This window comes from Lissotriton helveticus, chromosome 1_1, assembly GCF_964261635.1.
Source record: "Lissotriton helveticus chromosome 1_1, aLisHel1.1, whole genome shotgun sequence".
In the NCBI taxonomy this organism is placed as follows: Eukaryota; Metazoa; Chordata; class Amphibia; order Caudata; family Salamandridae; genus Lissotriton; species Lissotriton helveticus.
Window position 1 is genome coordinate 947,465,281 of NC_136057.1, and position 72,089 is coordinate 947,537,369.

Below are 72,089 nucleotides of genomic sequence, written 5' to 3' on the forward strand. Positions count from 1 at the left end.
CCCCACTGGGTCGACCCATATGAGACGGGGAAGCCTTGAGATTATAACAGCAGAAACCCTCAATTGTTGGTGACGTTGTACTCCACGTTTCTTGTAGCAACAATATATCACAGTTATTATCGACCCAATTGAGCCACTCTATGATTTTCAGTTTAGATTTTAAGCCTGCTATATTCCAGCTAACAAGAGATAGTTCTGAATCCAAAGGCAAATGAGTAAGGGTCTGGGGAGGTTTTCTCAGGGTACATTGAGACAGGGATTCTGAAACAAGCAGGGGATCGGATATCGGAGTCAAAGATAATTCGACAAAAGTGGTCGAAGGTGGTCAATCTTGCATATGCAGATCCGAAAGAGGTGCAAATCTATTATACGTTTGGAATGGGAAATAAGGTTGTTGAAATTGCATAGGTGGTGGCCGAAAATGCATAGGTGGTGGTTGGGGATGCATAGATGGTGGTTGGAAATGCATTAATGACGATGGAAATTGCATAAAAGGTGGGCGAGGTTGTGTGGCCATTTGTCTATAAAAGTAACTCAAGGGTAACATGATTGCAACAGTAGGAATGGTTGAATAGTTGCTATTTCTGTTAAGGAGGCTTCTTACGGTCCCAGGATTTTTAAAATTAAGAACTATACAGTCACCTTCCTTATCCTTGAGTAAAGGACCGACCCACGATACCCTGCGGGCAGATATGATCTCTCTTGAGATGTCAAATCCAACGCCTTTGTGCTTGGTCAGCCAGTCTATGCTCTTATTTCGCAATTGCACCCATGATTCCCCCTGGTCCTCCCTCAGTGGCGGAACACCCGCTAGAACCAAAACAAAAGGACAAGCATCCGGTGGCAAATGTAGGGCTGGTCCTTGATGTTTAAAAGGTTTAATGGACCCTTGAGAGCCAGTACCCACGTTGTTATTGGCAGCAGTCGGTCTTGGAGCTGCAGTTTGTTTAGTTGGGCCATTATTGCTGTTTGGAACGGGAATGTTAGAAGTAGATGGAATAGCAACTTTTCTGGGAGCAGGTATGGGGATTGGTTTTGTGGATGAGTTAGCTGTATTCATAGTTGGCCCTCTTTTAGTAGGTGTGGGTTTAGTTATTAATGGCGCAGTAGATTGAGATAAAGATGCAGAATTGCTCAATACCCCACCCAAAGTGCTGGTGATATCCTGTTCCTTTGATGACAGTATATTGTTTACAGTTTCCAATTCCTTCAAGAGGCGATCTGCTCTAACTTGGTCCAGGATGATTGACCCCTTCCTTTTTATTTCTCCAGCCTTGACCAGGTTATCTAATCTATCCAGTCTTTTAAAAACGTTATTAAATTGACTGATCATTTGCTTTTCAATCCGGTTAAAAATAGTATCGACTATGGTTTCTATTATGTTCCCATTCTGTCTAGATAGATTGTAATTATCACCCATTAATGCTGTTTGGGTCCATATGGTTTTAGAATTCCCGCAAGGATGAGTGGTAGTTGCATCGGAAATACTGTCCGTATCAGCGGAGTCTTTATCCTCTATGAGGACAATTTGTGCCCCCGGAGATTTATTTTTATTCCATAGACTTTGTGGTGTAGGCTGGTTTTTGTGGAATAAAGGCTGTTTCCTTTTATTAGCACGTTGCTTAGTTATGCCTCTTTTACGTTTTTCCCTTCCCGGTTTGTTACTGGTGGGATCAGTGATATCCAGAGTAATAACATCATCCTGCGAAGCAGTTGTAATTGTAGAGACGCTCTCTGTCTGGAGAGATACTGGGGATGTCGCTGTCAGTATTGGCTTAGGCATTACTGCTGCTGGTGTTGTAGAGGCGGAATCTTGTGCTATGTAGGTGACAGTATTTTCATCATCCAGAATAGTGGGCACGTCGACATAAAGATGTGACGGTTTTACCACAATTATTTCCGGGTTTATGTGTACATCTCCATTGGCACAGCTTGTACTACTTGAAAAAGTCATTTTATTGTTAATGGAAAGGGAACCCATCGAAAACCTTCTCTCAGTCTCCACTATTTCATTAAAAGCAGAGTCTATCATTGACTCAAAGGAAGTGATGAGGGAGACAGAAGTGGCAACACCCTTGTTTTCAACATCAATGTTATTACTATCGGCCATTTTTTAATCCAAGGTAGGTGCTCACCTTTTAACACAGATGTTAGAGGGGTGACCCGCCCGTCCACTGCAGTCCACTGACGGCCACAGACGGCCCGCCCTTTGCCCGGGCTTCGCCCCGGGCGCTCCCCACGCGCGACTCGCGGGGCGAGAGGCGTTGCACTCTTTTTACGCGCCTCCGGGCGCTCTGCTGTCGTCACGGCCGCCGGGGCACCTGGGAATTGTGGTTCCCTGCCCGCTCGGCGCCGTCGATCAAGGTGTTGCTGTTCGTTGCGCCGTTTCCCTCACGGCGGTGCTGAGGCACAGTTGTAATGGCCCCAAAGAGGTAAATTCGGAAAGCCGTTTCCCTCACGGCACTGCTGTCTAGCTCAGGAAGCTCCCAGTGCACGCTCGGCGCTGCACTCTTTTTACGCGCCTCCGGGCGCTCTGCTGTCGTCACGGCCGCCGGGGCACCTGGGAATTGTGGTTCCCTGCCCGCTCGGCGCCGTCGATCAAGGTGTTGCTGTTCGTTGCGCCGTTTCCCTCACGGCGGTGCTGAGGCACAGTTCTAATGGCCCCAAAGAGGTAAATTCGGAAAGCCGTTTCCCTCACGGCACTGCTGTCTAGCTTGGGTTTGTTCTTCTTTGTGGGTGCTGCATCGAATAGCAGAAAGATCAGACGATTGACTCGTGTTGTGGAAGCTGTCACCAATCAGACAGCAATGGCACTTGGGAACATTACAGAAGAACTGCAAATTGCCAGAATTGTAGCACTCCAAAATAGGATGGTTCTTTAACGTGATTTTGGCTGATCGAGGTGGTGCATGGCGCATCATCGGTAGCAGTTGCTGCGTTTTTATACCTGACCACTCACCTTCAGTTTATGATGCAATCTCTAAGCTACATAAGATTGCTACAGACATTCACCCAGAAACTGCTACATGGACATTTTCAAACTGGATATGGACACTCTTTGTTACTTGGGGCTGGAAACTACTGACTATTCTATGTAGACTACTGGTGATACTATTTACATGTTGTACTTGTACACAATGTGGCCCTATGATTTGCTCCATGTGCATCACTGCTTGTACACCTGCCAAAAGAAATATTACAAAAGAACAACAAATGCTAAATTGTGAGAATACTGAGATGATGAATATCAATGTACAGGATGCAGATTTAGATTACCCTAGATAGACGAATGTCTTCAGCAAATGCTGAAAGGGTAATCTGTTGTAATTTAGCAATGATTAGGTTAAGCATTAGTAGAAGACATCTTGTATTTAGAGACTATCTTGTCCGTTTACGGACTCCATTTTGTATTTCTCTCAGCCATTTTGTTTGCCATGTGCTCTCCATGTGCTCTGCCCTACCTTCTGTCAACTGCTCTTGAAATCTGCCTAGAGACAAGATATATTTAGTCTCCTCTATTTTGCACATGCTCAGTTGAGCATACAGCTGTCTCCAACTTGTAAACTGTCAAGATGTGTACACTGGAATTAGCTAACTGTCAACCCCTCCCACTTGTTGCTAGCACACTCTCTGTATGACCTTATATGAATTTGAAACCAGCATTCTATACCTTGTACCACCTTCATTTGAGCCCCTGTGTATAAAAGGACCAAGCTCCTTCCAGTCAGTGTGCTACCTCATACTCTACCGAAGGGTGTTGTGTGAATGTAGTTCCACCTCATGAGGTTTAATAAACTCTATTTTTTCTATTCCAGTTTCTGTGCCAACTTCTTGCTATTGGTCTAAGGACTCTGTGTAGAGAAGGGTGAATCCCTTGCACTGGTAGGCATGGCTGAGGCTTGCCACCACAATAGTTCCCATCTAGCTGGAAACTTAAGAGATGATAACTGTCTGGGTGGACTGGCAGCAGGCGGAACGCTGAATCAATGTCTGTTTTGGCCAAAAGCGCCCCCTATCCTGCCTGCTTGATCAGTTTTACTGCATCACCCAGGGAGGCATAAGTTACTGAGCAGCTGTCCTGCTCGGGAAACAACCTTTACATCACGGACATTGTACCGTAATACATTCACAACATGGTCTTTACAATGACCACGTTGTTACAATGTAACTTGTGTTGTAATGGCACGTGATGTAATGACTTGCGTAGTAAAGAGTCATATTCGTACTGCTCCAACCAATCGTTGATAGCATCCCCATGTGGGTGTGATAGGTGGTGTATGAGCTGAAATTTACCTGGTTCCTTCTTAGGCACCACTCCCAATGGTGAAACCATATAGTTAGGTATGGGAGGCAGGAAAAAGGTCCCACTACCCTCCCTAGCTGAACCTCCTTGTGCACTTTCTGCCTAGTGGCCTCAGGGTTCTCCTGTATTGACTTAAGGGTGCGGCTGAGTCGTAGTTCAACTGGACCCTTATAGGGGATGGGAAAACCGACTCTGAATGAATCCGCTAACTGTTTCCTATCTGTTGCCATAGGGTTGTTGCTTAGCAATGTAATCAGTGCTTTTGTGTTTACGGGAGTGGGCAGTGTTCCTCGCCAGCATGACTCCTCTTCACCCCGTGGCGATGCTACACCATCATTACTGGTTTTTTGTGTTGCCTTTATCTCTGCTATTACTAACCCTGGGCAGTGAACTACGCTCCGTTCGTAGAGTTTGCGAAGTTTCAGCAACTTCGCGCTTCGCGTAGATCGCAAAGTTGTCGAATACTTCGCAAGCTACAGCGTAGCGTAGTTGTTTTTCTTCCTCGCGCGCTCAATATGCATTCTCGCATGTGCGGTAATGACTTGCCGTGATTCTGCATTCGCGGACTTGATTTTCTCTCCCGGTCGCATGCGCCACGAGGTTTGGAATCTGGCTGCACAATCCAGCGAGACTGTGTGAACGCGAACAGGTCATTCGGAAGCGTGAACACGTCATTCGGACGCGCTATCTTCCTTTCAGCGCAGTGTTGGTAAGATCGCGTTCCTGAACACGCAGCACGATAAAACTTCTAGAAAATTATCATTTTGCTAAAAAAACAAACTCAGATTGTGATTTGGCTGTAGTCTTTTGTGCAAGGATTCCTCTTTTTTTCTACTCTTTTTTTCAAGAGGAAGGAAGTGCCCCTGAGTCTCCAACTTCCTGTTCCTGTCCAGCAGGCTCCTCCCAGTGCTTTGTCCATGTGCTGTTCATTTTCACTTGGATTTGGAGCTGGAAGGATCACTTTTTGTGTAGTCTGCTGCATCATATCATTGGATTGGATTTATTGAGGACTTTTGGATTTGAAATTGTATTTTACAAGTAAATTGGAGAATTGGTGTACATGTTTGTTTGATTGGGTTTTTTTTATCTGCAGTTTTTTGGGCTTTTCATCCTTTAAAAAAATATTGTTGTGGAAGGCTTGTACTTTCATGAGGGGCCCAGTAGTATTTCTTTGAAATTCCAGCCAGTAGGCCCAGAGATACCCATGGGTCCAACCATGTTTCTGTGGTGTCTGTTGAATTTCAAGTTTTTAAACATCATGGATGGCATTGGATTGAATTGCAAACTGTGTTTTTTGGAGTGGAATGTCAGTTTTTGGGTGTGTGTTAATTAAATAGGGGCTTTTCAGCCAATAGGTAACCCTTGGAGTTCATATACTTAGTGTAGGCCTACTTGAGTTCATTGCATGTACTTTCTATGGGTGGCGTGGCCATGTGGTGGTGGCCATTTTGTGGGACCAGCCACTGTGCTTTTGCCATAGGCCTCGAAGCTTGTGGCCTATTCTGCAAGTAGGCCCAGAGATACTCATCATCAGTCATCATGGGTGCATGAAAGTTAAACAACTATTTTTGTGTTGTCTGTTGAATTTGAACATCATGTATGGCATGGATGGCTTTGGATTGATTTGCAAAATGTGTTTTTTGGGGTGGAATCTCAGTTTTTGGATGTGTGTTAAATAAATAGGGCTTTTCTGCCAGTAGGTAACCCTAGGAGCCGAGCTCGCGTACTTTTGGTAACTTTGCACAGCGCGACGACGCGAACGTACAGTTTTTGTCTTCTTCGCGTGTTCAATCTGCGTGTTCGCGCATAGGACAATGACTTTTTTGTACAGTTTGCGATGCCGAACACACCGAATTTGCAATCTGGCAAGCAATATGTCTCGAGCTTCATAAAACCTTCTAAAAAATGATGATTTTGTTCATTTTGCTAAAAAAACTCCTCCTGTTGTCATTTGGTTGTAGTTTTTGGAGCATGGAGTCTTTTTTCTGTTTTCAATTTTTTTTTAAGAGAGGAAGGAAGTTCCCCAGAGACTCCAACTTCCTGTTCCTGTCCTTTGTATGTACTTACTTGTTTTGGGTGGGCTTACCATGTGGGTGACGGCCATTTTGTGAAGCCAAGCATTGTGCTTTTGCCATAGGCCTGTATTGTATTCCTTCTCTTTCTTTTCATGTTGTTGTGGGTAGCCAGGCCATGTGGAGGTGGCCATTCTGTGGGACCTTCCACTGTGCTTTTGCCATAGGCCTCCAAACTTGTAGCTTATTCTGCCAGTAGGCCCAGACTCATCGGGGTTCTTGATGTATCTGTTTCTATGTTGTTTGTTGAAGTTAAACATCATTTAGGGCATGGATGGCATTGGATTGAATTCTAAAATGTGGTTTTTGGGGTGTAGTTAACTTTTTGGGTGTGTGTTAATAAATGCCTTTGTTGCATGTGTATGTGTTGTGGTTGTGTACCTTTCCAACCTTTTTAGCCATGCATGTTTTCTTTTTTGCATTAAAGCTGTGATGTGAAACAGGCATCCTCCTTTGTCTGGCCATATAGGGATATAGGCCTGCTTGAGTTCATTGTTTTCCGGGCCTTACCCTTGTGCCTGTGGTGATGAGTGACCATATGGCTGGGGTCCATTTTGTGGTGGTAGTAGTAATGTGCTGTTTTGTTTTTGCCACATAGGCCTGTGTGTCTTTCCATTGTTCCTCTTGCCTTACTGCTTCCATCCCCTTTGCCAGCTGCAGGTCCCTGATGCTGCATCCATCCCACATGATGCACAGATTAAGGACAAACAGGTTCCACTTCCACTACATTTGTATTACAGAGTGTACACTAGCAGTAATTAAAATATTTAAAATTAAAGCACAACAAATTCCACGTTTGACTGATGTTCTTTTGCCTTCTTTGCTTGTAGGTGCACAAAAGACTGAGGAGGAGGTGTCTGTCATCACCGCCCGTTGTACTGCCGGACAGATGTCCTGCTGTTGAATGTGACGTGTGGTGTGACCTGACCACCCATCTCTGTAACTTGTGCAACTGAGTGCTGCTGACATCTGAAGAAGATGGGCCCAAAGAAAGCAGGTACCCGGTCCTCCAAGACCAATAAAGATGCTGAGAAGAAGAAGGAAGAACAGAAGACGGAAGTGACACTTAAGTCTGGTGTTGCCCCAAAACCTTTTTTGGGAATCCAAAAAGTATGCCTGCAGCAGCGGTGTCCGTGGGGCAAGCTGGGGGTAGCACCTCCACATCAGTGGGCCCAACCCACCAACCCAGGCCCATGCAGATGTGTGTGGAAGAGGTTGCCAACCTAATAGTGGAAAGCAGTGATGCTGAGCCTGACCTAAACTTATCGCTATCTCAAAGTAGTACACAATCAACTCATAAGGTAACACAGCAGATAAGTGGTAAACAACAACAACCGCACCCACCGCCAGCAATAGTAGTTGTTGTTCCTCACAAAGTAGGGGCAGTTCAGGAAATTGAGCCTCATGCAGAGGAAGAAGAAGAGGAAGCCACTCATTCAGGAGATCCTTTTTAAAAAAAAATCTTTATTTGGTCAGCCAGATCGTATGCTCATTACAAAGTACATAAAAAATTGTAAATATTACAAGCTGTACAAGCATAAACATAATATATCCATCCGTTATTTTTCTCTTCCCCCCCCCCCACCCTCCCTCTTCCCAGAACCATAGGAGACCGCACTTTGGATTAGATTACAACAAAGAAAACAGCGACTTAAATTCCTGAAAGTAAATAAATGATTGAAGCTAGTATTGCTGGGAAGAATGCCATTACACCACAATACACTTTTATGCATTTGTTTCTTGTAGCAGCTACCTGAGATTATCTGTTTTATCCCATAGATCCATTAAATCTGGAATATTTCAAACATATATGGCCGCTCTCCCCAACTGAAGATTAAAACATAGGTTCATTAATCCAAGTGCTAATTGGAGACCAAATATTGCCCCCTTTTTTCTTAGCTGTTAGGCCTCTGCGTTTATATATCTATTTCTCCCAGCGAAACGTAGCTAACAGCTTTCCCAACCAACAGTGCACTGAGGGAGGTTCATTATCTAGCCAGATCATCGCAATGGAGAGCCTAAACACAGCCATCATAATAAAAAGCAAGGTCTTCTTGGGCGCTGTCAGAGCCTGATTGCTTACCCCCAATAAAATGACTTGTGGTGACAGCACTATATCACAATCCAAAATCTGTTTGACATAATAACCCATTTTTCCAATCAGTTCAATTAAGCGGGGCATGTAGCAAACATGTGAACACTGTCAGATCTCCACAACGAGAACAATAAATACCTGTAGAGCCTCCCCACTTAAAAATCGGAGCCGGAGTAATATATAAGTTTAGCCACATCTTAAAACATTGAACCTGAATGTTAGCGGAGATGGCTGCTGTTGAGCTTAGCAGCAAGGAGTCCTCACAAACCCCTGGATCCGCTTGGACATTGTCCTGCCATCGGTCCATATGTTTAGCGAGGTCATCCTCCATTGTATCACTAAGCAGTGTGTAAAACTTAGAGATTGATACCCCGTGGGTCCCCAAAGCCGCCTCCATAAGGGGGATTTTGTGGCCCTGAATCCTCTTTTTAGAAAGAAAATCCCTGACTTGTAAGAATTTGATTTGAAGAAGTGGTTGTTTCCCACCCCAAATTTGTCTTTAATTGAGTCAAACGTCAATATTGTGTTATCCCTTGTTAGATCCCCAATATATCTGATCCCTTTCTCCCTCCAAAGTTCCATATAGCCATCGTTGAAGATTTCTGGTAGGAGTAGATTATTTTGCATAGGCGTATACCTATGGATCCTATTCAACTTAAGTTTTTTCCTGATAGAAGTCCACATTTTGAAAGCACCCAATAAGACCTTGAACGTTACTCTTTTAAAGTAGGCAAAGGCAATATGCCACATCAAGCACCGATGTGCCTCGTCCCCAAGCAGTATCCTATAAATGGAGGGGTAAGATCCGTCCACGGCATCTGGAAGTCCTTTCCCCAACAGATCAGTCATCTGTTGAAGATTTGCAGCCCAGTAAAAGATCTGGATATCTGGGACGTACCACCCACCCCGGACCTTAGGAAGGGTCATGTACTTCAGAGCTCTCCGCGGGTGCTTCCCTGCCCATACAAATTTAGAAATAGCTTGGTTAAAGGCAGAGAACTAAGTTGTATTAACTTCCAGTGGGATGGATCTAAAAAAGTATAAACATTCTGGGCAAGAAGAACATCTTAATAACATTGCACCTTCCCAACAGTGTCCAGTGTAAGCTATTCATTTCATTTCATTTCATGAAGCTTTATTCCGTACATTTACAAAATGACCATAAAGGCACATATAACATACATATTTAGGCAGCAAAAATACAGAGATTATCAGTAGTGCACAAAGTTAAAACATCATACTTTTCCTGGTATAAATTGGTTTATAAAAAAAGGTAGCAGTAAAAAAACAAATGTCTGGGTTTTGCATATTCATTGCTTCTTCTACAGTACACATACCATTTTTTATAAACACGGGCTTTAGATAGGCAATTCGAAAATTCATGTAGAGATTACAGATGAGAGGAAAGTGCAATGTGCTTTGTTTAGATTGACCATCACACGGGCAAGGGCGAACCGGGTGCTTTTTAGGATGTGGGAAAGCCACCAGGTGATGTACCAGCCCGAGCCTAAGCCTAGTAAGAACAAATCTGTGGGATGGTCTGGTCACCTGGCTCAAATATAACTGGAAACCTTCACAACCTAAATATCTATTGTAAAACTTACAGGTAGATAATTGACCACTAATGTTCATCCGCGTCTTTGCTCTGTATGACATAAATTTTTTCTTCATCTCAATTTTGGGAATATCTACAGCAGCACAAGGGTCAACCAAAATATTTATGTCGTAGATATCCTGAAAGCTATATACAATATATTTTAACCAGGGAATCCTAAGATAATTATGCAAATCTAGGCAATCATTAATTACAAGCCTATTAAAAGCTGTCTCCTCCTTTTGCCAGATTGATCCCCAAATCATTAGGGGCCTAAGAGATATCAGATCTGACAGATGATCAATCCCAACTTCTCTGTGGGTTAGATCAGTTGGGGCTGTGGTTGGGAGGCAGAGTGTTTGTTTTAGTAAAGTGTTTTCCTCAGTTTGTAAACGGCCATCGGAATGATATCCCCACACCCCAGGACCATATAGGGTGATAAATACACATCTGGACTGATAGATCTTCAGCATGTCCCTGATGCGTCTATCGCCTATTTTTACAGCAAATCTGAATACCCCATGGGCACTTTTGGCCATCTTCGCATGAACATTTTTGATTTCATGCGACCATGTTCTATCTCTGGCAAAGGTGATACCTAGATAACAAAATGTATCCACTTGTTGCACTCTCTCTTTATCTATAAAAAAGGCATGAGACTTATTACGGCTTACCCCACGGATCTTTGTATGTGTTTTATTCTTATTGATCTGTAGTTTCCTGTCCTTTATAAAAACAGTAAACCAGTCCTTCAAATGCTGGAGGCCAATAGGGGTCCTAGACAATAACACCGCATCATCCGCGTAAAGCAGTACTGGTACGTCTATACCCTTTTACCTGTGGGGAATCTGCACATACTGTTTTTAAGACTGCATCCACCTCATTAATAAAAAGAGTAAAAAGCAGAGGGGCGAGGACGCAGCCTTGTCTAATGCCACATCTAACATTACATTTGGGGGTACACACCCCTCTCACCCCAAAAGAAGATTATTCCTTCTGGGGCTCCAAGCTCTAACAGCGTTATCCATAGGGTGGAATGATCCACCAGATCAAAAGCGCTACTTAAATCTGCAAAGCAGAGATAAAGAGAGACCTTTTTGGCCTGGGTATATTTCCCAATTAACAAGTATAAGTTTATACACTGGTCAAGTGTTCCACGCCCTTTCCTAAAGCCATACTGAGTACTGGCTAAGAACCCACTGGCCTCCGCCCATTCTTCAAGCCTAGCCAACAGTATCCTACTCATGATTTTAACGGAGTCTAGTAGGGAGATAGAGCGGTAGTTTTTAGCATCCGACCTATCCCCTTCTTGTATATCGGGATGATAATAGATTCCCGCCATGTGGGAGGTATACCATTGCACACAGCCGCATTAAAGACAATAGTTAGTAGGGGGCCCCATAACAGTGGAACAGCTTTATAAACATCTATGGTGATGCCATCTGGCCCCTGCGCCTTTCCCCCTTTACTAGCTTTGATACCTTGTTCTACCTCTGCTAAGGTAAAGTTTAGAGGTACAATGGGCCAGGATCCATTGCTAGCACCATAGGGGCAGTTAGCCTTAAATATAACAGAAAAATGGGTTACCCATGCCTCACTACTGACGTGGGACATAAGCTCAGGGATCGAGTCATCTTTTAAGAAAGGGGAATTAACTGTTACCCAAAACAGGCGACAATTAGAAGTCTCTGCCGCCTGTGCTAGATTATCCCAGGCCTCTTGTTGCAGCTCTCGTTTCCTTCGCTTAAGGGCTAATTTGTCATCAATTCTCAGCTGAATTACTAACTTTTGGTCCCTAGGTCTGTTCGTCAGTGCCTGCTTTAGTTGTGAAAGCAATAAGGTGCAGGCATGATCAAACCATCCCTTATTATGGGTGGTTTTTCCTTTGCCAAACCTAGTAAAAGTGGTATCTATAAATTTGCTATTTCTTTTAAAATTCCCTAAAATAGATTCTGAGCCATCATCAATGTTCAGGATGTCATTAATTTCCCCAGCACAACCTGTCACAATAATATTTATCACTGCCTCAGATTTTTCCCCATTCCATCTCAATCTAGTCCCATTGGGTCTGTGCGGTTCAATATTCTCCACAATTCTAGTAGTGGAGACATGCATGTGTTCCCAAATAACAGTTGTTAGAATAATACAATTGTGGACACTTAATGCGGTCCATTGGAACCTGGGGGCTAAACAAAAAGGTATAATATTAGATAATACCACGACATGATCTATAGTGGAGTTTGTATTCCTACCAGTATAGGTGGGGGTCATTTTACCTCGTTCATCTTTTGCATAAGTTCCAAGTCATGGTCCGCCATGATTTTATTTAGTGACTCCCCATAAATGCTATGAGGGAAATGCAGGTCATCATCTCCTTTGTTACTTTGCACCCCACATACCCTAGAGGTAGACATAGGACAAGTAGAAATATTAAAATCACCCACCCAAATAAAATCAAAAGTTACACTTTCCTCTGCAATCAACTTCTCAATGGCGGTCTCTAGGTCCTTAACGACTCTATGCCGCGTGTTGTCGATATGTTGTTATAGTAATTAAATAAAAGAACGTCATGAGCATGTTTCATGTGCAGCCAAGGAATCTGGGAATGTGCCCCGACTTTCAAATGTCTTTCCACTTTTAGAGATAAATTAAGGGAGACCAGAGTCAAAAGGCCCCCCTTTGCTCTTCCAGACAACGAGCCCTGTGCTTCTAAATTATAGGAGGCAAAGCCATAATAACTGACTAGTTCCGTACACCAGGTTTCTTGGAAACAGAGGATATCGTAAGATCTAATAAAATCCATCCATCCCAAAGTCCCCCCTTTCAAAGCCAACCCTGCTAAGTTCCAACTGACAATGGATATCCCTTTGTTCTAACAGATAATGTCCTGCTCTTGGGAAGAATTTCCAACCGGGGCAGCCCCCTCCCTTGGCATAATTAAACCATCTACCCCTACATCTGAAGCATAACTTGGGTTATCCTCTGGCATAGTTCCCTGGTCAACTAGAATTCCCCCCGCAGTCTCATCAGGTCTGGGTAATACCGCCCCTTCAGATACAGGGCGGCCCAGATCCTGTTGTAAGCTATTCATTCTATTGAAGTCAGATTTGGTCTTGAGTAGCAGGGGCTCCAAGTTACATTGCACTATATCATCCACATTAGCAGAAATTTCCACCCCTAGATATCTAGCCGTCCCTGTAACCCTACGATCGACCAGGTCTGCCCCAGAGTTTTTGACGATCATTGTTTTTCCCCTATTCAGAAAATAACCTGAGACTTCGCCAAATCTTTTGGCCTCTTTTTCCACTTCCCTTACTGTATCCGCGGGATTAGTAGTTGTTATGGCAAGGTCATCTGCGTATGCTAAAATCTTTGACTCCCCCCCCCCCCCAGATCTTGAATTGCCAGGATGTTATTATTCCCCACAATTATCATAATAAAAGGGTCTATATATAATGCAAATAGTAGTGGAGAGCAAGGACACCCTTGCCGAGACCTGCGTGTTAATTTTAATTAAATCCGACGCAGCGCCCATCACGGTGATCCTAGCCTCAGGGTTTTGATACATGCAGCCTATTGCATTAATGCCGTTTCTGCCTAGTCCCTGCCTTTCCATAGTATCCCAGAGAAAGGGCCAGGAGACCCTATCAAAGGCCTTCTCTGCGTCAAGAAAAATGGCTGCCAAAGGGTCTCCTGACACCCTTGCAAGGTCAAACAGCGTGATTATTCTTCTAATGTGATCTGTAGTGCCTCTGCCTGGTACAAATCCGTGCTGGAACAGAGAGAATAGCTTTCCTATGACTAATGACAGCCTGTTTGGCAGAATTTTTGAATATATCTTTAAATCGCTATTCAGGAGGGATTATTGGCCGGTTAGATCCCAGTTCAGCGGTAGGCTTGCCTTTTTTGGGGAATACGATGATGTTAGCCCCTTTCCAAGTATCTGGAGTAGCCTGGTCCTGTTGTGCCCTTTGGAAAAATTCCAACATCAAGCCCTTGATCTGTTTTTTACATTTTTTATAAAATCCCCTGGAAATAAGTCTGGGCCTGGGACGTTGACTGAGGGGGACATATCTATGACTATTGATAGTTCTTCCCAGGTAATCGGCTCATCTAGTCTCTCTCTTTCTTCAGCTGAGAGCTGGTCCAAGGCCACCCCCGATAAGTAGTCCTGAATTTCCCGGGTCCCACCCTGAGTGTCTTCGGTATACAGATTTTGGTATAATTTCTGAAAAGCTGTAATAATAGCTATTGTCTCAGTCACCAGACCCACCCCGGATCCCTGATTTCTCTTATTCTGGCGTGAACTGTTTTTTTCCTGGTGCGTGTTGCTAATAGATGGCCTATTCTCTCACTGCTCTCATAAGCCCGGGTTTTCCACGCCATATATTTACCAGCTGCCTTTTTAGCTGAAATTTGTATGATTGCGGATCTTGGAATGGTACATTTTGGTTGAGTTGCCTCTGAATCTGTACCAACAGAAAGTACCTCTATCAGTTGAGCCTACGCAGCACCTAGATCCTCATATAATGTTTGCAGCAGACTTTTCTCTTCTCTCTGTGTCTCCCACCCAAACCTGTTTGATTCTCCTCTTGCCCCTGCTTTCAGTGTATCCCAGACATTACTTAGGTTGGTGCTTCCCAAGTTATCTTCAATGAACCTGAGGATCTACTCGCCAATCTGCCGGATGTATTCTGTATCGCTTAAAAAAGCCCTATTAAAGGACCACCGAGCCTGCCTGAGAGGGAGCTGAATATCTAGTTCAATCACCAAAGGATTGTGATATGACATAACCTTTGGGAATAAATCAATAGTACTTTTTGAGGCTAGCTCCTGTGAAACTAGAAAATAGTCCAGCCTAGCGTGTACCTTGTGAGGAGCGGAGAAATATGTGTATCCTAGTTCAACCCCCTGTTCAAGGCCCATACATCCTCTAGCCCGTGCAATGCCTGCAATTGAGACGGCGATTTAAACAGTTTGGGCTTCCTTCCCTGATAGGTGGTTTTCCTAGTGGCAACTTGGCTATTCACATTAATATTTAGATCTCCACAAAAATTAGAGGTAAGGTACAGCCTACTAATTCAGTTCTGAGCCAGTCAATCAAAGCTGGGTCATCCAGCACCGACCCATATACTGAGCAGAGGGTAAACATTTTATTTTCTATACACCCTTGTACAATCACCCACCTGCCCAAGCTATCAGCCATGCATCGAGGGAAACTGAGAAAGCTACCCGTCCCATTCCGAGCCAAAATAGCCACCCCCGTTGTACGAGTTTCTTGTGTTGTGTTGGCTACAGTATGATACCCGGACAGCTCCAGAAGCCTCTTCCTGCTTCCCTCAATATGAGTTTCCTGGAGGCATAAAACATCAGCTCTTACAAATTGCACATCAACACTAACCCGCCCCCTCTTTTGGGGATCATTTAAGCCACAAATGTTAACCGAGGCGCTTCTAATTTTCTCCATTACAAAATAATGATAAGGTCAAAAGCAAGCCACCCAGCCAAAAGTGAAGTTGTGCAATCCCATAAACCAAGAGCATACTGCTGCTCCCATGGTCCCGGACCCCAACCCTTCTCCCAGGCCGATCCCTCCCCCTCCCTTCAAAATGGCAAAATAGGTCCAAGGACCCTTGTGATGCCTCCTGCATGTGGTTACGCCCCTAGCTGGTCCCGACCACGGCCCCACTACAAAACCCAAAAGAAAGAGGATAAAAAATATATATATATAACAAAAGACCATCAAAAAGTGCCGCTGCCTATCTCCAGCTCAGCCCTCATTTCCGGACATCTCTATTCGTGAGCTCGTTCAAGTACTCCTGGGCTTGGATTTCTGAAGTGAAAACTCTGGTTGTGCCTTTAAAAATCACTTTCAGCAAGAAAACCTCGCATCCCTGTTGCTGGAAGGGAGAGATAAGTGAGATGAGTCTCCAACTCCTCTCTACTGTGGAATGACAAAAGTCAGGGCGCACGAAGAAGGAAAGTCCTGCAGCAGATCTTCTTGCATCTGGCCTGGCTTTCTCAAAGATAGCTTGGCGTAAGTGAAAGTTGCCGAAGAAAATTAAGATGGCTCTAGGTTTTTCTTCCTGGTCTGGTCTTTTCTTGAGCATTAAGGGGAATCTATGCGCCCTTTGTACCTCTGCATCCCAGTCCCAGTCAGCCAACTCCCGGAAGGCCTCTCGAAAGAGCTTCAATGCGAAGCCACGGATGTCGTCGCCTTCCTCTTTCTCCGCAATTCCTAAAAGCCGAAGGTTGTTTCGTCGTTGTCTATTTTCAAAATCCTCCAGTTTCCAGAGGTCATTCTACTTTCATTAGAAGTGGACTGTTTGTCAGAGTTCTCCACACTTGCTTCCAGGTGTACTATGCGCTCCTCCAGTGCAGTGGTCCGATCATTAATCTCCGAGCAGGCTTTATTGACTTTCTTGACTGCGCCCTGAAGTTTCCTGGTTGCCACATGGGCCCTCTTATGCTCCTGTCGGGCTTCCGACTGTATTTGTTTTTAAAGTAGCATAGATCAGTTCCATAGACGGTTGGCCCCCTTGAGCCCCTGTGGCACTGTCAGCCCCATTCGTGTTACCCTGCCCAGGTATGGATTCTGTCTCTTGAGCCCTTTCTAAATGTGAGGCAGAATAATCCCATTTCAGCTGGCTTGACTGGCTACAATCAGAAGTGAAACCTTGATCTTTTCCCAGGTCTCTCAGGCCTTTCTTTTTGCAGCGGAAGGGTATGTGCCTCTGCGTGTCGGGCTTCAGAACAGGGCTTCCGCTGTCTGTTGAGAGCCCATCGGGGCTGTTTTTCCAGCTGTCCTGTGAGATATCGGAGTCATCAGTCATTGAGTAAAAGTTATCCCCCTCTGGGTTCCCTGCGCCAGTTCCTTCAGCTTGCTCCTGAGAGGGCATGCCAGATGGTGCTTTTACCAGGGTATGAGGTGACCTGTTGCCATCGACCCGTGGATTCCCCGAGGTTGCCCCCCGTCCTCCACGGGAGGTTCCTCGTGCATTGTATTTTTGACCCACTGTTTGTATTAGGGGGAGTGCTAGTAAAGATATTAGCCAGTTCAGTAGCAAGGCCGTTAATTTAGTCAGCCCTTGACCCAGCGCTATCTGGCTTCACAGAGCTGTTCAAACCGCTGTTTTGCGCCCCCTTATCCTCATTTATCTTTTTCTTTCCAATGTCCTTAATGTTTTTAGCGTTTAAATTGGCAGCGCTTTTACCTTTGCTCAGGGACAGTCTTGAATCCACCTGTGCTGAGATATTGTTGCCTCCTTTGCCGCCAAACATCACCGGTACAGTTGGAGCCTTGCCACGAACTCCCTTCTCAGCCTTCTGCTCACTGGCTCCACTCGGCGCTGCTCTTCCTCCCTGTCCGCCTTCTCTGCACATACCAGATTGCCGATCATCAGTGCTGAATTCCAGGGATTGTTTTTCTCCAGTGCGGCGAGTCACGGATGCTGGCTTGGTTCCTCCGGTCCCATCTGTGTCTTTCACCGTCTTCCCCTTTGGAGGCATTCTTTCAGAGATACACGTTATCTCGAAGGATCTTGCTGAGACTGCTGATTCCGAAGCGATGTACCGCCGAGCTCCCAGCCTCTCCATGCATCTGTCTGTGACTGCTGATGCTCTCCACTCTCTCAGCCCTCGAGTTGCTTGGGTCAGCGCTGCAGGCGAAAATCGCATCCGCATCTGTTTTGAACGATGAACCTCCCGCCAGGTAAGTGACGTTATAGGGTTTCTGGAATATCATTTTTTCCCATTCCAGGACTGTTTAGGCGGTCGTCTTTAGGCAGTTAGCTTTTTCATCTTATGGCCATAATCGGGGAGCAGCTACCCGCAAGAATCACGCAGCCGCGATCTTGCCCATTCAGGAGATCCATTGTCTCCCAAATCCCCAGCAAGGAAAAGGAGGGTTAGTCCATTGAGTCCTTCGCCAAGCATCCCTTCTGATGATCTACATCTCACTTGGGAGCCACAACAATCTGAGCATTAGAGGGAGACACATCCCAAGACCAGGCTAGGGAAAAGGAAGGTTCCAGAAAGCCGTAGACTTATGGAGGACGATGTAGAACAGCAGGATAATGATAATGATGATGAAGATCCAGTTATCAGGAAGATCACTCTCGGCCCCGAGGACATGGAAACCAACATCATTAACCTATCCAGAATGGCAGTGAGTGCGACTAGGGATGTAGCATACATACCTCCAACACAGGCAACACCAACACGACCTCCAGCTTCCATATTTACATTATCAAAGGGCATGCAGAGTCCAATATCCCGCACAAGCACCACCTCAGCAGGAGTAGGTAGTGGTACTGCACAGCCACAGAGTCAAATTCAACCCACACCCTCCAGCTTATACAGCATTGGAAGTGGCACCTCTAGCAGGAGACAAAAGTTAAGCTCTCTAGTGTGGGACTTCTTTACGGTTAGTCTACAGGAGGAGAACAGTGCTATATGCTCAATTTGTCATACCTCTGTTAGTCGTCGTAAGCTTAGTACAAACTATGGTACCGAAGGCCAAAATTACCCATCTGAAAAAACACCACGCATACACCTGGAAAGACCACCTTTGTTACATAAAACTGGAACCATTGCTGTTGGTGGGGATAAAGGAGTAGAAGGTCCGCTCACGGTGGAACAGGAAGAAGAAGAAGAGGGATACATTCTCTCTGGTAGTGGTACACAAAGTAGCCCTGTCCCCAGCACTGCAGTGGTACCGCCCACATCCTCAGCATCAGCAACATCTCAGTGGCACATGAGTAAGAGTCAGCCCGAGACACCAAGGAGTACTGCGATGCAAAAAAGTGCTGCATCGAGCCGAACAGAAAGGAATATCACTCAGCGTACCATTCTTAGCATGTTTACTAGACAGGAGGGACAGTACGAACACAACCACCCAATAGCACATTTGTATAATGCAAAAATGTTAGCGCTGGACCTACTCCCTTTTTCTTTCGTTGAAGGGGTGGATTTTCTGGAATTTGTGACAACTGTGTGCCCAGAATGGAAGGTTCCCACCCACTACTATTTCGCCAGAGTTGCTGTTCCAGCACTACATCACGGCGTGCTGGATTGCTTGGAAAAGCCTTAATACAGAGTGCTGTTCAGAGTATTCACCTGACAACAGACATGTGAACCAGTTACCAATTCACTGATTACATGTGCATCACTGCACACTGGATCACTTTTTTGGGTGTTGGAGAAAAGATATCTGCAGGTGTTGACACTGCTGAGATTTTTCATGACACTCGCAAACATGCAACTGTAGCCATGGATGAGTTTAACAGCAAGGTCTTTGAGTGGCTGCGACCAAGAGGGCTTAACATTGGTTTTGTTGCCACGGACAATGGCAGTAATGTAGTTAAGGCCATGAAAGATGGTGGCTATTTCAGGGTCCCGTGTTTGGCACACTGCATTAACATTGCTGTTCAAAACTTCCTGAAAAATGAAAGCAAAGTCAGCAACTTATTGGCCACCTGCAGAAGAATATGCACACATTTCAACCATTCTTTTAAAGCCCGGAAGCAGCTGAGGGTCATTTAACGTGAGCATAAAATGCCAGTCAAAGCATTCATCCAGGAGGTGCCAACATGTCGGAACTCAACTTATGCTATGGGTATAGGGTCGTGCACCGCTGTTGATCCTGTGTATGTTTGCTTTCTTTCGTGCCTCCAGGGCTCACCCCCCGTCTGGAGCGATAAGTCTATGAACCCAACTAGGTATCACTGCTACTTGTGGAACTCAACTTATTGCATGCTTGATCATCTGTTTGAGCAGTATATACCACTTAATGCTTATGTCATGACAAGAAGATTAGGGGATCCTACTGTGAAAGCCATGACCGTTGAGATGGGGCAATGGGACCTCGTTAAATGCCTGACAGAGTTGCTACTTCCTTTTGAGGTCTTCACCCATGCAGTCAGCAGGGAGGAATGTACTATGGGCCAAGCTATCCCATTGTTGTACATGCTAGAGCAATAGATGAAGGAGGTGTCTGAAACATACAAAGGTGTGGAAGACAAAGTAGACGCATGCTATTTGGCGAACGCCTTAGCCGTTCGCTTATCTGAAAATACAAGGATTCAAAATAAGATTGTGTTACATCAACATTACATTACTGCCACAATTTTGAATCCACGGTACAAATTATTTCTGAACAGTAATGCAGTAATTCTTTTTTCAGAAGTGGATGTTGCCAAGTACAAAACTTTAAAAGCTGAGGAAGCCACTGATTTAGAAAATGAACAGCTCTCAATTAGAGGCCTGCCAGTGCCACCCCAGGACAGGGCAAGTACTGCAGGGCATCCAGAGTCAAGTTCTACTTTAGAGCATGATAGCAGTGCATTTGCTTCCCAGCAGTCACCAACACTACCAATAATAACATCAACAACAGCACCAACAAGATCAGATTCATCAGACACAGCAAACCAAATGATAACTGATTGGTTTCTACGGAAAGGGATCGGAAAGTCCGTTGCTGATGAAAAGTTAAAAGAGGCCAAACAAATCGGAGCACCCCTGAACATTGAGCGGATAGTCCAGGTCTATCTGGATGACACAACAGAGGCCTTCATGGAGAAAAGCCCATTGGTGTATTGGTAAGGTAAAAGAAGCCAATGGCCAGTGCTCAGCAGGCTGGCGATAAAGTATCTAGCTTGCCCTGTCGCAAGTGTCTCTTCTGAGCATGTTTTCAGTGCTGCTGGTGCCATTGTAACTGTGAAAAGGACCAGTCTCTCGCCCAAAAGAGTGGAGAGGTTAACCATGATCAAAATGAATCAGCACTTCATACCACCGGACTACAAAATACGTGAATCACAGCAGGAAGAGGAGAGCGACTCCGAAGACATAAGTAGTGGGTTACATGACGTACTTCTGTCCGAACTACCAAGGTTTGAGGAAGAGCTCCTCTTCCCTGACAACTAGGCTTTCAAATTGTTACTTTCTTCCTTCCTTTATTTGTGTGTGTGTGTATATATGCCTTTCTGGTTCAAATCAAACCACAGCAAATCCATCGCCACTGTCTCCTATTTTTTTGTGCCTATTGAAGTTGCACGTCTGTGCATTTAACTGTCCACTCCACTCCTCAGAGTCCTGCTCCATCTTCCTGACTCGCCCTAAATACATTTCCATCAAGCCAGACATTGGATGGAGATGGAGAATAGCACAATATTGTAGCCTCTAACAGTCCCTCCATAACAGGTTAAACGTACGTGACTATAGCCATCTTCTGTTTTGTTTCCAGGCCAAAACTCTTAAGTCACTGTCTTAAGGCTGCCGCCTCTGTCCGCAGGCACCCACAATTCTTCACTGTCAGAACTTGAGCAGAAATCCAAAAGTGAAGTAAACTCGTCATCAATTTCAGAAGGCTCGGCATCTCTGATCTGACAGCCAAATAGAAGAGCAAGACAGCTATATGATTAATGAATGATGCCATGCATTGCATTCGATGTAGTTAATATACAAAGTAAAAGTGACTCAAGTGACAATCAGTGTTTCCTTGTTGTTTAATTACCACATTGTAGTCCTACTACTGCAGGTGCAGTCTGGACTTACTTAATTCGGAGTCACTCACTACAGACTGAGTTGGTGTTGGACAACATGTACACGTACCACACCATGATGATGACCATACTATATTTGCACGCAGTCAGTCAGTTGGATCTGAGATGATTGATGGAATAACTGCATTTCATGAACTGGCATAAAAGGTAAACACAACAATTCAACAAGAACCACAGCAGACCTAGGCTACATGTCCGTGCAGGGGTGGAGTCAAATAGTGGTATATTGATGACTGGCAGTGGCGCTTTGATTTAGTCACTTGATTTGGAAAATGCTAGGTTGCTGTATATGCCTTTTGTCTGGCTCTATCAAAATTTAAGGTAAATGGCGTTTGGGTCACAGCCCGGTGCCGTGGGCCTGTTCTTCTGTGCTGGATCCTGTCCTGTTGTTCTTGTAGATTAATGCTGTGTAAATAGTACTAGAGTCACAGTCTGAAGGTGTTCTCGATCAAGAGTCTTGTCTTCTTGCACTACACCATAATTGACGTTTTTTTAACGCATTTATGTTTCAATATCCCTATTGTTTTTCCATCTACTTGGAGCAACAACTCACACTTACCTTACCAATTGGCATCAGCCAGCCAGTGGCACCCAAGAATGATGTGCAGAGTCACTGTAAATGGAAGGGAGGACCAAGATGAATGACGAGATACAACTCCACAATTGGACCTGAATAATACAGTAACTTTAGTATCATTCATATTTTAAATAATTTGATTCCTTTTTTCTTATCAATCATTTTACGACTGTGTGTTGTTGTATTGTTGTTTGTTTGCTAATTGATCCATACAACTATTTTGTTATTTTCTTTGCTAGCTTTCAGCCCGGTACAGCAGGTAATTAGGGTTTCTCTGAGGGCATACAGGCAAGGCAAATTTCATATGATACTACTTCCCTGTACTGTCTAATTGTGTAGTAGTAGTTAAGTACTACTCATTAACCATCAAGTTATCTTCACCATGCATGCATTACCTTTTTCTCCCTTTATAGATTTATTGGATAGTGGATCGAGGTCGTCTTCAAAGATTGTTTTGCTTTTGTTGTCTCTATGTGTACTGTTTTTCTTTGTCACACCTTTCCCCAAGCCCCCTTCCCATCCATTCATCAAGCCCTAACCCTCTTCCCCCGGGCTGTGTGATTTTATATTGAGGTGTGATGTGACTACATTAAATGTACACCAACAATTGATCACACACTTGCTGGGGCAGATGTGATGAAAGCAACACTAATTCAATGTCAAGGCAGGGCGAGGATCTTCTTCTGCTTGCCCACCCATGCTCAGTCTATGTACAAGCCAGTTTATTTTCCAAAGGGACCCACCTTATACATCATAATTAATTGCTGGCATTGATTGGATTCACAGCAGTAAAGTTTACGAATTACGATTGTGTTAAGTCACTCCTTCGACACAACTACTGTTTAACTTCTTAACTTCTTGTACTGGGCTGTCCCCACCACCAATATGTTTTCTTTTACTTTAGCAGTTGCAATATTGTTTGTTTGGCAGTCTTCTTCTGTACTGTACTTTTCTATTACTCCCACAGTCTCTCTCAGGCAAGTGACTGTCTCTTTTTTTCTGTTTGCAAATGCTAGTGCCAGTGTCTACTACTACCACGACAACAATGGCATCTTCTCCATTCTCTTGGGAAACCATGCAGCTATTGCTGTGCCGAACTTAATCCTCATCAATCAAAGGTAATATAAGTTTGCTGGGAGGTATAATGGACTAGGAAGAGCGACTGACAGTACGAGTAGGACAAATATAACTCAGTGAGGGGTACCGCATCTATCTGTTTGCATGTTACAAAATTGGAAGATTGTTTAAATCTAACACTGGCTGCTGCCCTGCATCAGCAAGGAAACCGTGTGACATACATACATTCGTGAAACAGAAACCCCCCCACAAAACATTAACATCGTATGTGTACAAATAACATTTATTTCCCTAACAAAAATAAACTATCCCACACCTCATCCACCCCTCTCCCTAACCCCAACCAGACTCCTAAACATAAATTACATTCTGGCCGGTTCTCGTTTCTAAGACAAACCGATCGTTCTCATAATGGATTTCGTGTTATTCTAATTTTCTTACGCGGTCGTCCTTTTGTACATTAGCTTTTTTCTTATGGACTGTTTGCTGATTGGGCATGTCACGATTTACTCTCCAAGTGTGAGAGGTAAACGCTCTAGTCTTTTTTCTCTATACACGTCAGTCACTCCGCACACGGTACTTAAGCACTCCCTACTTCCGGTCACGTGTCCTACACTTGGAACACGACAACCCGGGAGCTTACGAAATTGACGTTCCACTATTCCAAACTAAGTAAGTACTTTAGACTCTGGGCCTGCCAGCCGTAGGTATTGTTATGCCATCCATTTAATGGCGTGTTTGTCTGTGACTAACGCCGGGGTCTTTTTTCCACAGAATTTCGGAACCACCTGGGGCGTACCTGCTCCAGTGGAGCTTTTAGCTGATCTTCTCCCGGGATATAAGCTCAATTTGCACACGACCAGAGGTAATTCTAGCACATTGAACAAACCTGGGCTTGTATCCATTGCACGGGAACGTGGCAGAGTATTGTCTTTTTCTAGTGTGATGTTCTGGATTTACAAAGCGATACAAAAGGGGATGATGGACGGAGCGTTTGAGCAAATCAAACACTCACCCCCAGTCAACTGATCTGGGTTTAATCCATCACCATTCTTTAGCCCACTCAGCCACCCCATTTCAGACATGGCTATATGCAAATCAGTCTGACCCTGTGCCTTATGGGAACAGTCCAGCCCGAACTGCCAAGCCATGTCTTTCATGGACCGGAAACAAGCATCCTGGGACCGGTTTCGGATTCATAATCCTCATCAGCCAGGCTATCTTGAATCCAGTGGCCAAGTGAGCAAGGGACTCACGTCTGAGCATACCCTGCCACACTTAGGGCGAACAAAGCGATACAAAAGGGGATGATGGACGGAGCGTTTGAGCAAATCAAACACTCACCCCCAGTCAACTGATCTGGGTTTAATCCATCACCATTCTTTAGCCCACTCAGCCACCCCATTTCAGACATGGCTATATGCAAATCAGTCTGACCCTGTGCCTTATGGGAACAGTCCAGCCCGAACTGCCAAGCCATGTCTTCCATGGACCGGAAACAAGCATCCTGGGACCGGTTTCGGATTCATAATCCTCATCAGCCAGGCTATCTTGAATCCAGTGGCCAAGTGAGCAAGGGACTCACGTCTGAGCATACCCTGCCACACTTAGGGCGAACAAAGCGATACAAAAGGGGATGATGGACGGAGCGTTTGAGCAAATCAAACACTCACCCCCAGTCAATTGATCTGGGTTTAATCCATAACCATTCTTTAGCCCACTCAGCCACCCCATTTCAGACATGGCTATATGCAAATCAGTCTGACCCTGTGCCTTATGGGAACAGTCCAGCCCGAACTGCCAAGCCATGTCTTCCATGGACCAGAAACAAGCATCCTGGGACCGGTTTCGGATTCATAATCCTCATCAGCCAGGCTATCTTGAATCCAGTTGCCAAGTGAGCAAGGGACTCACGTCTGAGCATACCCTGCCACACCTAGGGCGAACAAAGCGATACAAAAGGGGATGATGGACGGAGCGTTTGAGCAAATCAAACACTCACCCCCAGTCAACTGATCTGGGTTTAATCCATCACCATTCTTTAGCCCACTCAGCCACCCCATTTCAGACATGGCTATATGCAAATCAGTCTGACCCTGTGCCTTATGGGAACAGTCCAGCCCGAACTGCCAAGCCATGTCTTCCATGGACCGGAAACAAGCATCCTGGGACCGGTTTCGGATTCATAATCCTCATCAGCCAGGCTATCTTGAATCCAGTGGCCTAGTGAGCAAGGGACTCACGTCTGAGCATACCCTGCCACACTTAGGGCGAACAAAGCGATACAAAAGGGGATGATGGACGGAGCGTTTGAGCAAATCAAACACTCACCCCCAGTCAACTGATCTGGGTTTAATCCATCACCATTCTTTAGCCCACTCAGCCACCCCATTTCAGACATGGCTATATGCAAATCAGTCTGACCCTGTGCCTTATGGGAACAGTCCAGCCCGAACTGCCAAGCCATGTCTTCCATGGACCGGAAACAAGCATCCTGGGACCGGTTTCGGATTCATAATCCTCATCAGCCAGGCTATCTTGAATCCAGTGGCCAAGTGAGCAAGGGACTCACGTCTGAGCATACCCTGCCACACTTAGGGCGAACAAAGCGATACAAAAGGGGATGATGGACGGAGCGTTTGAGCAAATCAAACACTCACCCCCAGTCAACTGTTCTGGGTTTAATCCATCACCATTCTTTAGCCCACTCAGCCACCCCATTTCAGACATGGCTATATGCAAATCAGTCTGACCCTGTGCCTTATGGGAACAGTCCAGCCCGAACTGCCAAGCCATGTCTTCCATGGACCGGAAACAAGCATCCTGGGACCGGTTTCGGATTCATAATCCTCATCAGCCAGGCTATCTTGAATCCAGTGGCCAAGTGAGCAAGGGACTCACGTCTGAGCATACCCTGCCACACTTAGGGCGAACAAAGCGATACAAAAGGGTATGATGGACGGAGCGTTTGAGCAAATCAAACACTCACCCCCAGTCAACTGATCAGGGTTTAATCCATCACCATTCTTTAGCCCACTCAGCCACCCCATTTCAGACATGGCTATATGCAAATCAGTCTGACCCTGTGCCTTATGGGAACAGTCCAGCCCGAACTGCCAAGTCATGTCTTCCATGGACCGGAAACAAGCATCCTGGGACCGGTTTCGGATTCATAATCCTCATCAGCCAGGCTATCTTGAATCCAGTGGCCAAGTGAGCAAGGGACTCACGTCTGAGCATACCCTGCCACACTTAGGGCGAAAAAAGCGATACAAAAGGGGATGATGGACGGAGCGTTTGAGCAAATCAAACACTCACCCCCAGTCAACTGATCTGGGTTTAATCCATCACCATTCTTTAGCCCACTCAGCCACCCCATTTCAGACATGGCTATATGCAAATCAGTCTGACCCTGTGCCTTATGGGAACAGTCCAGCCCGAACTGCCAAGCCATGTCTTCCATGGACCGGAAACAAGCATCCTGGGACCGGTTTCGGATTCATAATCCTCATCAGCCAGGCTATCTTGAATCCAGTGGCCAAGTGAGCAAGGGACTCACGTCTGAGTATACCCTGCCACACTTAGGGCGAACAAAGCGATACAAAAGGAGATGATGGACGGAGCGTTTGAGCAAATCAAACACTCACCCCCAGTCAACTGATCTGGGTTTAATCCATCACCATTCTTTAGCCCACTCAGCCACCCCATTTCAGACATGGCTATATGCAAATCAGTCTGACCCTGTGCCTTATGGGAACAGTCCAGCCCGAACTGCCAAGCCATGTCTTCCATGGACCGGAAACAAGCATCCTGGGACAGGTTTCGGATTCATAATCCTCATCAGCCAGGCTATCTTGAATCCAGTGGCCAAGTGGGCAAGGGACTCACGTCTGAGCATACCCTGCCACACTTAGGGCGAACAAAGTGATACAAAAGGGGATGATGGACGGAGCGTTTGAGCAAATCAAACACTCACCCCCAGTCAACTGATCTGGGTTTAATCCATCACCATTCTTTAGCCCACTCAGCCACCCCATTTCAGACATGGCTATATGCAAATCAGTCAGACCCTGTGCCTTATGGGAACAGTCCAGCCCGAACTGCCAAGCCATGTCTTCCATGGACCGTAAACAAGCATCCTGGGACCGGTTTCGGATTCATAATCCTCATCAGCCAGGCTATCTTGAATCCAGTGGCCAAGTGAGCAAGGGACTCACGTCTGAGCATACCCTGCCACACTTAGGGCGAACAAAGCGATACAAAAGGGGATGATGGACGGAGCGTTTTAGCAAATCAAACACTCACCCCCAGTCAACTGATCTGGGTTTAATCCATCACCATTCTTTAGCCCACTCAGCCACCCCATTTCAGACATGGCTATATGCAAATCAGTCTGACCCTGTGCCTTATGGGAACAGTCCAGCCCGAACTGCCAAGCCATGTCTTCCATGGACCGGAAACAAGCATCCTGAGACCGGTTTCGGATTCATAATCCTCATCAGCCAGGCTATCTTGAATCCAGTGGCCAAGTGAGCAAGGGACTCACGTCTGAGCATACCCTGCCACACTTAGGGCGAACAAAGCGATACAAAAGGGGATGATGGACGGAGCGTTTGAGCAAATCAAACTAACACTCACCCCCAGTCAACTGATCTGGGTTTAATCCATCACCATTCTTTAGCCCACTCAGCCACCCCATTTCAGACATGGCTATATGCAAATCAGTCTGACCCTGTGCCTTATGGGAACAGTCCAGCCCGAACTGCCAAGCCATGTCTTCCATGGACCGGAGACAAGCATCCTGGGACCGGTTTCGGATTCATAATCCTCATCAGCCAGGCTATCTTGAATCCAGTGGCCAAGTGAGCAAGGGACTCACGTCTGAGCATACCCTGCCACACTTAGGGCGAACAAAGGGATACAAAAGGGGATGATGGACGGAGCGTTTGAGCAAATCAAACACTCACCCCCAGTCAACTGATCTGGGTTTAATCCATCACCATTCTTTAGCCCACTCAGCCACCCCATTTCAGACATGGCTATATGCAAATCAGTCTGACCCTTTGCCGTATGGGAACAGTCCAGCCCGAACTGCCAAGCCATGTCTTCCATGGACCGGAAACAAGCATCCTGGGACCGGTTTCGGATTCATAATCCTCATCAGCCAGGCTATCTTGAATCCAGTGGCCAAGTGAGCAAGGGACTCACGTCTGAGCATACCCTGCCACACTTAGGGCGAACAAAGCGATACAAAAGGGGATGATGGACGGAGCGTTTGAGCAAATCAAACACTCACCCCCAGTCAACTGATCTGGGTTTAATCCATCACCATTCTTTAGCCCACTCAGCCACCCCATTTCAGACATGGCTATATGCAAATCAGTCAGACCCTGTGCCTTATGGGAACAGTCCAGCCCGAACTGCCAAGCCATGTCTTCCATGGACCGGAAACAAGCATCCTGGGACCGGTTTCGGATTCATAATCCTCATCAGCCAGGCTATCTTGAATCCAGTGGCCAAGTGAGCAAGGGACTCACGTCTGAGCATACCCTGCCACACTTAGGGCGAACAAAGCGATACAAAAGGGGATGATGGACGGAGCGTTTGAGCAAATCAAACACTCACCCCCAGTCAACTGATCTGGGTTTAATCCATCACCATTCTTTAGCCCACTCAGCCACCCCATTTCAGACATGGCTATATGCAAATCAGTCTGACCCTGTGCCTTATGAGAACAGTCCAGCCCGAACTGCCAAGCCATGTCTTCCATGGACCGGAAACAAGCATCCTGGGACCAGTTTCGGATTCATAATCCTCATCAGCCAGGCTATCTTGAATCCAGTGGCCAAGTGAGCAAGGGACTCACGTCTGAGCATACCCTGCCACACTTAGGGCGAACAAAGCGATACAAAAGGGGATGAAGGACGGAGCGTTTGAGCAAATCAAACACTCACCCCCAGTCAACTGATCTGGGTTTAATCCATCACCATTCTTTAGCCCACTCAGCCACCCCATTTCAGACATGGCTATATGCAAATCAGTCTGACCCTGTGCCTTATGGGAACAGTCCAGCCCGAACTGCCAAGCCATGTCTTCCATGGACCGGAAACAAGCATCCTGGGACCGATTTCGGATTCATAATCCTCATCAGCCAGGCTATCTTGAATCCAGTGGCCAAGTGAGCAAGGGACTCACGTCTGAGCATACCCTGCCACACTTAGGGCGAACAAAGCGATACAAAAGGGGATGATGGACGGAGCGTTTGAGCAAATCAAACACTCACCCCCAGTCAATTGATCTGGGTTTAATCCATAACCATTCTTTAGCCCACTCAGCCACCCCATTTCAGACATGGCTATATGCAAATCAGTCTGACCCTGTGCCTTATGGGAACAGTCCAGCCCGAACTGCCAAGCCATGTCTTCCATGGACCGGAAACAAGCATCCTGGGACCGGTTTCGGATTCATAATCCTCATCAGCCAGGCTATCTTGAATCCAGTTGCCAAGTGAGCAAGGGACTCACGTCTGAGCATACCCTGCCACACCTAGGGCGAACAAAGCGATACAAAAGGGGATGATGGACGGAGCGTTTGAGCAAATCAAACACTCACCCCCAGTCAACTGATCTGGGTTTAATCCATCACCATTCTTTAGCCCACTCAGCCACCCCATTTCAGACATGGCTATATGCAAATCAGTCTGACCCTGTGCCTTATGGGAACAGTCCAGCCCGAACTGCCAAGCCATGTCTTCCATGGACCGGAAACAAGCATCCTGGGACCGGTTTCGGATTCATAATCCTCATCAGCCAGGCTATCTTGAATCCAGTGGCCTAGTGAGCAAGGGACTCACGTCTGAGCATACCCTGCCACACTTAGGGCGAACAAAGCGATACAAAAGGGGATGATGGACGGAGCGTTTGAGCAAATCAAACACTCACCCCCAGTCAACTGATCTGGGTTTAATCCATCACCATTCTTTAGCCCACTCAGCCACCCCATTTCAGACATGGCTATATGCAAATCAGTCTGACCCTGTGCCTTATGGGAACAGTCCAGCCCGAACTGCCAAGCCATGTCTTCCATGGACCGGAAACAAGCATCCTGGGACCGGTTTCGGATTCATAATCCTCATCAGCCAGGCTATCTTGAATCCAGTGGCCAAGTGAGCAAGGGACTCACGTCTGAGCATACCCTGCCACACTTAGGGCGAACAAAGCGATACAAAAGGGGATGATGGACGGAGCGTTTGAGCAAATCAAACACTCACCCCCAGTCAACTGTTCTGGGTTTAATCCATCACCATTCTTTAGCCCACTCAGCCACCCCATTTCAGACATGGCTATATGCAAATCAGTCTGACCCTGTGCCTTATGGGAACAGTCCAGCCCGAACTGCCAAGCCATGTCTTCCATGGACCGGAAACAAGCATCCTGGGACCGGTTTCGGATTCATAATCCTCATCAGCCAGGCTATCTTGAATCCAGTGGCCAAGTGAGCAAGGGACTCACGTCTGAGCATACCCTGCCACACTTAGGGCGAACAAAGCGATACAAAAGGGTATGATGGACGGAGCGTTTGAGCAAATCAAACACTCACCCCCAGTCAACTGATCAGGGTTTAATCCATCACCATTCTTTAGCCCACTCAGCCACCCCATTTCAGACATGGCTATATGCAAATCAGTCTGACCCTGTGCCTTATGGGAACAGTCCAGCCCGAACTGCCAAGTCATGTCTTCCATGGACCGGAAACAAGCATCCTGGGACCGGTTTCGGATTCATAATCCTCATCAGCCAGGCTATCTTGAATCCAGTGGCCAAGTGAGCAAGGGACTCACGTCTGAGCATACCCTGCCACACTTAGGGCGAAAAAAGCGATACAAAAGGGGATGATGGACGGAGCGTTTGAGCAAATCAAACACTCACCCCCAGTCAACTGATCTGGGTTTAATCCATCACCATTCTTTAGCCCACTCAGCCACCCCATTTCAGACATGGCTATATGCAAATCAGTCTGACCCTGTGCCTTATGGGAACAGTCCAGCCCGAACTGCCAAGCCATGTCTTCCATGGACCGGAAACAAGCATCCTGGGACCGGTTTCGGATTCATAATCCTCATCAGCCAGGCTATCTTGAATCCAGTGGCCAAGTGAGCAAGGGACTCACGTCTGAGTATACCCTGCCACACTTAGGGCGAACAAAGCGATACAAAAGGAGATGATGGACGGAGCGTTTGAGCAAATCAAACACTCACCCCCAGTCAACTGATCTGGGTTTAATCCATCACCATTCTTTAGCCCACTCAGCCACCCCATTTCAGACATGGCTATATGCAAATCAGTCTGACCCTGTGCCTTATGGGAACAGTCCAGCCCGAACTGCCAAGCCATGTCTTCCATGGACCGGAAACAAGCATCCTGGGACCGGTTTCGGATTCATAATCCTCATCAGCCAGGCTATCTTGAATCCAGTGGCCAAGTGGGCAAGGGACTCACGTCTGAGCATACCCTGCCACACTTAGGGCGAACAAAGTGATACAAAAGGGGATGATGGACGGAGCGTTTGAGCAAATCAAACACTCACCCCCAGTCAACTGATCTGGGTTTAATCCATCACCATTCTTTAGCCCACTCAGCCACCCCATTTCAGACATGGCTATATGCAAATCAGTCAGACCCTGTGCCTTATGGGAACAGTCCAGCCCGAACTGCCAAGCCATGTCTTCCATGGACCGTAAACAAGCATCCTGGGACCGGTTTCGGATTCATAATCCTCATCAGCCAGGCTATCTTGAATCCAGTGGCCAAGTGAGCAAGGGACTCACGTCTGAGCATACCCTGCCACACTTAGGGCGAACAAAGCGATACAAAAGGGGATGATGGACGGAGCGTTTTAGCAAATCAAACACTCACCCCCAGTCAACTGATCTGGGTTTAATCCATCACCATTCTTTAGCCCACTCAGCCACCCCATTTCAGACATGGCTATATGCAAATCAGTCTGACCCTGTGCCTTATGGGAACAGTCCAGCCCGAACTGCCAAGCCATGTCTTCCATGGACCGGAAACAAGCATCCTGAGACCGGTTTCGGATTCATAATCCTCATCAGCCAGGCTATCTTGAATCCAGTGGCCAAGTGAGCAAGGGACTCACGTCTGAGCATACCCTGCCACACTTAGGGCGAACAAAGCGATACAAAAGGGGATGATGGACGGAGCGTTTGAGCAAATCAAACTAACACTCACCCCCAGTCAACTGATCTGGGTTTAATCCATCACCATTCTTTAGCCCACTCAGCCACCCCATTTCAGACATGGCTATATGCAAATCAGTCTGACCCTTTGCCGTATGGGAACAGTCCAGCCCGAACTGCCAAGCCATGTCTTCCATGGACCGGAAACAAGCATCCTTGGACCGGTTTCGGATTCATAATCCTCATCAGCCAGGCTATCTTGAATCCAGTGGCCAAGTGAGCAAGGGACTCACGTCTGAGCATACCCTGCCACACTTAGGGCGAACAAAGCGATACAAAAGGGGATGATGGACGGAGCGTTTGAGCAAATCAAACACTCACCCCCAGTCAACTGATCTGGGTTTAATCCATCACCATTCTTTAGCCCACTCAGCCACCCCATTTCAGACATGGCTATATGCAAATCAGTCAGACCCTGTGCCTTATGGGAACAGTCCAGCCCGAACTGCCAAGCCATGTCTTCCATGGACCGGAAACAAGCATCCTGGGACCGGTTTCGGATTCATAATCCTCATCAGCCAGGCTATCTTGAATCCAGTGGCCAAGTGAGCAAGGGACTCACGTCTGAGCATACCCTGCCACACTTAGGGCGAACAAAGCGATACAAAAGGGGATGATGGACGGAGCGTTTGAGCAAATCAAACACTCACCCCCAGTCAACTGATCTGGGTTTAATCCATCACCATTCTTTAGCCCACTCAGCCACCCCATTTCAGACATGGCTATATGCAAATCAGTCTGACCCTGTGCCTTATGGGAACAGTCCAGCCCGAACTGCCAAGCCATGTCTTCCATGGACCGGAAACAAGCATCCTGGGACCGATTTCGGATTCATAATCCTCATCAGCCAGGCTATCTTGAATCCAGTGGCCAAGTGAGCAAGGGACTCACGTCTGAGCATACCCTGCCACACTTAGGGCGAACAAAGCGATACAAAAGGGGATGATGGACGGAGCGTTTGAGCAAATCAAACACTCACCCCCAGTCAATTGATCTGGGTTTAATCCATAACCATTCTTTAGCCCACTCAGCCACCCCATTTCAGACATGGCTATATGCAAATCAGTCTGACCCTGTGCCTTATGGGAACAGTCCAGCCCGAACTGCCAAGCCATGTCTTCCATGGACCGGAAACAAGCATCCTGGGACCGGTTTCGGATTCATAATCCTCATCAGCCAGGCTATCTTGAATCCAGTTGCCAAGTGAGCAAGGGACTCACGTCTGAGCATACCCTGCCACACCTAGGGCGAACAAAGCGATACAAAAGGGGATGATGGACGGAGCGTTTGAGCAAATCAAACACTCACCCCCAGTCAACTGATCTGGGTTTAATCCATCACCATTCTTTAGCCCACTCAGCCACCCCATTTCAGACATGGCTATATGCAAATCAGTCTGACCCTGTGCCTTATGGGAACAGTCCAGCCCGAACTGCCAAGCCATGTCTTCCATGGACCGGAAACAAGCATCCTGGGACCGGTTTCGGATTCATAATCCTCATCAGCCAGGCTATCTTGAATCCAGTGGCCTAGTGAGCAAGGGACTCACGTCTGAGCATACCCTGCCACACTTAGGGCGAACAAAGCGATACAAAAGGGGATGATGGACGGAGCGTTTGAGCAAATCAAACACTCACCCCCAGTCAACTGATCTGGGTTTAATCCATCACCATTCTTTAGCCCACTCAGCCACCCCATTTCAGACATGGCTATATGCAAATCAGTCTGACCCTGTGCCTTATGGGAACAGTCCAGCCCGAACTGCCAAGCCATGTCTTCCATGGACCGGAAACAAGCATCCTGGGACCGGTTTCGGATTCATAATCCTCATCAGCCAGGCTATCTTGAATCCAGTGGCCAAGTGAGCAAGGGACTCACGTCTGAGCATACCCTGCCACACTTAGGGCGAACAAAGCGATACAAAAGGGGATGATGGACGGAGCGTTTGAGCAAATCAAACACTCACCCCCAGTCAACTGTTCTGGGTTTAATCCATCACCATTCTTTAGCCCACTCAGCCACCCCATTTCAGACATGGCTATATGCAAATCAGTCTGACCCTGTGCCTTATGGGAACAGTCCAGCCCGAACTGCCAAGCCATGTCTTCCATGGACCGGAAACAAGCATCCTGGGACCGGTTTCGGATTCATAATCCTCATCAGCCAGGCTATCTTGAATCCAGTGGCCAAGTGAGCAAGGGACTCACGTCTGAGCATACCCTGCCACACTTAGGGCGAACAAAGCGATACAAAAGGGTATGATGGACGGAGCGTTTGAGCAAATCAAACACTCACCCCCAGTCAACTGATCAGGGTTTAATCCATCACCATTCTTTAGCCCACTCAGCCACCCCATTTCAGACATGGCTATATGCAAATCAGTCTGACCCTGTGCCTTATGGGAACAGTCCAGCCCGAACTGCCAAGTCATGTCTTCCATGGACCGGAAACAAGCATCCTGGGACCGGTTTCGGATTCATAATCCTCATCAGCCAGGCTATCTTGAATCCAGTGGCCAAGTGAGCAAGGGACTCACGTCTGAGCATACCCTGCCACACTTAGGGCGAAAAAAGCGATACAAAAGGGGATGATGGACGGAGCGTTTGAGCAAATCAAACACTCACCCCCAGTCAACTGATCTGGGTTTAATCCATCACCATTCTTTAGCCCACTCAGCCACCCCATTTCAGACATGGCTATATGCAAATCAGTCTGACCCTGTGCCTTATGGGAACAGTCCAGCCCGAACTGCCAAGCCATGTCTTCCATGGACCGGAAACAAGCATCCTGGGACCGGTTTCGGATTCATAATCCTCATCAGCCAGGCTATCTTGAATCCAGTGGCCAAGTGAGCAAGGGACTCACGTCTGAGTATACCCTGCCACACTTAGGGCGAACAAAGCGATACAAAAGGAGATGATGGACGGAGCGTTTGAGCAAATCAAACACTCACCCCCAGTCAACTGATCTGGGTTTAATCCATCACCATTCTTTAGCCCACTCAGCCACCCCATTTCAGACATGGCTATATGCAAATCAGTCTGACCCTGTGCCTTATGGGAACAGTCCAGCCCGAACTGCCAAGCCATGTCTTCCATGGACCGGAAACAAGCATCCTGGGACCGGTTTCGGATTCATAATCCTCATCAGCCAGGCTATCTTGAATCCAGTGGCCAAGTGGGCAAGGGACTCACGTCTGAGCATACCCTGCCACACTTAGGGCGAACAAAGTGATACAAAAGGGGATGATGGACGGAGCGTTTGAGCAAATCAAACACTCACCCCCAGTCAACTGATCTGGGTTTAATCCATCACCATTCTTTAGCCCACTCAGCCACCCCATTTCAGACATGGCTATATGCAAATCAGTCAGACCCTGTGCCTTATGGGAACAGTCCAGCCCGAACTGCCAAGCCATGTCTTCCATGGACCGTAAACAAGCATCCTGGGACCGGTTTCGGATTCATAATCCTCATCAGCCAGGCTATCTTGAATCCAGTGGCCAAGTGAGCAAGGGACTCACGTCTGAGCATACCCTGCCACACTTAGGGCGAACAAAGCGATACAAAAGGGGATGATGGACGGAGCGTTTTAGCAAATCAAACACTCACCCCCAGTCAACTGATCTGGGTTTAATCCATCACCATTCTTTAGCCCACTCAGCCACCCCATTTCAGACATGGCTATATGCAAATCAGTCTGACCCTGTGCCTTATGGGAACAGTCCAGCCCGAACTGCCAAGCCATGTCTTCCATGGACCGGAAACAAGCATCCTGAGACCGGTTTCGGATTCATAATCCTCATCAGCCAGGCTATCTTGAATCCAGTGGCCAAGTGAGCAAGGGACTCACGTCTGAGCATACCCTGCCACACTTAGGGCGAACAAAGCGATACAAAAGGGGATGATGGACGGAGCGTTTGAGCAAATCAAACTAACACTCACCCCCAGTCAACTGATCTGGGTTTAATCCATCACCATTCTTTAGCCCACTCAGCCACCCCATTTCAGACATGGCTATATGCAAATCAGTCTGACCCTTTGCCGTATGGGAACAGTCCAGCCCGAACTGCCAAGCCATGTCTTCCATGGACCGGAAACAAGCATCCTTGGACCGGTTTCGGATTCATAATCCTCATCAGCCAGGCTATCTTGAATCCAGTGGCCAAGTGAGCAAGGGACTCACGTCTGAGCATACCCTGCCACACTTAGGGCGAACAAAGCGATACAAAAGGGGATGATGGACGGAGCGTTTGAGCAAATCAAACACTCACCCCCAGTCAACTGATCTGGGTTTAATCCATCACCATTCTTTAGCCCACTCAGCCACCCCATTTCAGACATGGCTATATGCAAATCAGTCAGACCCTGTGCCTTATGGGAACAGTCCAGCCCGAACTGCCAAGCCATGTCTTCCATGGACCGGAAACAAGCATCCTGGGACCGGTTTCGGATTCATAATCCTCATCAGCCAGGCTATCTTGAATCCAGTGGCCAAGTGAGCAAGGGACTCACGTCTGAGCATACCCTGCCACACTTAGGGCGAACAAAGCGATACAAAAGGGGATGATGGACGGAGCGTTTGAGCAAATCAAACACTCACCCCCAGTCAACTGATCTGGGTTTAATCCATCACCATTCTTTAGCCCACTCAGCCACCCCATTTCAGACATGGCTATATGCAAATCAGTCTGACCCTGTGCCTTATGAGAACAGTCCAGCCCGAACTGCCAAGCCATGTCTTCCATGGACCGGAAACAAGCATCCTGGGACCAGTTTCGGATTCATAATCCTCATCAGCCAGGCTATCTTGAATCCAGTGGCCAAGTGAGCAAGGGACTCACGTCTGAGCATACCCTGCCACACTTAGGGCGAACAAAGCGATACAAAAGGGGATGAAGGACGGAGCGTTTGAGCAAATCAAACACTCACCCCCAGTCAACTGATCTGGGTTTAATCCATCACCATTCTTTAGCCCACTCAGCCACCCCATTTCAGACATGGCTATATGCAAATCAGTCTGACCCTGTGCCTTATGGGAACAGTCCAGCCCGAACTGCCAAGCCATGTCTTCCATGGACCGGAAACAAGCATCCTGGGACCGATTTCGGATTCATAATCCTCATCAGCCAGGCTATCTTGAATCCAGTGGCCAAGTGAGCAAGGGACTCACGTCTGAGCATACCCTGCCACACTTAGGGCGAACAAAGCGATACAAAAGGGGATGATGGACGGAGCGTTTGAGCAAATCAAACACTCACCCCCAGTCAATTGATCTGGGTTTAATCCATAACCATTCTTTAGCCCACTCAGCCACCCCATTTCAGACATGGCTATATGCAAATCAGTCTGACCCTGTGCCTTATGGGAACAGTCCAGCCCGAACTGCCAAGCCATGTCTTCCATGGACCGGAAACAAGCATCCTGGGACCGGTTTCGGATTCATAATCCTCATCAGCCAGGCTATCTTGAATCCAGTTGCCAAGTGAGCAAGGGACTCACGTCTGAGCATACCCTGCCACACCTAGGGCGAACAAAGCGATACAAAAGGGGATGATGGACGGAGCGTTTGAGCAAATCAAACACTCACCCCCAGTCAACTGATCTGGGTTTAATCCATCACCATTCTTTAGCCCACTCAGCCACCCCATTTCAGACATGGCTATATGCAAATCAGTCTGACCCTGTGCCTTATGGGAACAGTCCAGCCCGAACTGCCAAGCCATGTCTTCCATGGACCGGAAACAAGCATCCTGGGACCGGTTTCGGATTCATAATCCTCATCAGCCAGGCTATCTTGAATCCAGTGGCCAAGTGAGCAAGGGACTCACGTCTGAGCATACCCTGCCACACTTAGGGCGAACAAAGCGATACAAAAGGGGATGATGGACGGAGCGTTTGAGCAAATCAAACACTCACCCCCAGTCAACTGATCTGGGTTTAATCCATCACCATTCTTTAGCCCACTCAGCCACCCCATTTCAGACATGGCTATATGCAAATCAGTCTGACCCTGTGCCTTATGGGAACAGTCCAGCCCGAACTGCCAAGCCATGTCTTCCATGGACCGGAAACAAGCATCCTGGGACCGGTTTCGGATTCATAATCCTCATCAGCCAGGCTATCTTGAATCCAGTGGCCAAGTGAGCAAGGGACTCACGTCTGAGCATACCCTGCCACACTTAGGGCGAACAAAGCGATACAAAAGGGGATGATGGACGGAGCGTTTGAGCAAATCAAACACTCACCCCCAGTCAACTGATCTGGGTTTAATCCATCACCATTCTTTAGCCCACTCAGCCACCCCATTTCAGACATGGCTATATGCAAATCAGTCTGACCCTGTGCCTTATGAGAACAGTCCAGCCCGAACTGCCAAGCCATGTCTTCCATGGACCGGAAACAAGCATCCTGGGACCAGTTTCGGATTCATAATCCTCATCAGCCAGGCTATCTTGAATCCAGTGGCCAAGTGAGCAAGGGACTCACGTCTGAGCATACCCTGCCACACTTAGGGCGAACAAAGCGATACAAAAGGGGATGAAGGACGGAGCGTTTGAGCAAATCAAACACTCACCCCCAGTCAACTGATCTGGGTTTAATCCATCACCATTCTTTAGCCCACTCAGCCACCCCATTTCAGACATGGCTATATGCAAATCAGTCTGACCCTGTGCCTTATGGGAACAGTCCAGCCCGAACTGCCAAGCCATGTCTTCCATGGACCGGAAACAAGCATCCTGGGACCGATTTCGGATTCATAATCCTCATCAGCCAGGCTATCTTGAATCCAGTGGCCAAGTGAGCAAGGGACTCACGTCTGAGCATACCCTGCCACACTTAGGGCGAACAAAGCGATACAAAAGGGGATGATGGACGGAGCGTTTGAGCAAATCAAACACTCACCCCCAGTCAATTGATCTGGGTTTAATCCATAACCATTCTTTAGCCCACTCAGCCACCCCATTTCAGACATGGCTATATGCAAATCAGTCTGACCCTGTGCCTTATGGGAACAGTCCAGCCCGAACTGCCAAGCCATGTCTTCCATGGACCGGAAACAAGCATCCTGGGACCGGTTTCGGATTCATAATCCTCATCAGCCAGGCTATCTTGAATCCAGTTGCCAAGTGAGCAAGGGACTCACGTCTGAGCATACCCTGCCACACCTAGGGCGAACAAAGCGATACAAAAGGGGATGATGGACGGAGCGTTTGAGCAAATCAAACACTCACCCCCAGTCAACTGATCTGGGTTTAATCCATCACCATTCTTTAGCCCACTCAGCCACCCCATTTCAGACATGGCTATATGCAAATCAGTCTGACCCTGTGCCTTATGGGAACAGTCCAGCCCGAACTGCCAAGCCATGTCTTCCATGGACCGGAAACAAGCATCCTGGGACCGGTTTCGGATTCATAATCCTCATCAGCCAGGCTATCTTGAATCCAGTGGCCAAGTGAGCAAGGGACTCACGTCTGAGCATACCCTGCCACACTTAGGGCGAACAAAGCGATACAAAAGGGGATGATGGACGGAGCGTTTGAGCAAATCAAACACTCACCCCCAGTCAACTGATCTGGGTTTAATCCATCACCATTCTTTAGCCCACTCAGCCACCCCATTTCAGACATGGCTATATGCAAATCAGTCTGACCCTGTGCCTTATGGGAACAGTCCAGCCCGAACTGCCAAGCCATGTCTTCCATGGACCGGAAACAAGCATCCTGGGACCGGTTTCGGATTCATAATCCTCATCAGCCAGGCTATCTTGAATCCAGTGGCCAAGTGAGCAAGGGACTCACGTCTGAGCATACCCTGCCACACTTAGGGTGAACAAAGCGATACAAAAGGGGATGATGGACGGAGCGTTTGAGCAAATCAAACACTCACCCCCAGTCAACTGATCTGGGTTTAATCCATCACCATTCTTTAGCCCACTCAGCCACCCCATTTCAGACATGGCTATATGCAAATCAGTCTGACCCTGTGCCTTATGGGAACAGTCCAGCCCGAACTGCCAAGCCATGTCTTCCATGGACCGGAAACAAGCATCCTGGGACCGGTTTCGGATTCATAATCCTCATCAGCCAGGCTATCTTGAATCCAGTGGCCAAGTGAGCAAGGGACTCACGTCTGAGCATACCCTGCCACACTTAGGGCGAACAAAGCGATACAAAAGGGTATGATGGACGGAGCGTTTGAGCAAATCAAACACTCACCCCCAGTCAACTGATCAGGGTTTAATCCATCACCATTCTTTAGCCCACTCAGCCACCCCATTTCAGACATGGCTATATGCAAATCAGTCTGACCCTGTGCCTTATGGGAACAGTCCAGCCCGAACTGCCAAGCCATGTCTTCCATGGACCGGAAACAAGCATCCTGGGACCGGTTTCGGATTCATAATCCTCATCAGCCAGGCTATCTTGAATCCAGTGGCCAAGTGAGCAAGGGACTCACGTCTGAGCATACCCTGCCACACTTATGGCGAACAAAGCGATACAAAAGGGGATGATGGACGGAGCGTTTGAGCAAATCAAACACTCACCCCCAGTCAACTGATCTGGGTTTAATCCATCACCATTCTTTAGCCCACTCAGCCACCCCATTTCAGACATGGCTATATGCAAATCAGTCTGACCCTGTGCCTTATGGGAACAGTTCAGCCCGAACTGCCAAGCCATGTCTTCCATGGACCGGAAACAAGCATCCTGGGACCAGTTTCGGATTCATAATCCTCATCAGCCAGGCTATCTTGAATCCAGTGGCCAAGTGAGCAAGGGACTCACGTCTGAGTATACCCTGCCACACTTAGGGCGAACAAAGCGATACAAAAGGGGATGATGGACCGAGCGTTTGAGCAAATCAAACTAACACTCACCCCCAGTCAACTGATCTGGGTTTAATCCATCACCATTCTTTAGCCCACTCAGCCACCCCATTTCAGACATGGCTATATGCAAATCAGTCTGACCCTGTGCCTTATGGGAACAGTCCAGCCCGAACTGCCAAGCCATGTCTTCCATGGACCGGAGACAAGCATCCTGGGACCGGTTTCGGATTCATAATCCTCATCAGCCAGGCTATCTTGAATCCAGTGGCCAAGTGAGCAAGGGACTCACGTCTGAGCATACCCTGCCACCCTTAGGGCGAACAAAGGGATACAAAAGGGGATGATGGACGGAGCGTTTGAGCAAATCAAACACTCACCCCCAGTCAACTGATCTGGGTTTAATCCATCACCATTCTTTAGCCCACTCAGCCACCCCATTTCAGACATGGCTATATGCAAATCAGTCTGACCCTGTGCCTTATGGGAACAGTCCAGCCCGAACTGCCAAGCCATGTCTTCCATGGACCGGAAACAAGCATCCTGGGACCGGTTTCGGATTCATAATCCTCATCAGCCAGGCTATCTTGAATCCAGTGGCCAAGTGAGCAAGGGACTCACGTCTGACCATACCCTGCCACACTTAGGGCGAACAAAGCGATACAAAAGGGGATGATGGACGGAGCGTTTGAGCAAATAAAACACTCACCCCCAGTCAACTGATCTGGGTTTAATCCATCACCATTCTTTAGCCCACTCAGCCACCCCATTTCAGACATGGCTATATGCAAATCAGTCTGACCCTGTGCCTTATGAGAACAGTCCAGCCCGAACTGCCAAGCCATGTCTTCCATGGACCGGAAACAAGCATCCTGGGACCAGTTTCGGATTCATAATCCTCATCAGCCAGGCTATCTTGAATCCAGTGGCCAAGTGAGCAAGGGACTCACGTCTGAGCATACCCTGCCACACTTAGGGCGAACAAAGCGATACAAAAGGGGATGATGGACGGAGCGTTTGAGCAAATCAAACACTCACCCCCAGTCAACTGATCTGGGTTTAATCCATCACCATTCTTTAGCCCACTCAGCCACCCCATTTCAGACATGGCTATATGCAAATCAGTCTGACCCTGTGCCTTATGGGAACAGTCCAGCCCGAACTGCCAAGCCATGTCTTCCATGGACCGGAAACAAGCATCCTGGGACCGATTTCGGATTCATAATCCTCATCAGCCAGGCTATCTTGAATCCAGTGGCCAAGTGAGCAAGGGACTCACGTCTGAGCATACCCTGCCACACTTAGGGCGAACAAAGCGATACAAAAGGGGATGATGGACGGAGCGTTTGAGCAAATCAAACACTCACCCCCAGTCGACTGATCTGGGTTTAATCCATCACCATTCTTTAGCCCACTCAGCCACCCCATTTCAGACATGGCTATATGCAAATCAGTCTGACCCTGTGCCTTATGGGAACAGTCCAGCCCGAACTGCCAAGCCATGTCTTCCATGGACCGGAAACAAGCATCCTGGGACCGGTTTCAGATTCATAATCCTCATCAGCCAGGCTATCTTGAATCCAGTGGCCAAGTGAGCAAGGGACTCACGTCTGAGCATACCCTGCCACACTTAGGGCGAACAAAGCGATACAAAAGGGGATGATGGACGGAGCGTTTGAGCAAATCAAACACTCACCCCCAGTCAACTGATCTGGGTTTAATCCATCACCATTCTTTAGCCCACTCAGCCACCCCATTTCAGACATGGCTATATGCAAATCAGTCTGACCCTGTGCCTTATGGGAACAGTCCAGCCCGAACTGCCAAGCCATGTCTTCCATGGACCGGAAACAAGCATCCTGGGACCGGTTTCGGATTCATAATCCTCATCAGCCAGGCTATCTTGAATCCAGTGGCCAAGTGAGCAAGGGACTCACGTCTGAGCATACCCTGCCACACTTAGGGCGAACAAAGCGATACAAAAGGGGATGATGGACGGAGCGTTTGAGCAAATCAAACACTCACCCCCAGTCAACTGATCTGGGTTTAATCCATCACCATTCTTTAGCCCACTCAGCCACCCCATTTCAGACATGGCTATATGCAAATCAGTCTGACCCTGTGCCTTATGGGAACAGTCCAGCCCGAACTGCCAAGCCATGTCTTCCATGGACCGGAAACAAGCATCCTGGGACCGGTTTCGGATTCATAATCCTCATCAGCCAGGCTATCTTGAATCCAGTGGCCAAGTGAGCAAGGGACTCACGTCTGAGCATACCCTGCCACACTTAGGGCGAACAAAGCGATACAAAAGGGGATGATGGACGGAGCGTTTGAGCAAATCAAACACTCACCCCCGGTCAACTGATCTGGGTTTAATCCATCACCATTCTTTAGCCCACTCAGCCACCCCATTTCAGACATGGCTATATGCAAATCAGTCTGACCCTGTGCCTTATGGGAACAGTCCAGCCCGAACTGCCAAGCCATGTCTTCCATGGACCGGAAACAAGCATCCTGGGACCGGTTTCGGATTCATAATCCTCATCAGTCAGGCTATCTTGAATCCAGTGGCCAAGTGAGCAAGGGACTCACGTCTGAGCATACCCTGCTACACTTAGGGCGAACAAAGCGATACAAAAGGGGATGATGGACGGAGCGTTTGAGCAAATCAAACACTCACCCCCAGTCAACTGATCTGGGTTTAATCCATCACCTTTCTTTAGCCCACTCAGCCACCCCATTTCAGACATGGCTATATGCAAATCAGTCTGACCCTGTGCCTTATGGGAACAGTCCAGCCCGAACTGCCAAGCCATGTCTTCCATGGACCGGAAACAAGCATCCTGGGACCGGTTTCGGATTCATAATCCTCATCAGCCAGGCTATCTTGAATCCAGTGGCCAAGTGAGCAAGGGACTCACTTCTGAGCATACCCTGCCACACTTAGGGCGAACAAACCGATACAAAAGGGGATGATGGACGGAGCGTTTGAGCAAATCAAACACTCACCCCCAGTCAACTGATCTGGGTTTAATCCATCACCATTCTTTAGCCCACTCAGCCACCCCATTTCAGACATGGCTATATGCACATCAGTCTGACCCTGTGCCTTATGGGAACAGTCCAGCCCGAACTGCCAAGCCATGTCTTCCATGGACCGGAAACAAGCATCCTGGGACCGGTTTCGGATTCATAATCCTCATCAGCCAGGCTATCTTGAATCCAGTGGCCAAGTGAGCAAGGGACTCACGTCTGAGCATACCCTGCCACACTTAGGGCGAACAAAGCGATACAAAAGGGGATGATGGACGGAGCGTTTGAGCAAATCAAACACTCACCCCCAGTCAACTGATCTGGGTTTAATCCATCACCATTCTTTAGCCTACTCAGCCACCCCATTTCAGACATGGCTATATGCAAATCAGTCAGACCCTGTGCCTTATGGGAACAGTCCAGCCCGAACTGCCAAGCCATGTCTTCCATGGACCGGAAACAAGCATCCTGGGACCGGTTTCGGATTCATAATCCTCATCAGCCAGGCTATCTTGAATCCAGTGGCCAAGTGAGCAAGGGACTCACGTTTGAGCATACCCTGCCACACTTAGGGCGAACAAAGCGATACAAAAGGGGATGATGGACGGAGCCTTTGAGCAAATCAAACACTCACCCCCAGTCAACTGATCTGGGTTTAATCCATCACCATTCTTTAGCCCACTCAGCCACCCCATTTCAGACATGGCTATATGCAAATCAGTCTGACCCTGTGCCTTATGGGAACAGTCCAGCCCGAACTGCCAAGCCATGTCTTCCATGGACCGGAAACAAGCATCCTGGGACCGGTTTCGGATTCATAATCCTCATCAGCCAGGCTATCTTGAATCCAGTGGCCAAGTGAGCAAGGGACTCACGTCTGAGCATACCCTGCCACACTTAGGGCGAACAAAGCGATACAAAAGGGGATGATGGACGGAGCGTTTGAGCAAATCAAACACTCACCCCCAGTCAACTGATCTGGGTTTAATCCATCACCATTCTTTAGCCCACTCAGCCACCCCATTTCAGACATGGCTATATGCAAATCAGTCTGACCCTGTGCCTTATGGGAACAGTCCAGCCCGAACTGCCAAGCCATGTCTTCCATGGACCGGAAACAAGCATCCTGGGACCGGTTTCGGATTCATAATCCTCATCAGCCAGGCTATCTTGAATCCAGTGGCCAAGTGAGCAAGGGACTCACGTCTGAGCATACCCTGCCACACTTAGGGCAAACAAAGCAATACAAAAGGGGATGATGGACGGAGCGTTTGAGCAAATCAAACACTCACCCCCAGTCAACTGATCTGGGTTTAATCCATCACCATTCTTTAGCCCACTCAGCCACCCCATTTCAGACATGGCTATATGCAAATCAGTCTGACCCTATGCCTTATGGGAACAGTCCAGCCCGAACTGCCAAGCCATGTCTTCCATGGACCGGAAACAAGCATCCTGGGACCGGTTTCGGATTCATATTCCTCATCAGCCAGGCTATCTTGAATCCAGTGGCCAAGTGAGCAAGGGACTCACGTCTGAGCATACCCTGCCACACTTAGGGCGAACAAAGCGATACAAAAGGGGATGATGGACGGAGCGTTTGAGCAAATCAAACACTCACCCCCAGTCAACTGATCTGGGTTTAATCCATCACCATTCTTTAGCCCACTCAGCCACCCCATTTCAGACATGGCTATATGCAAATCAGTCAGACCCTGTGCCTTTTGGGAACAGTCCAGCCCGAACTGCCAAGCCATGTCTTCCATGGACCGGAAACAAGCATCCTGGGACCGGTTTCGGATTCATAATCCTCATCAGCCAGGCTATCTTGAATCCAGTGGCCAAGTGAGCAAGGGACTCACGTCTGAGCATACCCTGCCACACTTAGGGCGAACAAAGCGATACAAAAGGGGATGATGGACGGAGCGTTTGAGCAAATCAAACACTCACCCCCAGTCAACTGATCTGGGTTTAATCCATCACCATTCTTTAGCCCACTCAGCCACCCCATTTCAGACATGGCTATATGCAAATCAGTCTGACCCTGTGCCTTATGGAAACAGTCCAGCCCGAACTGCCAAGCCATGTCTTCCATGGACCGGAAACAAGCATCCTGGGACCGATTTTGGATTCATAATCCTCATCAGCCAGGCTATCTTGAATCCAGTGGCCAAGTGAGCAAGGGACTCACGTCTGAGCATACCCTGCCACACTTAGGGCGAACAAAGCGATACAAAAGGGGATGATGGACGGAGCGTTTGAGCAAATCAAACACTCACCCCCAGTCAACTGATCTGGGTTTAATCCATCACCATTCTTTAGCCCACTCAGCCACCCCATTTCAGACATGGCTATATGCAAATCAGTCTGACCCTGTGCCTTATGGGAACAGTCCAGCCCGAACTGCCAAGCCATGTCTTCCATGGACCGGAAACAAGCATCCTGGGACCGGTTTTGGATTCATAATCCTCATCAGCCAGGCTATCTTGAATCCAGTGGCCAAGTGAGCAAGGGACTCACGTCTGAGCATACCCTGCCACACTTAGGGCGAACAAAGCGATACAAAAGGGGATGATGGACGGAGCGTTTGAGCAAATCAAACCCTCACCCCCAGTCAACTGATCTGGGTTTAATCCATCACCATTCTTTAGCCCACTCAGCCACCCCATTTCAGACATGGCTATATGCAAATCAGTCTGACCCTGTGCCTTATGGGAACAGTCCAGCCCGAACTGCCAAGCCATGTCTTCCATGGACCGGAAACAAGCATCCTGGGACCGGTTTCAGATTCATAATCCTCATCAGCCAGGCTATCTTGAATCCAGTGGCCAAGTGAGCAAGGGACTCACGTCTGAGCATACCCTGCCACACTTAGGGCGAACAAAGCGATACAAAAGGGGATGATGGACGGAGCGTTTGAGCAAATCAAACACTCACCCCCAGTCAACTGATCTGGGTTTAATCCATCACCATTCTTTAGCCCACTCAGCCACCCCATTTCAGACATGGCTATATGCAAATCAGTCTGACCCTGTGCCTTATGGGAACAGTCCAGCCCGAACTGCCAAGCCATGTCTTCCATGGACCGGAAACAAGCATCCTGGGACCGGTTTCGGATTCATAATCCTCATCAGCCAGGCTATCTTGAATCCAGTGGCCAAGTGAGCAAGGGACTCACGTCTGAGCATACCCTGCCACACTTAGGGCGAACAAAGCGATACAAAAGGGGATGATGAACGGAGCGTTTGAGCAAATCAAACACTCACCCCCAGTCAACTGATCTGGGTTTAATCCATCACCATTCTTTAGCCCACTCAGCCACCCCATTTCAGACATGGCTATATGCAAATCAGTCTGACCCTGTGCCTTATGGGAACAGTCCAGCCCGAACTGCCAAGCCATGTCTTCCATGGACCGGAAACAAGCATCCTGGGACCGGTTTCGGATTCATAATCCTCATCAGCCAGGCTATCTTGAATCCAGTGGCCAAGTGAGCAAGGGACTCACGTCTGAGCATACCCTGCCACACTTAGGGCGAACAAAGCGATACAAAAGGGGATGATGGACGGAGCGTTTGAGCAAATCAAACACTCACCCCCGGTCAACTGATCTGGGTTTAATCCATCACCATTCTTTAGCCCACTCAGCCACCCCATTTCAGACATGGCTATATGCAAATCAGTCTGACCCTGTGCCTTATGGGAACAGTCCAGCCCGAACTGCCAAGCCATGTCTTCCATGGACCGGAAACAAGCATCCTGGGACCGGTTTCGGATTCATAATCCTCATCAGTCAGGCTATCTTGAATCCAGTGGCCAAGTGAGCAAGGGACTCACGTCTGAGCATACCCTGCTACACTTAGGGCGAACAAAGCGATACAAAAGGGGATGATGGACGGAGCGTTTGAGCAAATCAAACACTCACCCCCAGTCAACTGATCTGGGTTTAATCCATCACCTTTCTTTAGCCCACTCAGCCACCCCATTTCAGACATGGCTATATGCAAATCAGTCTGACCCTGTGCCTTATGGGAACAGTCCAGCCCGAACTGCCAAGCCATGTCTTCCATGGACCGGAAACAAGCATCCTGGGACCGGTTTCGGATTCATAATCCTCATCAGCCAGGCTATCTTGAATCCAGTGGCCAAGTGAGCAAGGGACTCACTTCTGAGCATACCCTGCCACACTTAGGGCGAACAAACCGATACAAAAGGGGATGATGGACGGAGCGTTTGAGCAAATCAAACACTCACCCCCAGTCAACTGATCTGGGTTTAATCCATCACCATTCTTTAGCCCACTCAGCCACCCCATTTCAGACATGGCTATATGCACATCAGTCTGACCCTGTGCCTTATGGGAACAGTCCAGCCCGAACTGCCAAGCCATGTCTTCCATGGACCGGAAACAAGCATCCTGGGACCGGTTTCGGATTCATAATCCTCATCAGCCAGGCTATCTTGAATCCAGTGGCCAAGTGAGCAAGGGACTCACGTCTGAGCATACCCTGCCACACTTAGGGCGAACAAAGCGATACAAAAGGGGATGATGGACGGAGCGTTTGAGCAAATCAAACACTCACCCCCAGTCAACTGATCTGGGTTTAATCCATCACCATTCTTTAGCCCACTCAGCCACCCCATTTCAGACATGGCTATATGCAAATCAGTCAGACCCTGTGCCTTATGGGAACAGTCCAGCCCGAACTGCCAAGCCATGTCTTCCATGGACCGGAAACAAGCATCCTGGGACCGGTTTCGGATTCATAATCCTCATCAGCCAGGCTATCTTGAATCCAGTGGCCAAGTGAGCAAGGGACTCACGTTTGAGCATACCCTGCCACACTTAGGGCGAACAAAGCGATACAAAAGGGGATGATGGACGGAGCCTTTGAGCAAATCAAACACTCACCCCCAGTCAACTGATCTGGGTTTAATCCATCACCATTCTTTAGCCCACTCAGCCACCCCATTTCAGACATGGCTATATGCAAATCAGTCTGACCCTGTGCCTTATGGGAACAGTCCAGCCCGAACTGCCAAGCCATGTCTTCCATGGACCGGAAACAAGCATCCTGGGACCGGTTTCGGATTTATAATCCTCATCAGCCAGGCTATCTTGAATCCAGTGGCCAAGTGAGCAAGGGACTCACATCTGAGCATACCCTGCCACACTTAGGGCGAACAAAGCGATACAAAAGGGGATGATGGACGGAGCGTTTGAGCAAATCAAACACTCACCCCCAGTCAACTGATCTGGGTTTAATCCATCACCATTCTTTAGCCCACTCAGCCACCCCATTTCAGACATGGCTATATGCAAATCAGTCTGACCCTGTGCCTTATGGGAACAGTCCAGCCCGAACTGCCAAGCCATGTCTTCCATGGACCGGAAACAAGCATCCTGGGACCGGTTTCGGATTCATAATCCTCATCAGCCAGGCTATCTTGAATCCAGTGGCCAAGTGAGCAAGGGACTCACGTCTGAGCATACCCTGCCACACTTAGGGCAAACAAAGCGATACAAAAGGGGATGATGGACGGAGCGTTTGACCAAATCAAACACTCACCCCCAGTCAACTGATCGGGGTTTAATCCATCACCATTCTTTAGCCCACTCAGCCACCCCATTTCAGACATGGCTATATGCAAATCAGTCTGACCCTGTGCCTTATGGGAACATTCCAGCCCGAACTGCCAAGCCATGTCTTCCATGGACCGGAAACAAGCATCCTGGGACCGGTTTCGGATTCATAATCCTCATCAGCCAGGCTATCTTGAATCCAGTGGCCAAGTGAGCAAGGGACTCACGTCTGAGCATACCCTGCCACACTTAGGGCGAACAAAGCGATACAAAAGGGGATGATGGACGGAGCGTTTGAGCAAATCAAACACTCACCCCCAGTCAACTGATCTGGGTTTAATCCATCACCATTCTTTAGCCCACTCAGCCACCCCATTTCAGACATGGCTATATGCAAATCAGTCTGACCCTGTGCCTTATGGAAACAGTCCAGCCCGAACTGCCAAGCCATGTCTTCCATGGACCGGAAACAAGCATCCTGGGACCGATTTCGGATTCATAATCCTCATCAGCCAGGCTATCTTGAATCCAGTGGCCAAGTGAGCAAGGGACTCACGTCTGAGCATACCCTGCCACACTTAGGGCGAACAAAGCGATACAAAAGGGGATGATGGACGGAGCGTTTGAGCAAATCAAACACTCACCCCCAGTCAACTGATCTGGGTTTAATCCATCACCATTCTTTAGCCCACTCAGCCACCCCATTTCAGACATGGCTATATGCAAATCAGTCTGACCCTGTGCCTTATGGGAACAGTCCAGCCCGAACTGCCAAGCCATGTCTTCCATGGACCGGAAACAAGCATCCTGGGACCGGTTTCGGATTCATAATCCTCATCAGCCAGGCTATCTTGAATCCAGTGGCCAAGTGAGCAAGGGACTCACGTCTGAGCATACCCTGCCACACTTAGGGCGAACAAAGCGATACAAAAGGGGATGATGGACGGAGCGTTTGAGCAAATCAAACCCTCACCCCCAGTCAACTGATCTGGGTTTAATCCATCACCATTCTTTAGCCCACTCAGCCACCCCATTTCAGACATGGCTATATGCAAATCAGTCTGACCCTGTGCCTTATGGGAACAGTCCAGCCCGAACTGCCAAGCCATGTCTTCCATGGACCGGAAACAAGCATCCTGGGACCGGTTTCGGATTCATAATCCTCATCAGCCAGGCTATCTTGAATCCAGTGGCCAAGTGAGCAAGGGACTCACGTGTGAGCATACCCTGCCACACTTAGGGCAAACAAAGCGATACAAAAGGGGATGATGGACGGAGCGTTTGAGCAAATCAAACACTCACCCCCAGTCAACTGATCTGGGTTTAATCCATCACCATTCTTTAGCCCACTCAGCCACCCCATTTCAGACATGGCTATATGCAAATCAGTCTGACCCTATGCCTTATGGGAACAGTCCAGCCCGAACTGCCAAGCCATGTCTTCCATGGACCGGAAACAAGCATCCTGGGACTGGTTTCGGATGCATATTCCTCATCAGCCAGGCTATCTTGAATCCAGTGGCCAAGTGAGCAAGGGACTCACGTCTGAGCATACCCTGCCACACTTAGGGCGAACAAAGCGATACAAAAGGGGATGATGGACGGAGCGTTTGTGCAAATCAAACACTCACCCCCAGTCAACTGATCTGGGTTTAATCCATCACCATTCTTTAGCCCACTCAGCCACCCCATTTCAGACATGGCTATATGCAAATCAGTCTGACCCTGTGCCTTATGGGAACAGTCCAGCCCGAACTGCCAAGCCATGTCTTCCATGGACCGGAAACAAGCATCCTGGGACCGGTTTCGGATTCATAATCCTCATCAGCCAGGCTATCTTGAATCCAGTGGCCAAGTGAGCAAGGGACTCACGTCTGAGCATACCCTGCCACACTTAGGGCGAACAAAGCGATACAAAAGGGGATGATGGACGGAGTGTTTGAGCAAATCAAACACTCACCCCCAGTCAACTGATCTTGGTTTAATCCATCACCATTCTTTAGCCCACTCAGCCACCCCATTTCAGACATGACTATATGCAAATCAGTCTGACCCTGTGCCTTATGGGAACAGTCCAGCCCGAACTGCCAAGCCATGTCTTCCATGGACCGGAAACAAGCATCCTGGGACCGGTTTCGGATTCATAATCCTCATCAGCCAGGCTATCTTGAATCCAGTGGCCAAGTGAGCAAGGGACTCACGTCTGAGCATACCCTGCCACACTTAGGGCGAACAAAGCGATACAAAAGGGGATGATGGACGGAGCGTTTGAGCAAATCAAACACTCACCCCCAGTCAACTGATCTGGGTTTAATCCATCACCATTCTTTAGCCCACTCAGCCACCCCATTTCAGACATGGCTATATGCAAATCAGTCTGACCCTGTGCCTTATGGGAACAGTCCAGCCCGAACTGCCAAGCCATGTCTTCCATGGACCGGAAACAAGCATCCTGGGACCGGTTTCGGATTCATAATCCTCATCAGCCAGGCTATCTTGAATCCAGTGGCCAAGTGAGCAAGGGACTCACGTCTGAGCATACCCTGCCACACTTAGGGCGAACAAAGCGATACAAAAGGGGATGATGGACGGAGCGTTTGAGCAAATCAAACACTCACCCCCAGTCAACTTATCTGGGTTTAATCCATCACCATTCTTTAGCCCACTCAGCCACCCCATTTCAGACATGGCTATATGCAAATCAGTCTGACCCTGTGCCTTATGGGAACAGTCCAGCCCGAACTGCCAAGCCATGTCTTCCATGGACCGGAAACAACCATCCTGGGACCAGTTTCGGATTCATAATCCTTATCAGCCAGGCTATCTTGAATCCAGTGGCCAAGTGAGCAAGGGACTCACGTCTGAGCATACCCTGCCACACTTAGGGCGAACAAAGCGATACAAAAGGGGATGATGGACGGAGCGTTTGAGCAAATCAAACACTCACCCCCAGTCAACTGATCTGGGTTTAATCCATCACCATTCTTTAGCCCACTCAGCCACCCCATTTCAGACATGGCTATATGCAAATCAGTCTGACCCTGTGCCTTATGGGAACAGTCCAGCCCGAACTGCCAAGCCATGTCTTCCATGGACCGGAAACAAGCATCCTGGGACCGGTTTCGGATTCATAATCCTCATCAGCCAGGCTATCTTGAATCCAGTGGCCAAGTGAGCAAGGGACTCACGTCTGAGCATACCCTGCCACACTTAGGGCGAACAAAGCGATACAAAAGGGGATGATGGACGGAGCGTTTGACCAAATCAAACACTCACCCCCAGTCAACTGATCGGGTTTAATCCATCACCATTCTTTAGCCCACTCAGCCACCCCATTTCAGACATGGCTATATGCAAATCAGTCTGACCCCCGTGCCTTATGGGAACATTCCAGCCCGAACTGCCAAGCCATGCCTTCCATGGACCGTAAACAAGCATCCTGGGACCGGTTTCGGATTCATAATCCTCATCAGCCAGGCTATCTTGAATCCAGTGGCCAAGTGAGCAAGGGACTCACGTCTGAGCATACCCTGCCACACTTAGGGCGAACAAAGCGATACAAAAGGGGATGATGGACGGAGCGTTTGACCAAATCAAACACTCACCCCCAGTCAACTGATCGGGGTTTAATCCATCACCATTCTTTAGTGGAGTAGTGTGGCTCTCTGGTTAGGGGCAGCAGGCCTGAGAGCAGAAGTCAGCCTGGGACCAGGGTTCAATTCCCGACGCGGCAGGGTCGTGGACCTTGGTCAGCGGACTTGATAATTCTCGCTTCGGTGCTTACTCTAATCAGGGGTTCCACTCGGCAACTCTGGGCATTAGCTTGCCTAATCTCCACAACGGCCCCACCAATTCCGGGGATGCCTGGCTCCACCTTGGGGACTCCCAGCAAGGGACCATCCCACAGGGAAAGCCAGGACGGGTTCCCCAGAGTTATACAGCGCCGGGACGCCCCGTTGCTGGGGCAGCTGTGCGCTTTACAAGTATACTATATTTATTTATTTATTTATTTATATTTATATTATTTATTTATTTATATTTATTTATTTATTTATTTAGCCCACTCAGCCACCCCATTTCAGACATGGCTATATGCAAATCAGTCTGACCCTGTGCCTTATGGGAACATTCCAGCCCGAACTGCCAAGCCATGTCTTCCATGGACCGGAAACAAGCATCCTGGGACCGGTTTCGGATTCATAATCCTCATCAGCCAGGCTATCTTGAATCCAGTGGGAAAGTGAGCAAGGGACTCACGTTTGAGCATACCCTGCCACACTTAGGGCGAACAAAGCGATACAAAAGGGGATGATGGACGGAGCGTTTGAGCAAATCAAACACTCACCCCCAGTCAACTGATCTGGGTTTAATCCATCACCATTCTTTAGCCCACTCAGCCACCCCATTTCAGACATGGCTATATGCAAATCAGTCTGACCCTATGCCTTATGGGAACAGTCCAGCCCGAACTGCCAAGCCATGTCTTCCATGGACCGGAAACAAGCATCCTGGGACTGGTTTCGGATTCATATTCCTCATCAGCCAGGCTATCTTGAATCCAGTGGCCAAGTGAGCAAGGGACTCACGTCTGAGCATACCCTGCCACACTTAGGGCGAACAAAGCGATACAAAAGGGGATGATGGACGGAGCGTTTGTGCAAATCAAACACTCACCCCCAGTCAACTGATCTGGGTTTAATCCATCACCATTCTTTAGCCCACTCAGCCACCCCATTTCAGACATGGCTATATGCAAATCAGTCTGACCCTGTGCCTTATGGGAACAGTCCAGCCCGAACTGCCAAGCCATGTCTTCCATGGACCGGAAACAAGCATCCTGGGACCGGTTTCGGATTCATAATCCTCATCAGCCAGGCTATCTTGAATCCAGTGGCCAAGTGAGCAAGGGACTCACGTCTGAGCATACCCTGCCACACTTAGGGCGAACAAAGCGATACAAAAGGGGATGATGGACGGAGTGTTTGAGCAAATCAAACACTCACCCCCAGTCAACTGATCTTGGTTTAATCCATCACCATTCTTTAGCCCACTCAGCCACCCCATTTCAGACATGACTATATGCAAATCAGTCTGACCCTGTGCCTTATGGGAACAGTCCAGCCCGAACTGCCAAGCCATGTCTTCCATGGACCGGAAACAAGCATCCTGGGACCGGTTTCGGATTCATAATCCTCATCAGCCAGGCTATCTTGAATCCAGTGGCCAAGTGAGCAAGGGACTCACGTCTGAGCATACCCTGCCACACTTAGGGCGAACAAAGCGATACAAAAGGGGATGATGGACGGAGCGTTTGAGCAAATCAAACACTCACCCCCAGTCAACTGATCTGGGTTTAATCCATCACCATTCTTTAGTGGAGTAGTGTGGCTCTCTGGTTAGGGGCAGCAGGCCTGAGAGCAGAAGTCAGCCTGGGACCAGGGTTCAATTCCCGACGCGGCAGGGTCGTGGACCTTGGTCAGCGGACTTGATAATTCTCGCTTCGGTGCTTACTCTAATCAGGGGTTCCACTCGGCAACTCTGGGCATTAGCTTGCCTAATCTCCACAACGGCCCCACCAATTCCGGGGATGCCTGGCTCCACCTTGGGGACTCCCAGCAAGGGACCATCCCACAGGGAAAGCCAGGACGGGTTCCCCAGAGTTATACAGCGCCGGGACGCCCCGTTGCTGGGGCAACTGTGCGCTTTACAAGTATACTATATTTATTTATTTATTTATTTATATTTATATTATTTATTTATTTATATTTATTTATTTATTTATTTAGCCCACTCAGCCACCCCATTTCAGACATGGCTATATGCAAATCAGTCTGACCCTGTGCCTTATGGGAACATTCCAGCCCGAACTGCCAAGCCATGTCTTCCATGGACCGGAAACAAGCATCCTGGGACCGGTTTCGGATTCATAATCCTCATCAGCCAGGCTATCTTGAATCCAGTGGGAAAGTGAGCAAGGGACTCACGTTTGAGCATACCCTGCCACACTTAGGGCGAACAAAGCGATACAAAAGGGGATGATGGACGGAGCGTTTGAGCAAATCAAACACTCACCCCCAGTCAACTGATCTGGGTTTAATCCATCACCATTCTTTAGCCCACTCAGCCACCCCATTTCAGACATGGCTATATGCAAATCAGTCTGACCCTATGCCTTATGGGAACAGTCCAGCCCGAACTGCCAAGCCATGTCTTCCATGGACCGGAAACAAGCATCCTGGGACTGGTTTCGGATTCATATTCCTCATCAGCCAGGCTATCTTGAATCCAGTGGCCAAGTGAGCAAGGGACTCACGTCTGAGCATACCCTGCCACACTTAGGGCGAACAAAGCGATACAAAAGGGGATGATGGACGGAGCGTTTGTGCAAATCAAACACTCACCCCCAGTCAACTGATCTGGGTTTAATCCATCACCATTCTTTAGCCCACTCAGCCACCCCATTTCAGACATGGCTATATGCAAATCAGTCTGACCCTGTGCCTTATGGGAACAGTCCAGCCCGAACTGCCAAGCCATGTCTTCCATGGACCGGAAACAAGCATCCTGGGACCGGTTTCGGATTCATAATCCTCATCAGCCAGGCTATCTTGAATCCAGTGGCCAAGTGAGCAAGGGACTCACGTCTGAGCATACCCTGCCACACTTAGGGCGAACAAAGCGATACAAAAGGGGATGATGGACGGAGTGTTTGAGCAAATCAAACACTCACCCCCAGTCAACTGATCTTGGTTTAATCCATCACCATTCTTTAGCCCACTCAGCCACCCCATTTCAGACATGACTATATGCAAATCAGTCTGACCCTGTGCCTTATGGGAACAGTCCAGCCCGAACTGCCAAGCCATGTCTTCCATGGACCGGAAACAAGCATCCTGGGACCGGTTTCGGATTCATAATCCTCATCAGCCAGGCTATCTTGAATCCAGTGGCCAAGTGAGCAAGGGACTCACGTCTGAGCATACCCTGCCACACTTAGGGCGAACAAAGCGATACAAAAGGGGATGATGGACGGAGCGTTTGAGCAAATCAAACACTCACCCCCAGTCAACTGATCTGGGTTTAATCCATCACCATTCTTTAGCCCACTCAGCCACCCCATTTCAGACATGGCTATATGCAAATCAGTCTGACCCTGTGCCTTATGGGAACAGTCCAGCCCGAACTGCCAAGCCATGTCTTCCATGGACCGGAAACAAGCATCCTGGGACCGGTTTCGGATTCATAATCCTCATCAGCCAGGCTATCTTGAATCCAGTGGCCAAGTGAGCAAGGGACTCACGTCTGAGCATACCCTGCCACACTTAGGGCGAACAAAGCGATACAAAAGGGGATGATGGACGGAGCGTTTGAGCAAATCAAACACTCACCCCCAGTCAACTTATCTGGGTTTAATCCATCACCATTCTTTAGCCCACTCAGCCACCCCATTTCAGACATGGCTATATGCAAATCAGTCTGACCCTGTGCCTTATGGGAACAGTCCAGCCCGAACTGCCAAGCCATGTCTTCCATGGACCGGAAACAACCATCCTGGGACCAGTTTCGGATTCATAATCCTTATCAGCCAGGCTATCTTGAATCCAGTGGCCAAGTGAGCAAGGGACTCACGTCTGAGCATACCCTGCCACACTTAGGGCGAACAAAGCGATACAAAAGGGGATGATGGACGGAGCGTTTGAGCAAATCAAACACTCACCCCCAGTCAACTGATCTGGGTTTAATCCATCACCATTCTTTAGCCCACTCAGCCACCCCATTTCAGACATGGCTATATGCAAATCAGTCTGACCCTGTGCCTTATGGGAACAGTCCAGCCCGAACTGCCAAGCCATGTCTTCCATGGACCGGAAACAAGCATCCTGGGACCGGTTTCGGATTCATAATCCTCATCAGCCAGGCTATCTTGAATCCAGTGGCCAAGTGAGCAAGGGACTCACGTCTGAGCATACCCTGCCACACTTAGGGCGAACAAAGCGATACAAAAGGGGATGATGGACGGAGCGTTTGACCAAATCAAACACTCACCCCCAGTCAACTGATCGGGTTTAATCCATCACCATTCTTTAGCCCACTCAGCCACCCCATTTCAGACATGGCTATATGCAAATCAGTCTGACCCCCGTGCCTTATGGGAACATTCCAGCCCGAACTGCCAAGCCATGTCTTCCATGGACCGTAAACAAGCATCCTGGGACCGGTTTCGGATTCATAATCCTCATCAGCCAGGCTATCTTGAATCCAGTGGCCAAGTGAGCAAGGGACTCACGTCTGAGCATACCCTGCCACACTTAGGGCGAACAAAGCGATACAAAAGGGGATGATGGACGGAGCGTTTGACCAAATCAAACACTCACCCCCAGTCAACTGATCGGGGTTTAATCCATCACCATTCTTTAGTGGAGTAGTGTGGCTCTCTGGTTAGGGGCAGCAGGCCTGAGAGCAGAAGTCAGCCTGGGACCAGGGTTCAATTCCCGACGCGGCAGGGTCGTGGACCTTGGTCAGCGGACTTGATAATTCTCGCTTCGGTGCTTACTCTAATCAGGGGTTCCACTCGGCAACTCTGGGCATTAGCTTGCCTAATCTCCACAACGGCCCCACCAATTCCGGGGATGCCTGGCTCCACCTTGGGGACTCCCAGCAAGGGACCATCCCACAGGGAAAGCCAGGACGGGTTCCCCAGAGTTATACAGCGCCGGGACGCCCCGTTGCTGGGGCAGCTGTGCGCTTTACAAGTATACTATATTTATTTATTTATTTATTTATATTTATATTATTTATTTATTTATATTTATTTATTTATTTATTTAGCCCACTCAGCCACCCCATTTCAGACATGGCTATATGCAAATCAGTCTGACCCTGTGCCTTATGGGAACATTCCAGCCCGAACTGCCAAGCCATGTCTTCCATGGACCGGAAACAAGCATCCTGGGACCGGTTTCGGATTCATAATCCTCATCAGCCAGGCTATCTTGAATCCAGTGGGAAAGTGAGCAAGGGACTCACGTTTGAGCATACCCTGCCACACTTAGGGCGAACAAAGCGATACAAAAGGGGATGATGGACGGAGCGTTTGAGCAAATCAAACACTCACCCCCAGTCAACTGATCTGGGTTTAATCCATCACCATTCTTTAGCCCACTCAGCCACCCCATTTCAGACATGGCTATATGCAAATCAGTCTGACCCTATGCCTTATGGGAACAGTCCAGCCCGAACTGCCAAGCCATGTCTTCCATGGACCGGAAACAAGCATCCTGGGACTGGTTTCGGATTCATATTCCTCATCAGCCAGGCTATCTTGAATCCAGTGGCCAAGTGAGCAAGGGACTCACGTCTGAGCATACCCTGCCACACTTAGGGCGAACAAAGCGATACAAAAGGGGATGATGGACGGAGCGTTTGTGCAAATCAAACACTCACCCCCAGTCAACTGATCTGGGTTTAATCCATCACCATTCTTTAGCCCACTCAGCCACCCCATTTCAGACATGGCTATATGCAAATCAGTCTGACCCTGTGCCTTATGGGAACAGTCCAGCCCGAACTGCCAAGCCATGTCTTCCATGGACCGGAAACAAGCATCCTGGGACCGGTTTCGGATTCATAATCCTCATCAGCCAGGCTATCTTGAATCCAGTGGCCAAGTGAGCAAGGGACTCACGTCTGAGCATACCCTGCCACACTTAGGGCGAACAAAGCGATACAAAAGGGGATGATGGACGGAGTGTTTGAGCAAATCAAACACTCACCCCCAGTCAACTGATCTTGGTTTAATCCATCACCATTCTTTAGCCCACTCAGCCACCCCATTTCAGACATGACTATATGCAAATCAGTCTGACCCTGTGCCTTATGGGAACAGTCCAGCCCGAACTGCCAAGCCATGTCTTCCATGGACCGGAAACAAGCATCCTGGGACCGGTTTCGGATTCATAATCCTCATCAGCCAGGCTATCTTGAATCCAGTGGCCAAGTGAGCAAGGGACTCACGTCTGAGCATACCCTGCCACACTTAGGGCGAACAAAGCGATACAAAAGGGGATGATGGACGGAGCGTTTGAGCAAATCAAACACTCACCCCCAGTCAACTGATCTGGGTTTAATCCATCACCATTCTTTAGCCCACTCAGCCACCCCATTTCAGACATGGCTATATGCAAATCAGTCTGACCCTGTGCCTTATGGGAACAGTCCAGCCCGAACTGCCAAGCCATGTCTTCCATGGACCGGAAACAAGCATCCTGGGACCGGTTTCGGATTCATAATCCTCATCAGCCAGGCTATCTTGAATCCAGTGGCCAAGTGAGCAAGGGACTCACGTCTGAGCATACCCTGCCACACTTAGGGCGAACAAAGCGATACAAAAGGGGATGATGGACGGAGCGTTTGAGCAAATCAAACACTCACCCCCAGTCAACTTATCTGGGTTTAATCCATCACCATTCTTTAGCCCACTCAGCCACCCCATTTCAGACATGGCTATATGCAAATCAGTCTGACCCTGTGCCTTATGGGAACAGTCCAGCCCGAACTGCCAAGCCATGTCTTCCATGGACCAGAAACAACCATCCTGGGACCAGTTTCGGATTCATAATCCTTATCAGCCAGGCTATCTTGAATCCAGTGGCCAAGTGAGCAAGGGACTCACGTCTGAGCATACCCTGCCACACTTAGGGCGAACAAAGCGATACAAAAGGGGATGATGGACGGAGCGTTTGAGCAAATCAAACACTCACCCCCAGTCAACTGATCTGGGTTTAATCCATCACCATTCTTTAGCCCACTCAGCCACCCCATTTCAGACATGGCTATATGCAAATCAGTCTGACCCTGTGCCTTATGGGAACAGTCCAGCCCGAACTGCCAAGCCATGTCTTCCATGGACCGGAAACAAGCATCCTGGGACCGGTTTCGGATTCATAATCCTCATCAGCCAGGCTATCTTGAATCCAGTGGCCAAGTGAGCAAGGGACTCACGTCTGAGCATACCCTGCCACACTTAGGGCGAACAAAGCGATACAAAAGGGGATGATGGACGGAGCGTTTGACCAAATCAAACACTCACCCCCAGTCAACTGATCGGGTTTAATCCATCACCATTCTTTAGCCCACTCAGCCACCCCATTTCAGACATGGCTATATGCAAATCAGTCTGACCCCCGTGCCTTATGGGAACATTCCAGCCCGAACTGCCAAGCCATGTCTTCCATGGACCGTAAACAAGCATCCTGGGACCGGTTTCGGATTCATAATCCTCATCAGCCAGGCTATCTTGAATCCAGTGGCCAAGTGAGCAAGGGACTCACGTCTGAGCATACCCTGCCAAACTTAGGGCGAACAAAGCGATACAAAAGGGGATGATGGACGGAGCGTTTGACCAAATCAAACACTCACCCCCAGTCAACTGATCGGGGTTTAATCCATCACCATTCTTTAGTGGAGTAGTGTGGCTCTCTGGTTAGGGGCAGCAGGCCTGAGAGCAGAAGTCAGCCTGGGACCAGGGTTCAATTCCCGACGCGGCAGGGTCGTGGACCTTGGTCAGCGGACTTGATAATTCTCGCTTCGGTGCTTACTCTAATCAGGGGTTCCACTCGGCAACTCTGGGCATTAGCTTGCCTAATCTCCACAACGGCCCCACCAATTCCGGGGATGCCTGGCTCCACCTTGGGGACTCCCAGCAAGGGACCATCCCACAGGGAAAGCCAGGACGGGTTCCCCAGAGTTATACAGCGCCGGGACGCCCCGTTGCTGGGGCAGCTGTGCGCTTTACAAGTATACTATATTTATTTATTTATTTATTTATATTTATATTATTTATTTATTTATATTTATTTATTTATTTATTTAGCCCACTCAGCCACCCCATTTCAGACATGGCTATATGCAAATCAGTCTGACCCTGTGCCTTATGGGAACATTCCAGCCCGAACTGCCAAGCCATGTCTTCCATGGACCGGAAACAAGCATCCTGGGACCGGTTTCGGATTCATAATCCTCATCAGCCAGGCTATCTTGAATCCAGTGGGAAAGTGAGCAAGGGACTCACGTTTGAGCATACCCTGCCACACTTAGGGCGAACAAAGCGATACAAAAGGGGATGATGGACGGAGCCTTTGAGCAAATCAAACACTCACCCCCAGTCAACTGATCTGGGTTTAATCCATCACCATTCTTTAGCCCACTCAGCCACCCCATTTCAGACATGGCTATATGCAAATCAGTCTGACCCTGTGCCTTATGGGAACAGTCCAGCCCGAACTGCCAAGCCATGTCTTCCATGGACCGGAAACAAGCATCCTGGGACCGGTTTCGGATTCATAATCCTCATCAGCCAGGCTATCTTGAATCCAGTGGCCAAGTGAGCAAGGGACTCACGTCTGAGCATACCCTGCCACACTTAGGGCGAACAAAGCGATACAAAAGGGGATGATGGACGGAGCGTTTGAGCAAATCAAACACTCACCCCCAGTCAACTGATCTGGGTTTAATCCATCACCATTCTTTAGCCCACTCAGCCACCCCATTTCAGACATGGCTATATGCAAATCAGTCTGACCCTGTGCCTTATGGGAACAGTCCAGCCCGAACTGCCAAGCCATTTCTTCCATGGACCGGAAACAAGCATCCTGGGACCGATTTCGGATTCATAATCCTCATCAGCCAGGCTATCTTGAATCCAGTGGCCAAGTGAGCAAGGGACTCACATCTGAGCATACCCTGCCACACTTAGGGCGAACAAAGCGATACAAAAGGGGATGATGGACGGAGCGTTTGAGCAAATCAAACCCTCACCCCCAGTCAACTGATCTGGGTTTAATCCATCACCATTCTTTAGCCCACTCAGCCACCCCATTTCAGACATGGCTATATGCAAATCAGTCTGACCCTGTGCCTTATGGGAACAGTCCAGCCCGAACTGCCAAGCCATGTCTTCCATGGACCGGAAAAAAGCATCCTGGGACCGGTTTCGGATTCATAATCCTCATCAGCCAGGCTATCTTGAATCCAGTGGCCAAGTGAGCAAGGGACTCACCTGTGAGCATACCCTGCCACACTTAGGGCGAACAAAGCGATACAAAAGGGGATGATGGACGGAGCGTTTGAGCAAATCATACACTCACCCCCAGTCAACTGATCTGGGTTTAATCCATCACCATTCTTTAGCCCACTCAGCCACCCCATTTCAGACATGGCTATATGCAAATCAGTCTGACCCTGTGCCTTATGGGAACAGTCCAGCCCGAACTGCCAAGCCATGTCTTCCATGGACCGGAAACAAGCATCCTGGGACCGGTTTCGGATTCATAATCCTCATCAGCCAGGCTATCTTGAATCCAGTGGCCAAGTGAGCAAGGGACTCACGTCTGAGCATACCCTGCCACACTTAGGGCAAACAAAGCGATACAAAAGGGGATGATGGACGGAGCGTTTGAGCAAATCAAACACTCACCCCCAGTCAACTGATCTGGGTTTAATCCATCACCATTCTTTAGCCCACTCAGCCACCCCATTTCAGACATGGCTATATGCAAATCAGTCTGACCCTATGCCTTATGGGAACAGTCCAGCCCGAACTGCCAAGCCATGTCTTCCATGGACCGGAAACAAGCATCCTGGGACCAGTTTCGGATTCATATTCCTCATCAGCCAGGCTATCTTGAATCCAGTGGCCAAGTGAGCAAGGGACTCACGTCTGAGCATACCCTGCCACACTTAGGGCGAACAAAGCGATACAAAAGGGGATGATGGACGGAGCGTTTGAGCAAATCAAACACTCACCCCCAGTCAACTGATCTGGGTTTAATCCATCACCATTCTTTAGCCCACTCAGCCACCCCATTTCAGACATGGCTATATGCAAATCAGTCTGACCCTGTGCCTTATGGGAACAGTCCAGCCCGAACTGCCAAGCCATGTCTTCCATGGACCGGAAACAAGCATCCTGGGACCGGTTTCGGATTCATAATCCTCATCAGCCAGGCTATCTTGAATCCAGTGGCCAAGTGAGCAAGGGACTCACGTCTGAGCATACCCTGCCACACTTAGGGCGAACAAAGCGATACAAAAGGGGATGATGGACGGAGCGTTTGACCAAATCAAACACTCACCCCCAGTCAACTGATCGGGGTTTAATCCATCACCATTCTTTAGCCCACTCAGCCACCCCATTTCAGACATGGCTATATGCAAATCAGTCTGACCCTGTGCCTTATGGGAACATTCCAGCCCGAACTGCCAAGCCATGTCTTCCATGGACCGGAAACAAGCATCCTGGGACCGGTTTCGGATTCATAATCCTCATCAGCCAGGCTATCTTGAATCCAGTGGCCAAGTGAGCAAGGGACTCACGTCTGAGCATACCCTGCCACACTTAGGGCGAACAAAGCGATACAAAAGGGGATGATGGACGGAGCGTTTGAGCAAATCAAACACTCACCCCCAGTCAACTGATCTGGGTTTAATCCATCACAATTCTTTAGCCCACTCAGCCACCCCATTTCAGACATGGCTATATGCAAATCAGTCTGACCCTGTGCCTTATGGAAACAGTCCAGCCCGAACTGCCAAGCCATGTCTTCCATGGACCGGAAACAAGCATCCTGGGACCGATTTCGGATTCATAATCCTCATCAGCCAGGCTATCTTGAGTCCAGTGGCCAAGTGAGCAAGGGACTCACGTCTGAGCATACCCTGCCACACTTAGGGCGAACAAAGCGATACAAAAGGGGATGATGGACGAAGCGTTTGAGCAAATCAAACACTCACCCCCAGTCAACTGATCTGGGTTTAATCCATCACCATTCTTTAGCCCACTCAGCCACCCCATTTCAGACATGGCTATATGCAAATCAGTCTGACCCTGTGCCTTATGGGAACAGTCCAGCCCGAACTGCCAAGCCATGTCTTCCATGGACCGGAAACAAGCATCCTGGGACCGGTTTCGGATTCATAATCCTCATCAGCCAGGCTATCTTGAATCCAGTGGCCAAGTCAGCAAGGGACTCATGTCTGAGCATACCCTGCCACACTTAGGGCGAACAAAGCGATACAAAAGGGGATGATGGACGGAGCGTTTGAGCAAATCAAACACTTACCCCCAGTCAACTGATCTGGGTTTAATCCATCACCATTCTTTAGCCCACTCAGCCACCCCATTTCAGACATGGCTATATGCAAATCAGTCTGACCCTGTGCCTTATGGGAACAGTCCAGCCCGAACTGCCAAGCCATGTCTTCCATGGACCGGAAACAAGCATCCTGGGACCGGTTTCGGATTCATAATCCTCATCAGCCAGGCTATCTTGAATCCAGTGGCCAAGTGAGCAAGGGACTCACGTCTGAGCATACCCTGCCACACTTAGGGCGAACAAAGCGATACAAAAGGGGATGATGGACGGAGCGTTTGAGCAAATCAAACCCTCACCCCCAGTCAACTGATCTGGGTTTAATCCATCACCATTCTTTAGCTCACTCAGCCACCCCATTTCAGACATGGCTATATGCAAATCAGTCTGACCCTGTGCCTTATGGGAACAGTCCAGCCCGAACTGCCAAGCCATGTCTTCCATGGACCGGAAACAAGCATCCTGGGACCGGTTTCGGATTCATAATCCTCATCAGCCAGGCTATCTTGAATCCAGTGGCCAAGTGAGCAAGGGACTCACGTGTGAGCATACCCTGCCACACTTAGGGCAAACAAAGCGATACAAAAGGGGATGATGGACGGAGCGTTTGAGCAAATCAAACACTCACCCCCAGTCAACTGATCTGGGTTTAATCCATCACCATTCTTTAGCCCACTCAGCCACCCCATTTCAGACATGGCTATATGCAAATCAGTCTGACCCTATGCCTTATGGGAACAGTCCAGCCCGAACTGCCAAGCCATGTCTTCCATGGACCGGAAACAAGCATCCTGGGACTGGTTTCGGATTCATATTCCTCATCAGCCAGGCTATCTTGAATCCAGTGGCCAAGTGAGCAAGGGACTCACGTCTGAGCATACCCTGCCACACTTAGGGCGAACAAAGCGATACAAAAGGGGATGATGGACGGAGCGTTTGTGCAAATCAAACACTCACCCCCAGTCAACTGATCTGGGTTTAATCCATCACCATTCTTTAGCCCACTCAGCCACCCCATTTCAGACATGGCTATATGCAAATCAGTCTGACCCTGTGCCTTATGGGAACAGTCCAGCCCGAACTGCCAAGCCATGTCTTCCATGGACCGGAGACAAGCATCCTGGGACCGGTTTCGGATTCATAATCCTCATCAGCCAGGCTATCTTGAATCCAGTGGCCAAGTGAGCAAGGGACTCACGTCTGAGCATACCCTGCCACACTTAGGGCGAACAAAGCGATACAAAAGGGGATGATGGACGGAGTGTTTGAGCAAATCAAACACTCACCCCCAGTCAACTGATCTTGGTTTAATCCATCACCATTCTTTAGCCCACTCAGCCACCCCATTTCAGACATGACTATATGCAAATCAGTCTGACCCTGTGCCTTATGGGAACAGTCCAGCCCGAACTGCCAAGCCATGTCTTCCATGGACCGGAAACAAGCATCCTGGGACCGGTTTCGGATTCATAATCCTCATCAGCCAGGCTATCTTGAATCCAGTGGCCAAGTGAGCAAGGGACTCACGTCTGAGCATACCCTGCCACACTTAGGGCGAACAAAGCGATACAAAAGGGGATGATGGACGGAGCGTTTGAGCAAATCAAACACTCACCCCCAGTCAACTGATCTGGGTTTAATCCATCACCATTCTTTAGCCCACTCAGCCACCCCATTTCAGACATGGCTATATGCAAATCAGTCTGACCCTGTGCCTTATGGGAACAGTCCAGCCCGAACTGCCAAGCCATGTCTTCCATGGACCGGAAACAAGCATCCTGGGACCGGTTTCGGATTCATAATCCTCATCAGCCAGGCTATCTTGAATCCAGTGGCCAAGTGAGCAAGGGACTCACGTCTGAGCATACCCTGCCACACTTAGGGCGAACAAAGCGATACAAAAGGGGATGATGGACGGAGCGTTTGAGCAAATCAAACACTCACCCCCAGTCAACTTATCTGGGTTTAATCCATCACCATTCTTTAGCCCACTCAGCCACCCCATTTCAGACATGGCTATATGCAAATCAGTCTGACCCTGTGCCTTATGGGAACAGTCCAGCCCGAACTGCCAAGCCATGTCTTCCATGGACCGGAAACAACCATCCTGGGACCAGTTTCGGATTCATAATCCTTATCAGCCAGGCTATCTTGAATCCAGTGGCCAAGTGAGCAAGGGACTCACGTCTGAGCATACCCTGCCACACTTAGGGCGAACAAAGCGATACAAAAGGGGATGATGGACGGAGCGTTTGAGCAAATCAAACACTCACCCCCAGTCAACTGATCTGGGTTTAATCCATCACCATTCTTTAGCCCACTCAGCAACCCCATTTCAGACATGGCTATATGCAAATCAGTCTGACCCTGTGCCTTATGGGAACAGTCCAGCCTGAACTGCCAAGCCATGTCTTCCATGGACCGGAAACAAGCATCCTGGGACCGGTTTCGGATTCATAATCCTCATCAGCCAGGCTATCTTGAATCCAGTGGCCAAGTGAGCAAGGGACTCACGTCTGAGCATACCCTGCCACACTTAGGGTGAACAAAGCGATACAAAAGGGGATGATGGACGGAGCGTTTGACCAAATCAAACACTCACCCCCAGTCAACTGATCGGGTTTAATCCATCACCATTCTTTAGCCCACTCAGCCACCCCATTTCAGACATGGCTATATGCAAATCAGTCTGACCCTGTGCCTTAAGGGAACATTCCAGCCCGAACTGCCAAGCCATGTCTTCCATGGACCGGAAACAAGCATCCTGGGACCGGTTTCGGATTCATAATCCTCATCAGCCAGGCTATCTTGAATCCAGTGGCCAAGTGAGCAAGGGACTCACGTCTGAGCATACCCTGCCACACTTAGGGCGAACAAAGCGATACAAAAGGGGATGATGGACGGAGCGTTTGACCAAATCAAACACTCACCCCCAGTCAACTGATCGGGGTTTAATCCATCACCATTCTTTAGCCCACTCAGCCACCCCATTTCAGACATGGCTATATGCAAATCAGTCTGACCCTGTGCCTTATGGGAACATTCCAGCCCGAACTGCCAAGCCATGTCTTCCATGGACCGGAAACAAGCATCCTGGGACCGGTTTCGGATTCATAATCCTCATCAGCCAGGCTATCTTGAATCCAGTGGCCAAGTGAGCAAGGGACTCACGTCTGAGCATACCCTGCCACACTTAGGGCGAACAAAGCGATACAAAAGGGGATGATGGACGGAGCGTTTGAGCAAATCAAACACTCACCCCCAGTCAACTGATCTGGGTTTAATCCATCACCATTCTTTAGCCCACTCAGCCACCCCATTTCAGACATGGCTATATGCAAATCAGTCTGACCCTGTGCCTTATGGAAACAGTCCACCCGAACTGCCAAGCCATGTCTTCCATGGACCGGAAACAAGCATCCTGGGACCGATTTCGGATTCATAATCCTCATCAGCCAGGCTATCTTGAATCCAGTGGCCAAGTGAGCAAGGGACTCACGTCTGAGCATACCCTGCCACACTTAGGGCGAACAAAGCGATACAAAAGGGGATGATGGACGGAGCGTTTGAGCAAATCAAACACTCACCCCCAGTCAACTGATCTGGGTTTAATCCATCACCATTCTTTAGCCCACTCAGCCACCCCATTTCAGACATGGCTATATGCAAATCAGTCTGACCCTGTGCCTTATGGGAACAGTCCAGCCCGAACTGCCAAGCCATGTCTTCCATGGACCGGAAACAAGCATCCTGGGACCGGTTTCGGATTCATAATCCTCATCAGCCAGGCTATCTTGAATCCAGTGGCCAAGTGAGCAAGGGACTCACGTCTGAGCATATCCTGCCACACTTAGGGCGAACAAAGCGATACAAAAGGGGATGATGGACGGAGCGTTTGAGCAAATCAAACACTTACCCCCAGTCAACTGATCTGGGTTTAATCCATCACCATTCTTTAGCCCACTCAGCCACCCCATTTCAGACATGGCTATATGCAAATCAGTCTGACCCTGTGCCTTATGGGAACAGTCCAGCCCGAACTGCCAAGCCATGTCTTCCATGGACCGGAAACAAGCATCCTGGGACCGGTTTCGGATTCATAATCCTCATCAGCCAGGCTATCTTGAATTCAGTGGCCAAGTGAGCAAGGGACTCACGTCTGAGCATACCCTGCCACACTTAGGGCGAACAAAGCGATACAAAAGGGGATGATGGACGGAGCGTTTGAGCAAATCAAACCCTCACCCCCAGTCAACTGATCTGGGTTTAATCCATCACCATTCTTTAGCCCACTCAGCCACCCCATTTCAGACATGGCTATATGCAAATCAGTCTGACCCTGTGCCTTATGGGAACAGTCCAGCCCGAACTGCCAAGCCATGTCTTCCATGGACCGGAAACAAGCATCCTGGGACCGGTTTCGGATTCATAATCCTCATCAGCCAGGCTATCTTGAATCCAGTGGCCAAGTGAGCAAGGGACTCACGTGTGAGCATACCCTGCCACACTTAGGGCAAACAAAGCGATACAAAAGGGGATGATGGACGGAGCGTTTGAGCAAATCAAACACTCACCCCCAGTCAACTGATCTGGGTTTAATCCATCACCATTCTTTAGCCCACTCAGCCACCCCATTTCAGACATGGCTATATGCAAATCAGTCTGACCCTATGCCTTATGGGAACAGTCCAGCCCGAACTGCCAAGCCATGTCTTCCATGGACCGGAAACAAGCATCCTGGGACCGGTTTCGGATTCATAATCCTCATCAGCCAGGCTATCTTGAATCCAGTGGCCAAGTGAGCAAGGGACTCACGTCTGAGCATACCCTGCCACACTTAGGGCGAACAAAGCGATACAAAAGGGGATGATGGACGGAGCGTTTGAGCAAATCAAACCCTCACCCCCAGTCAACTGATCTGGGTTTAATCCATCACCATTCTTTAGCCCACTCAGCCATCCCATTTCAGACATGGCTATATGCAAATCAGTCTGACCCTGTGCCTTATGGGAACAGTCCAGCCCGAACTGCCAAGCCATTTCTTCCATGGACCGGAAACAAGCATCCTGGGACCGATTTCGGATTCATAATCCTCATCAGCCAGGCTATCTTGAATCCAGTGGCCAAGTGAGCAAGGGACTCACTTCTGAGCATACCCTGCCACACTTAGGGCGAACAAAGCGATACAAAAGGGGATGATGGACGGAGCGTTTGAGCAAATCAATTCCTCACCCCCAGTCAACTGATCTGGGTTTAATCCATCACCATTCTTTAGCCCACTCAGCCACCCCATTTCAGACATGGCTATATGCAAATCAGTCTGACCCTGTGCCTTATGGGAACAGTCCAGCCCGAACTGCCAAGCCATGTCTTCCATGGACCGGAAACAAGCATCCTGGGACCGGTTTCGGATTCATAATCCTCATCAGCCAGGCTATCTTGAATCCAGTGGCCAAGTGAGCAAGGGACTCACCTGTGAGCATACCCTGCCACACTTAGGGCGAACAAAGCGATACAAAAGGGGATGATGGACGGAGCGTTTGAGCAAATCAAACCCTCACCCCCAGTCAACTGATCTGGGTTTAATCCTTCACCATTCTTTAGCCCACTCAGCCACCCCATTTCAGACATGGCTATATGCAAATCAGTCTGACCCTGTGCCTTATGGGAACAGTCCAGCCCGAACTGCCAAGCCATTTCTTCCATGGACCGGAAACAAGCATCCTGGGACCGATTTCGGATTCATAATCCTCATCAGCCAGGCTATCTTGAATCCAGTGGCCAAGTGAGCAAGGGACTCACGTCTGAGCATACCCTGCCACACTTAGGGCGAACAAAGCGATACAAAAGGGGATGATGGACGGAGCGTTTGAGCAAATCAATTCCTCACCCCCAGTCAACTGATCTGGGTTTAATCCATCACCATTCTTTAGCCCACTCAGCCACCCCATTTCAGACATGGCTATATGCAAATCAGTCTGACCCTGTGCCTTATGGGAACAGTCCAGCCCGAACTGCCAAGCCATGTCTTCCATGGACCGGAAACAAGCATCCTGGGACCGGTTTCGGATTCATAATCCTCATCAGCCAGGCTATCTTGAATCCAGTGGCCAAGTGAGCAAGGGACTCACCTGTGAGCATACCCTGCCACACTTAGGGCGAACAAAGCGATACAAAAGGGGATGATGGACGGAGCGTTTGAGCAAATCAAACACTCACCCCCAGTCAACTGATCTGGGTTTAATCCATCACCATTCTTTAGCCCACTCAGCCACCCCATTTCAGACATGGCTATATGCAAATCAGTCTGACCCTGTGCCTTATGGGAACAGTCCAGCCCGAACTGCCAAGCCATGTCTTCCATGGACCGGAAACAAGCATCCTGGGACCGGTTTCGGATTCATAATCCTCATCAGCCAGGCTATCTTGAATCCAGTGGCCAAGTGAGCAAGGGACTCACGTCTGAGCATACCCTGCCACACTTAGGGCAAACAAAGCGATACAAAAGGGGATGATGGACGGAGCGTTTGAGCAAATCAAACACTCACCCCCAGTCAACTGATCTGGGTTTAATCCATCACCATTCTTTAGCCCACTCAGCCACCCCATTTCAGACATGGCTATATGCAAATCAGTCTGACCCTATGCCTTATGGGAACAGTCCAGCCCGAACTGCCAAGCCATGTCTTCCATGGACCGGAAACAAGCATCCTGGGACCAGTTTCGGATTCATATTCCTCATCAGCCAGGCTATCTTGAATCCAGTGGCCAAGTGAGCAAGGGACTCACGTCTGAGCATACCCTGCCACACTTAGGGCGAACAAAGCGATACAAAAGGGGATGATGGACGGAGCGTTTGAGCAAATCAAACACTCACCCCCAGTCAACTGATCTGGGTTTAATCCATCACCATTCTTTAGCCCACTCAGCCACCCCATTTCAGACATGGCTATA